The 68,014-nt window shown below is 49.8% G+C and overlaps 3 protein-coding genes across 4 annotated transcripts in view; 2 read left to right on the forward strand and 1 right to left on the reverse strand.

Annotated features, from left to right (window-relative positions):
* The window catches only part of WFDC1 (WAP four-disulfide core domain 1), a 20,823-nt gene extending 2,136 nt beyond the window's left edge, over positions 1–18,687 (forward strand). The window contains exons 1-7 of one of the 2 annotated variants that reach the window (XM_075837088.1): positions 8,106–8,184; positions 8,981–9,176; positions 10,591–10,674; positions 15,815–15,955; positions 16,316–16,357; positions 17,495–17,558; positions 18,280–18,687. In XM_075837088.1, the coding sequence (XP_075693203.1) occupies positions 8,170–8,184; positions 8,981–9,176; positions 10,591–10,674; positions 15,815–15,955; positions 16,316–16,357; positions 17,495–17,556 (540 nt within the window). In that variant the 5' untranslated portion in view covers positions 8,106–8,169 and the 3' untranslated portion in view covers positions 17,557–17,558; positions 18,280–18,687. Of the gene's footprint in view, positions 1–8,105; positions 8,185–8,980; positions 9,177–10,590; positions 10,675–15,814; positions 15,956–16,315; positions 16,358–17,494; positions 17,559–18,279 lie in introns of those variants that run through there. The other variant, XM_075837087.1, reaches the window with a different exon arrangement.
* A 12,509-nt stretch (positions 18,688–31,196) lies between these two features.
* On the forward strand, positions 31,197–60,138 carry ATP2C2 (ATPase secretory pathway Ca2+ transporting 2). The gene is made up of 10 exons (XM_075836801.1): positions 31,197–31,714; positions 48,632–48,742; positions 50,102–50,218; positions 51,079–51,168; positions 51,250–51,285; positions 51,781–51,842; positions 52,457–52,565; positions 55,535–55,684; positions 56,280–56,348; positions 60,043–60,138. The coding sequence occupies exons 1-10, from the start codon at positions 31,430–31,432 to the stop codon at positions 60,136–60,138; spliced, it is 1,125 nt and encodes a 374-aa protein (XP_075692916.1). The 5' UTR covers positions 31,197–31,429.
* Positions 46,990–48,113, reverse strand: LOC142660619 (uncharacterized). Its single transcript, XM_075837300.1, has 2 exons — positions 48,043–48,113; positions 46,990–47,914 (listed from the first exon to the last, which is right to left on the reverse strand). Exons 1-2 carry the CDS (start codon positions 48,111–48,113, stop codon positions 46,990–46,992), a joined length of 996 nt encoding a protein of 331 aa, XP_075693415.1.
* Positions 60,139–68,014: the final 7,876 nt, after the last annotated feature.

Consider the following 68,014-nt stretch of genomic DNA (forward strand, 5'->3'; position numbering starts at 1 on the left):
CTACTTCTCTCCTGTATATATGGGCACCGCACAGTACTACTTCTCTCCTGTATATATGGGCACTGCACAGTACTACTTCTCTCCTGTATATATGGGCACCGCACAGTACTACTTCTCTCCTGTATATATGGGCACCGCACAGTACTACTTCTCTCCTGTATATATGGGCACCGCACAGTACTACTTCTCTCCTGTATATATGGGCACCGCACAGTACTACTTCTCTCCTGTATATATGGGCACCGCACAGTACTACTTCTCTCCTGTATATATGGACACCGCACAGTACTACTTCTCTCCTGTATATATGGACACCGCACAGTACTACTTCTCCTGTATATATGGGCACCGCACAGTACTACTTCTCTCCTGTATATATGGGCACCGCACAGTACTTCTCTCCTGTATATAGGCACCGCACAGTACTACTTCTCTCCTGTATATATGGACACTGCACAGTACTACTTCTCTCCTGTATATATGGGCACTGCACAGTACTACTTCTCTCCTGTATATATGGACACTGCACAGTACTACTTCTCTCCTGTATATATGGGCACTGCACAGTACTACTTCTCTCCTGTATATATGGGCACCGCACAGTACTACTTCTCTCCTGTATATATGGGCACCGCACAGTACTACTTCTCTCCTGTATATATGGGCACCGCACAGTACTACTTCTCTCCTGTATATATGGGCACCGCACAGTACTACTTCTCTCCTGTATATATGGGCACCGCACAGTACTACTTCTCTCCTGTATATATGGGCACCGCACAGTACTACTTCTCTCCTGTATATATGGGCACCGCACAGTACTACTTCTCTCCTGTATATATGGGCACCGCACAGTACTACTTCTCTCCTGTATATATGGGCACCGCACAGTACTACTTCTCTCCTGTATATATGGGCACCGCACAGTACTACTTCTCTCCTGTATATATGGGCACCGCACAGTACTACTTCTCTCCTGTATATATGGGCACCGCACAGTACTACTTCTCTCCTGTATATATGGGCACCGCACAGTACTACTTCTCTCCTGTATATATGGGCACCGCACAGTACTACTTCTCTCCTGTATATATGGGCACCACACAGTACTACTTCTCTCCTGTATATATGGGCACCGCACAGTACTACTTCTCTCCTGTATATATGGGCACCGCACAGTACTACTTCTCTCCTGTATATATGGGCACCGCACAGTACTACTTCTCTCCTGTATATATGGGCACCGCACAGTACTACTTCTCTCCTGTATATATGGGCACCGCACAGTACTACTTCTCTCCTGTATATATGGGCACCGCACAGTACTACTTCTCTCCTGTATATATGTACACCGCACAGTACTACTTCTCTCCTGTATATATGGGCACCGCACAGTACTACTTCTCTCCTGTATATATGGGCACCGCACAGTACTACTTCTCTCCTGTATATATGGGCACCGCACAGTACTACTTCTCTCCTGTATATATGGGCACCGCACAGTACTACTTCTCTCCTGTATATATGGGCACCGCACAGTACTACTTCTCTCCTGTATATATGGGCACCGCACAGTACTACTTCTCTCCTGTATATATGGGCACCGCACAGTACTACTTCTCTCCTGTATATATGGGCACCGCACAGTACTACTTCTCTCCTGTATATATGGGCACCGCACAGTACTACTTCTCTCCTGTATATATGGGCACCGCACAGTACTACTTCTCCTGTATATATGGGCACCGCACAGTACTACTTCTCTCCTGTATATATGGACACCGCACAGTACTACTTCTCTCCTGTATATATGGGCACCGCACAGTACTACTTCTCTCCTGTATATATGGGCACCGCACAGTACTACTTCTCCTGTATATATGGACACCGCACAGTACTACTTCTCTCCTGTATATATGGGCACCGCACAGTACTACTTCTCTCCTGTATATATGGGCACCGCACAGTACTACTTCTCTCCTGTATATATGGGCACCGCACAGTACGACTTCTCTCCTGTATATATGGGCACCGCACAGTACGACTTCTCTCCTGTATATATGGGCACCGCACAGTACGACTTCTCTCCTGTATATATGGACACCGCACAGTACTACTTCTCTCCTGTATATATGGACACCGCACAGTACTACTTCTCTCCTGTATATATGGGCACCGCACAGTACTACTTCTCCTGTATATATGGGCACCGCACAGTACTACTTCTCTCCTGTATATATGGGCACCGCACAGTACTACTTCTCTCCTGTATATATGGGCACCGCACAGTACTACTTCTCTCCTGTATATATGGGCACTGCACAGTACTACTTCTCTCCTGTATATATGGGCACTGCACAGTACTACTTCTCTCCTGTATATATGGACACCGCACAGTACTACTTCTCTCCTGTATATATGGGCACCGCACAGTACTACTTCTCCTGTATATATGGGCACCGCACAGTACTACTTCTCTCCTGTATATATGGGCACCGCACAGTACTACTTCTCTCCTGTATATAGGCACCGCACAGTACTACTTCTCTCCTGTATATATGGGCACCGCACAGTACTACTTCTCTCCTGTATATATGGGCACCGCACAGTACTACTTCTCTCCTGTATATATGGGCACTGCACAGTACTACTTCTCTCCTGTATATATGGGCACTGCACAGTACTACTTCTCTCCTGTATATATTGGCACCGCACAGTACTACTTCTCTCCTGTATATATGGACACCGCACAGTACTACTTCTCTCCTGTATATATGGACACCGCACAGTACTACTTCTCTCCTGTATATATGGACACCGCACAGTACTACTTCTCTCCTGTATATATGGGCACCGCACAGTACTACTTCTCCTGTATATATGGGCACCGCACAGTACTACTTCTCTCCTGTATATATGGGCACCGCACAGTACTACTTCTCTCCTGTATATATGGGCACTGCACAGTACTACTTCTCTCCTGTATATATGGGCACTGCACAGTACTACTTCTCTCCTGTATATATGGGCACTGCACAGTACTACTTCTCTCCTGTATATATGGGCACTGCACAGTACTACTTCTCTCCTGTATATATGGGCACTGCACAGTACTACTTCTCTCCTGTATATATGGGCACTGCACAGTACTACTTCTCTCCTGTATATATGGACACTGCACAGTACTACTTCTCTCCTGTATATATGGGCACCGCACAGTACTACTTCTCCTGTATATATGGGCACCGCACAGTACTTCTCTCCTGTATATAGGCACCGCACAGTACTACTTCTCTCCTGTATATATGGGCACCGCACAGTACTACTTCTCTCCTGTATATATGGGCACTGCACAGTACTACTTCTCTCCTGTATATATGGGCACCGCACAGTACTACTTCTCTCCTGTATATATGGGCACCGCACAGTACTACTTCTCTCCTGTATATATGGACACCGCACAGTACTACTTCTCTCCTGTATATATGGGCACCGCACAGTACTACTTCTCTCCTGTATATATGGGCACCGCACAGTACTACTTCTCTCCTGTATATATGGGCACCGCACAGTACTACTTCTCTCCTGTATATATGGGCACCGCACAGTACTACTTCTCTCCTGTATATATGGGCACCGCACAGTACTACTTCTCTCCTGTATATATGGGCACTGCACAGTACTACTTCTCTCCTGTATATATGGGCACTGCACAGTACGACTTCTCCTGTATATATGGGCACCGCACAGTACTACTTCTCCTGTATATATGGACACCGCACAGTACTACTTCTCTCCTGTATATATGTACACCGCACAGTACTACTTCTCTCCTGTATATATGGGCACCGCACAGTACGACTTCTCTCCTGTATATATGGGCACCGCACAGTACTACTTCTCTCCTGTATATATGGGCACCGCACAGTACTACTTCTCTCCTGTATATATGGGCACCGCACAGTACTACTTCTCTCCTGTATATATGGACACCGCACAGTACTACTTCTCTCCTGTATATATGGGCACCGCACAGTACTACTTCTCTCCTGTATATATGGGCACCGCACAGTACTACTTCTCTCCTGTATATATGGGCACCGCACAGTACTACTTCTCTCCTGTATATATGGGCACCGCACAGTACGACTTCTCTCCTGTATATATGGGCACTGCACAGTACTACTTCTCCTGTATATATGGGCACCGCACAGTACTACTTCTCTCCTGTATATATGGGCACCGCACAGTACTACTTCTCTCCTGTATATATGGACACCGCACAGTACTACTTCTCTCCTGTATATATGGACACCGCACAGTACTACTTCTCTCCTGTATATATGGGCACCGCACAGTACTTCTCTCCTGTATATATGGGCACCGCACAGTACTACTTCTCTCCTGTATATATGGACACCGCACAGTACTACTTGTCTCCTGTATATATGGACACCGCACAGTACGACTTCTCTCCTGTATATATGGGCACCGCACAGTACTACTTCTCTCCTGTATATATGGGCACCGCACAGTACGACTTCTCTCCTGTATATATGGGCACCGCACAGTACTACTTCTCTCCTGTATATATGGGCACCGCACAGTACTACTTCTCTCCTGTATATATGGACACCGCACAGTACTACTTCTCTCCTGTATATATGGGCACCGCACAGTACTACTTCTCTCCTGTATATATGGACACCGCACAGTACTACTTCTCTCCTGTATATATGGGCACCGCACAGTACTACTTCTCTCCTGTATATATGGGCACCGCACAGTACTACTTCTCTCCTGTATATATGGGCACCGCACAGTACTACTTCTCTCCTGTATATATGGGCACCGCACAGTACTACTTCTCTCCTGTATATATGGGCACCGCACAGTACTACTTTTCTCCTGTATATATGGGCACCGCACAGTACTACTTCTCTCCTGTATATATGGGCACCGCACAGTACTACTTCTCTCCTGTATATAGGCACCGCACAGTACTACTTCTCTCCTGTATATATGGGCACCGCACAGTACTACTTCTCTCCTGTATATATGGGCACCGCACAGTACTACTTCTCTCCTGTATATATGGGCACCGCACAGTACTACTTCTCTCCTGTATATATGGGCACCGCACAGTACTACTTCTCTCCTGTATATATGGGCACCGCACAGTACTACTTCTCTCCTGTATATATGGGCACCGCACAGTACTACTTCTCTCCTGTATATATGGGCACCGCACAGTACTACTTCTCTCCTGTATATATGGGCACCGCACAGTACTACTTCTCTCCTGTATATATGGGCACCGCACAGTACTACTTCTCTCCTGTATATATGGGCACCGCACAGTACTACTTCTCTCCTGTATATATGGGCACCGCACAGTACTACTTCTCTCCTGTATATATGGACACCGCACAGTACTACTTCTCTCCTGTATATATGGGCACCGCACAGTACTACTTCTCTCCTGTATATATGGACACCGCACAGTACTACTTCTCTCCTGTATATATGGGCACCGCACAGTACTACTTCTCTCCTGTATATATGGGCACCGCACAGTACTACTTCTCTCCTGTATATATGGACACCGCACAGTACTACTTCTCTCCTGTATATATGGACACCGCACAGTACTACTTCTCTCCTGTATATATGGGCACCGCACAGTACTACTTCTCTCCTGTATATATGGGCACCGCACAGTACTACTTCTCTCCTGTATATATGGGCACCGCACAGTACTACTTCTCTCCTGTATATATGGGCACCGCACAGTACTACTTCTCTCCTGTATATATGGGCACCGCACAGTACTTCTCTCCTGTATATATGGGCACCGCACAGTACTACTTCTCTCCTGTATATATGGGCACCGCACAGTACTACTTCTCTCCTGTATATATGGGCACCGCACAGTACTACTTCTCTCCTGTATATATGGGCACCGCACAGTACTTCTCTCCTGTATATATGGGCACCGCACAGTACTACTTCTCTCCTGTATATATGGGCACCGCACAGTACTACTTCTCTCCTGTATATATGGGCACCGCACAGTACTACTTCTCTCCTGTATATATGGGCACCGCACAGTACTACTTCTCTCCTGTATATATGGGCACCGCACAGTACTACTTCTCTCCTGTATATATGGGCACCGCACAGTACTACTTCTCTCCTGTATATATGGGCACCGCACAGTACTACTTCTCTCCTGTATATATGGGCACCGCACAGTACTACTTCTCTCCTGTATATATGGGCACCGCACAGTACTACTTCTCTCCTGTATATATGGGCACCGCACAGTACTACTTCTCCTGTATATATGGACACCGCACAGTACTACTTCTCTCCTGTATATATGGGCACCGCACAGTACTACTTCTCTCCTGTATATATGGGCACCGCACAGTACTACTTCTCTCCTGTATATATGGGCACCGCACAGTACTACTTCTCTCCTGTATATATGGGCACCGCACAGTACTACTTCTCTCCTGTATATATGGACACCGCACAGTACTACTTCTCTCCTGTATATATGGGCACCGCACAGTACTACTTCTCTCCTGTATATATGGGCACCGCACAGTACTACTTCTCTCCTGTATATATGGACACCGCACAGTACTACTTCTCTCCTGTATATATGGGCACCGCACAGTACTACTTCTCTCCTGTATATATGGGCACCGCACAGTACTACTTCTCTCCTGTATATATGGACACCGCACAGTACTACTTCTCTCCTGTATATATGGGCACCACACAGTACTACTTCTCTCCTGTATATATGGGCACCGCACAGTACTACTTCTCTCCTGTATATATGGGCACCGCACAGTACTACTTCTCTCCTGTATATACGGGCACCGCACAGTACTACTTCTCTCCTGTATATATGGGCACCGCACAGTACTACTTCTCTCCTGTATATATGGGCACCGCACAGTACTACTTCTCTCCTGTATATATGGGCACCGCACAGTACTACTTCTCTCCTGTATATATGGGCACCACACAGTACTACTTCTCTCCTGTATATACGGGCACCGCACAGTACTACTTCTCTCCTGTATATATGGGCACCGCACAGTACGACTTCTCTCCTGTATATATGGGCACCGCACAGTACTACTTCTCTGTTGTGAGCCGCGCAGAGTCAGCAGGATTTGCGCCAGTATCTGGAGCGGCTCTTGTTATGGGGGACATCTGTGATAAGTGGAGAGAACGGCGTGTACGTTTCCCGGTGCGCCTCTGCTCCACCTGTAGAAGTGGGAGCACGTTCAGGTTTTAGGCGCGGATTCTGCAGCGGACGTTACGAGATTTTGTATTTTATCCTCATCGCAAACCGCGGAAATAATCAGAATAACGAGCGCGATTACTTTACTGTTCTTGGCGATTCCGCGGATCAGTTCCTATGAATGACCGCGGGGATAATCGTGGCGTGAATCCGCCGTCACCTCCTCGCAATTTAGGCCACTCCCCTTTTTGGGGGCAATTTTTCTTGTTTTTGAAGCGTCCAGAAAGTTGCGAACATACCCTTATAAATGAAACGCGGCGCAATTTACGACATTCCAGGCGCAGACACATATTGGTTAATCTGCCTCAATGCGTTCTGGGCGGAATCTGAGCACGTTCCTGGCAGGAAGGGGTTAATTGCGGGGCTCAGTGACGGCGGGCGGTCCGGAGTAACGAGCCCTAATATACAATATATACAGAGGCGGATCCTGCGCTGACACCGGGCCATACAGAGACAATCCACAGGGGGCGCCCTGCCCGTACCACGTCATTACACTGCTCATCCCACCAATTATAGTCACTGTGTCCTCCCACAACCCCCTGCTCTGCAGCCTCCACTGTCTGTTCATCCTGAGCCTCCTGGTGTATGAATAGAATGCCAGAAGACTGACACCATGGGAATAGCAGATTTCTGTGTCCTTCAGAGTCGGCAGAAAGTTGGGTGAGAACCACAATGGACGCAGTAATGGCTGAATAGACTATTAGAAGCGCTGGAGGATGTCGCTGGTGACCCCTGTTATATACGAGGACGCACAGTGTACGGTGTATATGAGTGGGGGAGGGGCGGCGGGCGCTTGTTTCCCGGAGTTGGCTCGGGTCGGGTCGTGTCTGGTCTCCGCTGTCTACATGCCGGGAGTTCGGGTGAGGACACGCTCCTGGTGACATGAGAATAATGGTGCCAGGGGAGGGGCGAGAGGTGCCAGGGGCGGAGGCGGGCGGTGCCAGGGGAGGGGCGGGGCCGGAGATGCGCGGCCTCCGGCTCCACAGCTGAGAAAATACAAACCTATTCTACACGTGACTTGAGCGGAGACAGAGTCACCATCACAGGGGTCACTGCGGAAAATTCTGCGTCTCCTAACGCACTCCCGTCCACCGTTCTGCGTCTTTCCGTCTCCGGCTGTGCGCGGTTTCCGCCATCTTGGCCTCTATGCAGCCGTTACTTTCTCACCGACTTGTCCTTTATTGGAGGTGAATATCGTGCGATCGCAATAAATGGCAGCACATCCCGGCGCAGTCACCGCCGCGTGTGAATTGCGCGTTACAGCGTCGGAGAATCTATCCTTGTATCAGCCATTTACCTTCCATAACATAAATCTGGAGTTCTGTGCCGGATTACTGGAATTGCCGGATTATTAGGGCGCTGCGTGCGGCTGTACCCCCACAGGTGTAGATAATCCTATTCCCGCCGTCCCTCGTGCACAGAGCTAACGATCTAATGCCACTGCTCCCGGGAATGTCGTCCCCTTGGACTATCAGGCCGTAAAGTAAATCCAGGACAGAAATCTCCCCGAGCGCAGTGTCACGTGCCGCTTTTCTCATAGCTTGTACTATAGCGCCATCTGCAGGACGCTGGGGGTAGTGCAGCCGGGATGTATCGTGTGGAGATGATGGGTGCAGTGATCGTGGGGTCCTGACTTGTGTCCTCTTTACTCCCCAGGACTATGAATACCCGCTGCACCCCCACAATGCCAACTACCAGAAGAATGACCGCTGCCCTCCCCCGCCACAGACGCTGCCGGAGCGGGCGTGCGACGTGCTGAGCTGCCGATCCGACTCCGAATGTGAACGCCACAAGCGCTGCTGCTTCAATGGATGTATCTACGCCTGTCTGGAGTCCGTGCAGCCCCCGCCAGGTGCCCCCACCCTCCATGTTTGCTGCTCTTGTCTGGGGGGGGGAGACACTGCGGAGATCTTTCCACAAAAATATTCTATCCCGTGTTTTCTCAGCTCTATCTGTTCCTGGGAAAGCTGGGTGACCACCAATATTACAGCCCCATATATCACCCAGCTTTCCGAATGGTAAATGTGCCAAGTTATGCTGGAGCGGATGAGGGATCACGTCAGAATCCTGGGAAAGCTGGGTGATATGTTTCTGAACTATAATGGTGGTCATATTGGTGGTGACCCAGCTTTCCCAGGAGCAGATAGGACTGTGTGACCGCTGATGATGGGTTCCGCTCTCTGGTGTTTCTCCACGTGGTCTGACTATGAGGGGCCCGGCCGCTGCCACATGACAGGACCCCGGTATTCTACCCGCGCATAGTGACGCCCCGATTACAGACTTACATCGGGGCGCATAACCTAAAGAGGGGGGTATAGGCGCCAGGGGCCCCAGCTGATCTGTATGGGGCACATATAGAACCTATAGAGGGGGTATAGGTGCCAGGAGCCCCAGCTGATGTGTATGGGGCACATATAGAACCTATAGAGGGGGTATAGGCGCCAGGGGCCCCATCTGATATGTATGGGGCACATATAGAACCTATAGAGGGGTATAGGCGTCAGGGGGCCCCAGCTGATATGTATGGTGCACATATAGAACCTATAGAGGGGGTATACGTGCCAGGAGCCCCAGCTGATGTGTATGGGGCACATATAGAACCTATAGAGGGGTATAGGTGCCAGGGCCCCAGCTGATATGTATGGGGCACACAAAGAACCTATAGATGGTATAGGCGCCAGGGCCCCAGCTTATGTGTATGGGGCACATATAGAACCTATAGAGGGGTATTGGCGCCAGGTGCTTATCTGATATGTATGGGGCACATATAGAACCTGTAGAGGGTGTATAGGCGCCAGGGGCCCCACCATCTGATATGTATGGGCACATATAGAACCTATAGAGGGGTATAGGCGACAGGGGCCCCAGCTGATGTGTATGGGGCACATATAGAACCTATAGAGGGGTATAGTCGCCTGGGCCCCAGCTGATGTGTATGGGCACATATAGAACCTATAGAGGGGGGTATAGGCGCCAGGGGCCCCAGCTGACATGCGCCGTCTGTCTTGGCCTTGTGTTCCGGCAGTGAAGGGGTGCACTTCTGCTGATCCGGGTGGGGGAGGGGAGGAGGGGCCGCTCCGGGGTCACTGGAAGTGCAGGAAACTCTGCGCCCCCCACCTGCGGATTTAACCCCTTCGTGTCCGGTGTATTGGCTGCTGCCGTTTCCCGGGAGGGTCATGATCTGCGGTGACCAATAGCAATGTGATCCTGCCCGTGCCTCGTGGGCGCCCCCTGCCTGTCACTCACCACCCTCTTTGTCATTACAGTGCTGGACTGGCTGGTGCAGCCCAAACCTCGCTGGCTGGGGGGTAACGGCTGGTTGCTGGACGGCCCCGAGGAAGTGTTACAAGGTACAGTCCATGACGGGTGATGTGACGTCGGGTGATGTGATGTGACGTCGGGTGATGTGATGTGACGTCGGGTGATGTGATGTGATGTCGGGTGATGTGATGTGACGTCGGGTCATGTGATGTGACGTCGGGTCATGTGATGTGACGTCGGGTGATGTGATGTGACGTCGGGTGATGTGATGTGACGTCGGGTGATGTGATGGGATGTGATGTGATGTGACGTCGGGTGATGGGATGTGACGTCGGGTGATGGGATGTGACGTCGGGTGATGTGATGTGATGTCGGGTGATGTGACGTCGGGTGATGGGATGTGACGTCGGGTGATGGGATGTGGGGTGATGGGATGTGACGTCGGGTGATGTGACGTCGGGTGATGGGATGTGACGTCGGGTGATGGGATGTGACGTCGGGTGATGGGATGTGACGTCGGGTGATGTGATGTCGGGTGATGTGATGTGACGTCGGGTGATGGGATGTGACGTCGGGTGATGGGATGTGATGTCGGGTGATGTGATGTCGGGTGATGGGATGTGACGTCGGGTGATGGGATGTGACGTCGGGTGATGTAGCCGCTGCCAGTGCTGAGGAGCTGATGTAGCCGGTGCCAGTGCTGAGGAGCTGATGTAGCCGGTGCCAGTGCTGAGGAGCTGATGTAGCGGGGGCCAGTGCTGAGGAGCTGATGTAGCGGGGGCCAGTGCTGAGGAGCTGATGTAGCCGCTGCCAGTGCTGAGGAGCTGATGTAGCCGCTGCCAGTGCTGAGGAGCTGATGTAGCCGGTGCCAGTGCTGAGGAGCTGATGTAGCCGCTGCCAGTGCTGAGGAGCTGATGTAGCCGCTGCCAGTGCTGAGGAGCTGATGTAGCCGGTGCCAGTGCTGAGGAGCTGATGTAGCCGGTGCCAGTGCTGAGGAGCTGATGTAGCCGGTGCCAGTGCTGTTAATATATCGGTTGATATACTGAATTGGATGAATGTAGAGATGGTCCAAGCTAAATTAAATAAAATAAATGTGCACAAGGCTCCGGGACCAGATGGGTTACACCCTAGAGTTCTTAAAGAGCTTAGTTCAGTTATTTCTGTCCCCCTTTTCATAATATTCAGAGAATCTCTAGTGACTGGTATAGTGCCAAGGGACTGGCGCAGGGCAAATGTGGTGCCTATTTTCAAAAAGGGCTCTAGGTCTTCCCCGGGTAATTATAGACCAGTAAGCTTAACATCCATCGTGGGGAAAATGTTTGAGGGGCTATTGAGGGACTATATACAGGATTATGTGACAATAAATAGCATTATAAGTGACAGCCAGCACGGTTTTACTAAGGACAGAAGTTGTCAAACTAACCTAATCTGTTTTTATGAAGAGGTCAGCAGAAGTCTAGACAGAGGGGCCGCTGTGGATATAATGATTATATGAGGGGTGAGGAGAAGCCTAGACAGAGGGGCCGCTGTGGATTTAGTGTTTTTGGACTTTGCAAAGGCATTTGACACTGTCCCCCATAGACGCCTAATGGGTAAATTACGGACTATAGGTTTAGAAAATATAGTTTGTAATTGGATTGAGAATTGGCTCAAGGACCGTATCCAGAGGGTTGTGGTCAATGATTCCTTCTCTGAATGGTCCCCGGTTATAAGTGGTGTACCCCAGGGTTCAGTGCTGGGACCCCTATTATTCAACTTATTTATTAATGATATAGAGGAAGGGATTAATAGCACTATTTCTATTTTTGCAGATGACACCAAGCTATGTAATATAGTTCAGTCTATGGAAGATGTTCATGAATTGCAGGCAGATTTAAACAAACTAAGTGTTTGGGCGTCCACTTGGCAAATGAAGTTTAATGTAGATAAATGTAAAGTTATGCATCTGGGTACCAACAACCTGCATGCATCATATGTCCTAGGGGGCGCTACACTGGGGGAGTCAATTGTTGAGAAGGATCTGGGTGTAATAATCTGCAGCATCATATGTCCTAGGGGGCGCTACGCTGGCGGATTCGCTTGTTGAGAAGGATCTGGGTGTACTTGTAAATCATAAACTCAATAACAGCATGCAGTGTCAATCAGCTGCTTCAAAGGCCAGCAAGATATTGTCGTGTATTAAAAGAGGCATGGGCTCGCGGGACAGAGATGTAATATTGCCACTTTACAAAGCATTAGTGAGGCCTCATCTAGAATATGCAGTTCAGTTCTGGGCTCCAGTTCATAGAAAGGATGCCCTGGAGTTGGAAAAAATACAAAGAAGAGCAACGAAGCTAATAAGGGGCATGGAGAATTTAAGTTATGAGGAAAGATTAAAAGAACTAAACCTATTTAGCCTTGAGAAAAGACGACTAAGGGGGGACATGATTAACTTATATAAATATATGAATGGCACATACAAAAAATATGGTGATATCCTGTTCCTTGTAAAACCCCCTCAAAAAACAAGGGGGCACTCCCTCCGTCTGGAGAAAAAAAGGTTCAAGCTGCAGAGGCGACAAGGCTTCTTTACAGTGAGAACTGTGAATTTATGGAATAGCCTACCGCAGGAGCTGGTCACAGCAGGGACAGTAGACACCTCAGGAGCCGTCACAGCAGGGACAGGAGACACCTCAGGAGCCGTCACAGCAGGGACAGGAGACACCGCAGGAGCCGTCACAGCAGGGACAGGAGACACCTCAGGATCCGTCACAGCAGGGACAGGAGACACCGCAGGAGCCGTCACAGCAGGGACAGGAGACACCGCAGGAGCCGTCACAGCAGGGACAGGAGACACCGCAGGAGCCGTCACAGCAGGGACAGGAGACACCGCAGGAGCCGTCACAGCAGGGACAGGAGACACCGCAGGAGCCGTCACAGCAGGGACAGGAGACACCGCAGGAGCCGTCACAGCAGGGACAGGAGACACCGCAGGAGCCGTCACAGCAGGGACAGGAGACACCGCAGGAGCCGTCACAGCAGGGACAGGAGACACCGCAGGAGCCGTCACAGCAGGGACAGGAGACACCGCAGGAGCCGTCACAGCAGGGACAGGAGACACCGCAGGAGCCGTCACAGCAGGGACAGGAGACACCGCAGGAGCCGTCACAGCAGGGACAGTAGACACCGCAGGAGCCGTCACAGCAGGGACAGTAGACACCGCAGGAGCCGTCACAGCAGGGACAGTAGACACCGCAGGAGCCGTCACAGCAGGGACAGGAGACACCGCAGGAGCTGGTCACAGCAGGGACAGGAGACACCGCAGGAGCTGGTCACAGCAGGGACAGTAGACACCGCAGGAGCCGTCACAGCAGGGACAGGAGACACCGCAGGAGCCGTCACAGCAGGGACAGTAGACACCGCAGGAGCCGTCACAGCAGGGACAGTAGACACCGCAGGAGCCGTCACAGCAGGGACAGGAGACACCGCAGGAGCTGGTCACAGCAGGGACAGGAGACACCGCAGGAGCCGTCACAGCAGGGACAGGAGACACCGCAGGAGCTGGTCACAGCAGGGATAGTAGATGGCTTTAAAAAAGGGTTAGATAATTTCCTAGAACAAAAAAATATTAACTCCTATGTGTAGAAATTTTTCCTTCCCTTTTCCCTTCCCTTGGTTGAACTTGATGGACATGTGTCTTTTTTCAGCCGGGTGATGTCGGGTGATGTGATGTGATGTGACATCATGTGATGTGATGTCGGGTCATGTGATGTGATGTCGGGTCATGTGATGTGATGTCGGGTCATGTGATGTGATGTCGGGTGATGTGATGTGACGTCATGTGATGTGATGTCGGGTCATGTGATGTGATGTCGGGTGATGTGATGTGACGTCGGGTGATGTGATGTCGGGTGATGTGACGGCGGGTGATGTGATGTGACGTCATGTGATGTGACGTCGGGTGATGAGACGTCGGGTGATGTGATGTCGGGTGATGGGATGTGACGTCGGGTGATGTGATGTCGGGTGATGTGATGTGATGTCGGATGATGTGATGTGACGTCGGGTGATGTGATGTCGGGTGATGTGATGTGACGTCGGGTGATGTGATGTGATGTCGGGTGATGTGATGTGACGTCGGGTGATGTGATGTGATGTGACGTCGGGTGATGTGATGTGACGTCGGGTGATGTGATGTGATGTGACGTCGGGTGATGTGATGTGATGTCGGGTGATGTGATGTGACGTCGGGTGATGTGATGTGACGTCGGGTGATGGGATGTGATGTCGGGTCATTTGATGTCGGGTCATGTGATGTGATGTCGGGTGATGTGATGTGACGTCGGGTCATGTGATGTGACGTCGGGTGATGTGATGTGACGTCGGGTGATGGGATGTGACGCCGGGTGATGTGATGTCGGGTGATGTGATGTGACGTCGGGTGATGTGATGTGATGTGACGTCGGGTGATGTGATGTGATGTCGGGTCATGTGATGTGATGTCGGGTGATGTGATGTGACGTCGGGTCATGTGATGTGACGTCGGGTGATGTGATGTGACGTCGGGTGATGGGATGTGACGTCGGGTGATGTGATGGGATGTGACGTCGGGTGATGGGATGTGATGTCGGGTGATGTGATGTGACGTCGGGTCATGTGATGTGACGTCGGGTGATGTGATGTGACGTCGGGTGATGGGATGTGACGTCGGGTGATGTGATGGGATGTGACGTCGGGTGATGGGATGTGATGTCGGGTCATGTGATGTCGGGTGATGTGATGTGACGTCGGGTCATGTGATGTGACGTCGGGTCATGTGATGTGACGTCGGGTGATGGGATGTGACGTCGGGTGATGGGATGTGACGTCATGTGATGTGATGTCGGGTGATGGGATGTGACGTCGGGTGATGGGATGTGATGTCGGGTCATGTGATGTCGGGTGATGTGATGTGACGTCGGGTGATGTGATGTGACGTCGGGTCATGTGATGTGACGTCGGGTGATGGGATGTGACGTCGGGTGATGGGATGTGACGTCGGGTGATGGGATGTGACGTCGGGTGATGTGATGTGACGTCGGGTGATGGGATGTGATGTCGGGTGATGTGATGTGACGTCGGGTGATGTGATGTGACGTCGGGTCATGTGATGTGACGTCGGGTGATGTGATGTGACGTCGGGTGATGGGATGTGATGTCGGCTGCAGTTTCCGGTCCCCGGAGTTGATTGTCCGTTTCTCCCGTTGTCAGCGGAGTCCTGCAGCACCACAGAGGACGGGGACGAGCCGCTTCACTGCCCCACGGGGTACGAATGTCATATAATAAACCCCGGCAGCCCGGCGGAGGGCATCCCCAACAGAGGACAGTGCATCAAGCAGAGAGGGAACCCCGGTCAGTATGAGGAGAAGCCACCAGGTCTGTCTGTTTCTGGGAAAGCTGGGTGATGGCTGGTATTACAGCTCACCCAGCTTTCCCAGGATCCTGCACACTGCTTAGTTATGCAGCAGTCTAGGACTGGGGGGATGGGGAGCTGTATCGTTATGTAGGTGTGTCATTCGGTAGTGGAGGAAAGTTGGGTGGTTACCACCCCCCCCCCCCCATGTGGAAGCCGCATCAGGGGCCATATTGGTTGCTACCCAGCTTTCCCAGAACCAGAACAGAGTTGTCTGGATGAGGGGGCGCTGCTGAATGTTGGGGTGATATCCGGGTATTGAAGCGTCCGTTCATCGCTCATTGATTTTTTTATTCCAGATGGGAGGAGCCTAAGACACAAATATCCCAAAGATTATCACGGTGAGTAACCGCGGTCCCTGCGCCCGTCCGGCGTCACGCGGCCGTTACCGTTCTCTCTGCGCGACGCTTCATCATCAGGGAAACGGCAGCTTAATAACGGACTCTGCGGGGAATTTATTAAGACGACCGTTTCATCCAACGCTCTTAATATAAAGTTGGAGTAAAATGCGCCTAATTTATTAAGAGACGCACGTCATACGCCAGAAAGCGGAATCTGCGCCAGCCGTAAACTGCACCATCCTTTACACCATTTGTCAGGCCACAAATGGCCCCGCCCCTAACGATAAGCTCCGCCCAATCTTTCGAAAAGGTCTGTGAGCGGCGGAAACGTCTCAAAAGTTGCAAATTGCGACACTTGTGCCAGAAAACGGTTAATAAATTCCCCCCTTTGTGTTTCAATTCCTCACCATCCTCAAGATCTTTGCTTGCGGTCAGTGAATGGGATGTACTTGTTATATTCAGCTGCTGAATCTAAATCTGTCCTACCCGCTGGCTATGTTCACACGGGGTCTTTTGCCGAGTTTTTTGACGCGGAAACCGCGTCGCAAAACTCGGCAGAAACGGCCCGAGAACGCCTCCCATTGATTTCAATGGGAGGCGTCGGCGTCTTTTTCCCGCGAGCAGTAAAACTGCCTCGCGGGAAAAAGAAGCGACATGCCCTATCTTCGGGCGCTTCCGCCTCCGACCTCCCATTGACTTCAATGGGAGGCAGGAGAAAGCGTGTTTTCTGCCCGCGGCGCTCAATGGCCGCGGGCGAAAAACGGCGCGATCATTGCTATTCACACGGAGTATTTTGGGGGAGGAATATCTGCCTCAAAATTCCGTTTGGAGCTTTGAGGCAGATATTCCTCCCCCAAAATACTCCGTGTGAACATAGCCTAATACTTCTTACAAGCTGAGGGTTTGTTACAATGTATAAGTGTAGACCGGTGATGACCCTCACATCGTTCCCATCTCTTTTATTTACCATGATTGAGAGGGGCACGTGTGAGACCCCCTGTTCACTGCACACGGGGGCACAAGGGACATTGACTATAATGTGGGGCCGCCAGATAACGGAGTCTCTTCCATCATTGATTCTCCGCTGTGATGATATAATAATATAATGGACGGGGCGTCCTGTGCTCTGTGTTTCAGGCGGCAATTATAACAACGTGTTGGTTTCAGTCAATAAAGAGACCCAGAAGCAGCTCGGATGAAGGTCAGTGCCCGGCGCCCGGCTCTGCTACAACAGTCACTGGGGAGTCACTTACCGATTCTTTATTATTTTTTGTACTAAGTTTTTGAGTTATTTCATAGATTTTCTCCATTCACATCCAGAGCTGCGTTAAAATTCTGATCTAGATCCACCCTACTCTCCCATGTGACCTTACATCTGAGCTCCCAGAATGCACTTCTCTCTCATAACAGGAAACCAACGGAATTGTGAATGCAGCTTTGGATGTGACTGGAGTACAAGGCGATAAGTAAAGCACAGGATTTACATGTTCACCTGGCGATCGTTTCAAAGAGGTTTTTCATGAAAATAAAAATTAATTCTAAAATATGAAAAGTTCTACAACATTCTAATATACATTTCATGTTTCAAATCCTCATCATGTTTAAGATCCCTGCTTGCTGTCAGTGAATGGGAACACCCAGAGTCTGCAAATCTGTTCTGACCTTATACTTCTCATCATCTGTCGTGGTAGTTTGTTACAATGCATCAGCGCAGGTAAATGTATCAGCCTGTTTAGCTCACAGAAGAGTGTTTATAACAAACCCTCAGCTATAAAATGGATTCGGTTTGTACAGGTTCTCAGCCTCTTTATAGAAACAGCAAGGCCTCCATTCACCGATAGCAAGCAGAGATCTTGAAAATGTTGAATAATTAAAACAGAAAGGTCAGAGTGTGATTGGTGTCTTTCCTCTCGTATCTGCAGGTAGTCGGTGACCCCCTATAGAGGACGTATAGAGTGATATCAGTCATCACCGCGGGCTCTTCTCCTCCTGGGATATTAGATGTGATTCTACAACGTCACATCCAATCCTGCGGAACCCAAATCTTACCCGTTCCTGCACCGGGTTCCATCTTCCACCGACCAATTGGATGAAGGATAAAGCTGCGTCGGTCACGTCTGAGGGGACGGAGACTTGGATTTGGATCTCAATAAAGCGCGAAACCAAAAGAGCAAAAAATACAAAAAGACTGAAATTCACTTCAATTAGATTTATTCTATAGTGTGAAATAAATAGTAATTGTAGAGCGTCGCGGGAGGGGGCGGGGCATAATCGCCAAATATCGTAGAAGGAGCGGAACGCCAAATCTAATTAAAGCTTTTATGTTTGGAGCCGCTGTCCTGGTTTATGTTCGTCCGGCTCTTTCCGTGAAAACCCCCCGTATAGTGTCCTATATACAACCCTATATACTGCTAGTGTCTTATATACAGCTCTATATACTGCTAGTGTCCTGTATACAGCTCTATATACTGCTAGTGTCCTATATACAGCTCTATATACTGCTAGTGTCCTATATACAGCTCTATATACTGCTAGTGTCCTATATACAGCTCTATATACTGCTAGTGTCCTGTATACAGCTCTATATACTGCTAGTGTCCTATATACAGCTCTATATACTGCTAGTGTCCTATATACAGCTCTATATACTGCTAGTGTCCTATATACAGCTCTATATACTGCTAGTGTCCTATATACAGCTCTATATACTGCTAGTGTCCTATATACAGCTCTATATACTGCTAGTGTCCTATATACAGCTCTATATACTGCTAGTGTCCTGTATACAGCTCTATATACTGCTAGTGTCCTATATACAGCTCTATATACTGCTAGTGTCCTATATACAGCCTTATATACTGCTGGTGTCCTATATACAGCTCTATATACTGCTAGTGTCCTATATACAGCTCTATATACTGCTAGTGTCCTATATACAGCTCTATATACTGCTAGTGTCCTATATACAGCTCTATATACTGCTAGTGTCCTATATACAGCTCTATATACTGCTAGTGTCCTATATACAGCTCTATATACTGCTAGTGTCCTATATACAGCTCTATATACTGCTAGTGTCCTGTATACAGCTCTATATACTGCTAGTGTCCTATATACAGCCTTATATACTGCTAGTGTCCTATATACAGCTCTATATACTGCTAGTGTCCTATATACAGCCTTATATACTGCTAGTGTCCTATATACAGCTCTATATACTGCTAGTGTCCTATATACAGCTCTATATACTGCTAGTGTCCTATATACAGCTCTATATGCTGCTAGTGTCCTGTATACAGCTCTATATGCAGCTAGTGTCCTATATACAGCTCTATATGCAGCTAGTGTCCTATATACAGCTCTATATACTGCTAGTGTCCTATATACAGCTCTATATGCTGCTAGTGTCCTATATACAGCTCTATATACTGCTAGTGTCCTATATACAGCTCTATATACTGCTAGTGTCCTATATACAGCTCTATATACTGCTAGTGTCCTGTATACAGCTCTATATACTGCTAGTGTCCTATATACAGCTCTATATGCAGCTAGTGTCCTATATACAGCTCTATATACTGCTAGTGTCCTGTATACAGCTCTATATACTGCTAGTGTCCTATATACAGTTCTATATACTGCTAGTGTCCTGTATACAGCTCTATAGACTGCTAGTGTCCTATATACAGTTCTATATACTGCTAGTGTCCTATATACAGTTCTATAGACTGCTAGTGTCCTATATACAGTTCTATATACTGCTAGTGTCCTATATACAGCTCTATATACTGCTAGTGTCCTATATACAGCTCTATATACTGCTAGTGTCCTGTATACAGCTCTATATACTGCTAGTGTCCTGTATACAGCTCTATATACTGCTAGTGTCCTATATACAGCTCTATATACTGCTAGTGTCCTATATACAGCTCTATATACTGCTAGTGTCCTATATACAGCTCTATATACTGCTAGTGTCCTATATACAGCCTTATATACTGCTAGTGTCCTATATACAGCTCTATATACTGCTAGTGTCCTATATACAGCCTTATATACTGCTAGTGTCCTATATACAGCTCTATATACTGCTAGTGTCCTATATACAGCTCTGTATACTGCTAGTGTCCTATATACAGCTCTATATACTGCTAGTGTCCTGTATACAGCTCTATATACTGCTAGTGTCCTATATACAGCTCTATATACTGCTAGTGTCCTGTATACAGCTCTATATACTGCTAGTGTCCTATATACAGCTCTATATACTGCTAGTGTCCTATATACAGCTCTATATACTGCTAGTGTCCTATATACAGCTCTATATGCAGCTAGTGTCCTATATACAGCTCTATATACTGCTAGTGTCCTGTATACAGCTCTATATACTGCTAGTGTCCTATATACAGCTCTATATACTGCTAGTGTCCTATATACAGCTCTATATACTGCTAGTGTCCTATATACAGCTCTATATACTGCTAGTGTCCTATATACAGCTCTATATACTGCTAGTGTCCTGTATACAGCTCTATATACTGCTAGTGTCCTATATACAGCCTTATATACTGCTAGTGTCCTATATACAGCTCTATATACTGCTAGTGTCCTATATACAGCTCTATATACTGCTAGTGTCCTGTATACAGCTCTATATACTGCTAGTGTCCTGTATACAGCTCTATATACTGCTAGTGTCCTATATACAGCCTTATATACTGCTAGTGTCCTATATACAGCTCTATATACTGCTAGTGTCCTGTATACAGCTCTATATACTGCTAGTGTCCTATATACAGTTCTATATACTGCTAGTGTCCTATATACAGCCTTATATACTGCTAGTGTCCTGTATACAGCTCTATATACTGCTAGTGTCCTGTATACAGCTCTATATACTGCTAGTGTCCTGTATATAGCTCTATATACAGCTAGTGTCCTGTATACAGCTCTATATACTGCTAGTGTCCTGTATACAGCTCTATATACTGCTAGTGTCCTATATACAGCTCTATATACTGCTAGTGTCCTGTATACAGCTCTATATACTGCTAGTGTCCTGTATACAGCTCTATATACTGCTAGTGTCCTGTATACAGCTGTATATACTGCTAGTGTCCTATATACTGCTCTATATACTCCTAGTGTCCTATATACAGCTCTATATACTGCTAGTGTCCTATATACAGCTCTATATACTGCTAGTGTCCTGTATACAGCTCTATATACTGCTAGTGTCCTGTATACAGCTCTATATACTGCTAGTGTCCTATATACAGCTCTATATACTGCTAGTGTCCTATATACAGCTCCATATACTGCTAGTGTCCTGTATACAGCTCTATATACTGCTAGTGTCCTGTATACAGCTCCATATACTGCTAGTGTCCTATATACAGTTCTATATACTGCTAGTGTCCTATATACAGCTCCATATACTGCTAGTGTCCTGTATACAGCTCTATATACTGCTAGTGTCCTGTATACAGCTCTATATACTGCTAGTGTCCTATATACAGCTCTATATACTGCTAGTGTCCTATATACAGCTCCATATACTGCTAGTGTCCTATATACAGCTCTATATACTGCTAGCGTCCTATATACAGCTCTATATACTGCTAGTGTCCTATATACAGCTCTATATACTGCTAGTGTCCTATATACAGCTCTATATACTGCTAGTGTCCTATATACAGCTCTATATACTGCTAGTGTCCTATATACAGCTCCATATACTGCTAGTGTCCTATATACAGCTCCATATACTGCTAGTGTCCTATATACAGCTCTATATACTGCTAGTGTCCTGTATACAGCTCTATATACTGCTAGTGTCCTGTATACAGCTCTATATACTGCTAGTGTCCTATATACAGCTATATATACTGCTAGTGTCCTATATACAGCTCTATATACTGCTAGTGTCCTGTATACAGCTCTATATACTGCTAGTGTCCTGTATACAGCTCTATATACTGCTAGTGTCCTGTATACAGCTCTATATACTGCTAGTGTCCTGTATACAGCTCTATATACTGCTAGTGTCCTGTATACAGCTCTATATACTGCTGGTGTCCTGTATACAGCTCTATATACTGCTAGTGTCCTGTATACAGCTCTATATACTGCTGGTGTCCTATATACAGCTCTATATACTGCTAGTGTCCTGTATACAGCTCTATATACTGCTAGTGTCCTGTATACAGCTCTATATACTGCTAGTGTCCTGTATACAGCTCTATATACTGCTAGTATCCTGTATACAGCTCTATATACTGCTAGTGTCCTATATACAGCTCTATATACTGCTAGTGTCCTGTATACAGCTCTATATACTGCTAGTGTCCTGTATACAGCTCTATATACTGCTAGTGTCCTGTATACAGCTCTATATACTGCTAGTGTCCTGTATACAGCTCTATATACTGCTAGTGTCCTGTATACAGCTCTATATACTGCTAGTGTCCTGTATACAGCTCTATATACTGCTAGTGTCCTATATACAGCTCTATATACTGCTAGTGTCCTGTATACAGCTCTATATACTGCTAGTGTCCTGTATACAGCTCTATATACTGCTAGTGTCCTGTATACAGCTCTATATACTGCTAGTATCCTGTATACAGCTCTATATACTGCTAGTGTCCTGTATACAGCTCTATATACTGCTAGTGTCCTGTATACAGCTCTATATACTGCTAGTGTCCTGTATACAGCTCTATATACTGCTAGTGTCCTGTATACAGCTCTATATACTGCTAGTGTCCTGTATACAGCTCTATATACTGCTAGTGTCCTGTATACAGCTCTATATACTGCTAGTGTCCTGTATACAGCTCTATATACTGCTAGTGTCCTGTATACAGCTCTATATACTGCTAGTGTCCTGTATACAGCTCTATATACTGCTGGTGTCCTATATACAGCTCTATATACTGCTAGTGTCCTGTATACAGCTCTATATACTGCTAGTGTCCTGTATACAGCTCTATATACTGCTAGTGTCCTGTATACAGCTCTATATACTGCTAGTATCCTGTATACAGCTCTATATACTGCTAGTGTCCTATATACAGCTCTATATACTGCTAGTGTCCTGTATACAGCTCTATATACTGCTAGTGTCCTGTATACAGCTCTATATACTGCTAGTGTCCTGTATACAGCTCTATATACTGCTAGTGTCCTGTATACAGCTCTATATACTGCTAGTGTCCTGTATACAGCTCTATATACTGCTAGTGTCCTGTATACAGCTCTATATACTGCTAGTGTCCTATATACAGCTCTATATACTGCTAGTGTCCTGTATACAGCTCTATATACTGCTAGTGTCCTGTATACAGCTCTATATACTGCTAGTGTCCTGTATACAGCTCTATATACTGCTAGTATCCTATATACAGCTCTATATACTTACAAACCGAACCCTTAGACCTGCGCTACGTGGCGGTGCCAGGCGGGTCGTACAACCTGTTAGAGTGGCGCTGCTGCTCTCTATTCAGCCGCATTACAGTAGAGACAAGCGGTAAATGGTGAACACGACCGTCACCAGTTTGTGCCGCTGATTTCTATAGCGCACGTCTGTATCCCATTATACGGTGTTGCGCTCACACATGGCGCCAATTATCAATTCTTATGTCTTCTGCCGTCTCACATTCTTAGTCGCCACGTAACCTGGACTTTTACTAACAGATCTCGCCGGCGCAGAACGCAGCGCCGTCCTGATGTTATCACTTACAAGGAATGCAATTAAGGGATGCGACCGTTTCACCGCCCGTAAGAATTTTAATAAGAACGGAATATTCCGGGTGAGCAGGGACGATGGGTGGGAACCATGTGAGCCGGCGGCGCAGGTATCCGGGTCAGCAGAGGCTTCGATACATTCCACGAGTCATTCACAGCCGCTCCCCATGAACTCGGAGTGCAGGTTGTGACATCTACGTGGACAGCGCTGACGTTTCTTACTCCTCCTCGTCTAACAGATCCCGCGACTTATGGCCGCCATTATGGTGCCCACAGGGGTTGTCACCCAGCTTTCCCAGACCCGGACATGGAAGTCAATGATTATAATGTCGAGTTATTCCAGATCAAGGAAAGAAATAAAAGATGGAGTCACCGCGTCATTCACATTTCTACAAAAAATACGGCACGAGTCTAAAAATGTCAAATAGTCTGAAGTTCAGGACCTCCTGCCTTTTTTTGTGCGCGTTTTACAGCAATTTTGCGGCCGTTTTGCAATGTAGTGTCCTATATACAGCTCTATATACTGCTAATGTCCTATATACAGCTCTATATACTGCTAGTGTCCTATATACAGCTCTATATACTGCTAGTGTCCTATATACAGCTCTATATGCTGCTAGTGTCCTATATACAGCTCTATATACTGCTAGTGTCCTATATACAGCTCTATATACTGCTAATGTCCTATATACAGCTCTATATACTGCTAGTGTCCTATATACAGCTCTATATACTGCTAGTGTCCTATATACAGCTCTATATACTCCTAGTGTCCTATATACAGCTCTATATACTGCTAGTGTCCTATATACAGCTCTATATACTCCTAGTGTCCTATATACAGCTCTATATACTGCTAGTGTCCTATATACAGCTCTATATACTGCTAGTGTCCTATATACAGCTCTATATACTGCTAATGTCCTATATACAGCTCTATATACTGCTAGTGTCCTATATACAGCTCTATATACTGCTAGTGTCCTATATACAGCTCTATATGCTGCTAGTGTCCTATATACAGCTCTATATACTGCTAGTGTCCTATATACAGCTCTATATACTGCTAATGTCCTATATACAGCTCTATATACTGCTAGTGTCCTATATACAGCTCTATATACTGCTAGTGTCCTATATACAGCTCTATATACTCCTAGTGTCCTATATACAGCTCTATATACTGCTAGTGTCCTATATACAGCTCTATATACTCCTAGTGTCCTATATACAGCTCTATATACTGCTAGTGTCCTATATACAGCTCTATATACTGCTAATGTCCTATATACAGCTCTATATACTGCTAGTGTCCTATATACAGCTCTATATACTCCTAGTGTCCTATATACAGCTCTATATACTGCTAGTGTCCTATATACAGCTCTATATACTGCTAATGTCCTATATACAGCTCTATATACTGCTAGTGTCCTATATACAGCTCTATATACTCCTAGTGTCCTATATACAGCTCTATATACTGCTAGTGTCCTATATACAGCTCTATATACTGCTAGTGTCCTATATACAGCTCTATATACTGCTAGTGTCCTGTATACAGCTCTATATACTGCTAGTGTCCTATATACAGCTCTATATACTGCTAGTGTCCTATATACAGCTCTATATACTGCTAGTGTCCTATATACAGCTCTATATGCAGCTAGTGTCCTATATACAGCTCCATATACTGCTAGTGTCCTATATACAGCTCCATATACTGCTAGTGTCCTATATACAGCTCCATATACTGCTAGTGTCCTATATACAGCTCCATATACTGCTAGTGTCCTATATACAGCTCTATATACTGCTAGTGTCCTATATACAGCTCTATATACTGCTAGTGTCCTATATACAGCTCTATATACTGCTAATGTCCTATATACAGCTCTATATACTGCTAGTGTCCTATATACAGCTCTATATACTGCTAGTGTCCTATATACAGCTCTATATGCTGCTAGTGTCCTATATACAGCTCTATATACTGCTAGTGTCCTATATACAGCTCTATATACTGCTAGTGTCCTATATACAGCTCTATATACTGCTAATGTCCTATATACAGCTCTATATACTGCTAGTGTCCTATATACAGCTCTATATACTGCTAGTGTCCTATATACAGCTCTATATGCTGCTAGTGTCCTATATACAGCTCTATATACTGCTAGTGTCCTATATACAGCTCTATATACTGCTAATGTCCTATATACAGCTCTATATACTGCTAGTGTCCTATATACAGCTCTATATACTGCTAGTGTCCTATATACAGCTCTATATACTCCTAGTGTCCTATATACAGCTCTATATACTGCTAGTGTCCTATATACAGCTCTATATACTCCTAGTGTCCTATATACAGCTCTATATACTGCTAGTGTCCTATATACAGCTCTATATACTGCTAATGTCCTATATACAGCTCTATATACTGCTAGTGTCCTATATACAGCTCTATATACTCCTAGTGTCCTATATACAGCTCTATATACTGCTAGTGTCCTATATACAGCTCTATATACTGCTAATGTCCTATATACAGCTCTATATACTGCTAGTGTCCTATATACAGCTCTATATACTCCTAGTGTCCTATATACAGCTCTATATACTGCTAGTGTCCTATATACAGCTCTATATACTGCTAATGTCCTATATACAGCTCTATATACTGCTAGTGTCCTATATACAGCTCTATATACTCCTAGTGTCCTATATACAGCTCTATATACTGCTAGTGTCCTATATACAGCTCTATATACTGCTAGTGTCCTATATACAGCTCTATATACTGCTAGTGTCCTGTATACAGCTCTATATACTGCTAGTGTCCTATATACAGCTCTATATACTGCTAGTGTCCTGTATACAGATCTATATACTGCTAGTTTCCTATATACAGCTCTATATACTGCTAGTGTCCTGTATACAGCTCTATATACTGCTAGTGTCCTATATACAGCTCTATATACTGCTAGTGTCCTGTATACAGCTCTATATACTGCTAGTGTCCTATATACAGCTCTATATACTGCTAGTGTCCTATATACAGCTCTATATACTGCTAGTGTCCTGTATACAGCTCTATATACTGCTAGTGTCCTATATACAGCTCTATATACTGCTAGTGTCCTATATACAGCTCTATATACTGCTAGTGTCCTGTATACAGCTCTATATACTGCTAGTGTCCTATATACAGCTCTATATACTGCTAGTGTCCTATATACAGCTCTATATACTGCTAGTGTCCTATATACAGCTCTATATACTGCTAGTGTCCTGTATACAGCTCTATATACTGCTAGTGTCCTGTATACAGCTCTATATACTGCTAGTGTCCTATATACAGCTCTATATACTGCTAGTTTCCTATATACAGCTCTATATACTGCTAGTTTCCTATATACAGCTCTATATACAGCTAGTGTCCTGTATACAGCTCTATATACTGCTAGTGTCCTATATACAGCTCTATATACTGCTAGTTTCCTATATACAGCTCTATATACTGCTAGTGTCCTATATACAGCTCTATATACTCCTAGTGTCCTATATACAGCTCTATATACTGCTAGTGTCCTATATACAGCTCTATATACTGCTAGTGTCCTATATACAGCTCTATATACTGCTAGTGTCCTATATACAGCTCTATATACTGCTAGTGTCCTATATACAGCTCTATATACTCCTAGTGTCCTATATACAGCTCTCTTTAGTACTGGGGTGTGTTATATGAGGCCTCCATTTGATCTGTATTCTGCTACAAAGACTTTATATACCGTCGTGACTGTGACAAGTAATAACCAATCAAACTGCAACTCTGATTATTTCAGTGCAGGTTAAAAAATAAAAGCAGTGATCTGATTGGCTAATAAAAGGGGAGGGGTTGCAATGATCCCTATGACCAGGAGAGACGGCCAGCAGTAACCCTTCATGTGCCAGACAGAATGTTCCTCAGGAAAGTATTAACCCCCTCATAACGAGCGCCCTGTGACATGACTGACAACTGTCCGGAGCTTTAAGGCTCAGGGGGAGGAGTCTGACAAAACCAACGACCAAGAAATATAGAAGAATAAATAATATAAACACTCCGAGTGATTATAAGTGACAGACGGCGCCACCATGTGCCCCGCCACATAGTGTCACTGTATGATAACGACCAGCAGGGGGCGCCCGTGTGTAGCTCATGAGTAAAGGTAGAATTGGTGTGATGTCTGTATATACTGTACCTGAGTGTGTACACCCCCCCCCTTGTGATGCTCCGCATCCCCCCTCCCCCTTGTGATGCTCCGCATCCCCCCTCCTCCTTGTGATGCTCCGCAGCCTCCTCCTTGTGATGCTCTGCAGCCTCCTCCTTGTGATGCTCTGCAGGCACCCTCCTTGTGATGCTCTGCAGCCCCTCCTTGTGATGCTCTGCAGCCCCTCCTTGTGATGCTCTGCAGACCCCTCCTTGTGATGCTCTGCAGCCCCTCCTTGTGATGCTCCGCGCCCCTTCCTTGTGATGCTCTGCAGCCCCCTCCTTGTGATGCTCCGCGCCTCCTCCTTGTGATGCTCCGCAGCCCCCTCCTTGTGATGCTCCGCAGCCCCCTCTTTGTGATGCTCTGCAGCCTCCTCCTTGTGATGCTCTGCAGCCTCCTTCTTGTGATGTTCTGCAGACCCCTCCTTGAGATGCTCTGCAGCCTCCTCCTTGTGATGCTCTGCAGCCTCCTCCCTGTGATGCTCTGCAGCCCCTCCTTGTGATGCTCCGCGCCCCCTCCTTGTGATGCTCTGCAGCCTCCTCCTTGTGATGCTCTGCAGCCTCCTCCTTGTGATGCTCTGCAGACCCCTCCTTGTGATGCTCCGCAGACCCCTCCTTGTGATGCTCTGCAGCCTCCTCCTTGTGATGCTCTGCAGCCTCCTCCTTGTGATGCTCCGCAGCCTCCTCCTTGTGATGCTCTGCAGACCCCTCCTTGTGATGCTCTGCAGCCTCCTCCTTGTGATGCTCCGCGCCCCCTCCTTGTGATGCTCTGCAGCCCCCTCCTCCTTGAGATGCTCTGCAGCCTCCTTTTTGTGATGCTCTGCAGACCCCTCCTTGTGATGCTCTGCAGCCCCTCCTTGTGATGCTCCGCAGACCCTCCTTGTGATGCTCTGCAGCCTCCTTGTGATGCTCTGCAGACCCCTCCTTGTGATGCTCTGCAGACCCCTCCTTGTGATGCTCTGCAGCCTCCTTCTTGTGATGCTCTGCAGACCCCTCCTTGTGATGCTCTGCAGACCCTCCTTGTGATGCTCCGCGGACCCTCCTTGTGATGCTCTGCAGCCTCCTCCTTGTGATGCTCCGCAGACCCTCCTTGTGATGCTCCGCGGACCCACCTTGTGATGCTCCGCAGCCTCCTCCTTGTGATGCTCCGCAGACCCTCCTTGTGATGCTCTGCAACCTCCTCCTTGTGATGCTCTGCAGACCCCTCCTTGTGATGCTCTGCAGCCCCCTCCTTGTGATGCTCTGCAGCCCCCTCCTTGTGATGCTCCGCGCCCCCTCCTTGTGATGCTCTGCAGACCCCTCCTTGTGATGCTCCGCGCCTCCTCCTTGTGATGCTCTGCAGCCCCCTCCTCCTTGTGATGCTCTGCAGCCTCCTTGTGATGCTCTGCAGCCCCCTCCTCCTTGTGATGCTCTGCAGCCTCCTTGTGATGCTCTGCAGCCCCCTCCTCCTTGTGATGCTCTGCAGCCTCCTTGTGATGCTCCGCGCCTCCTCCTTGTGATGCTCCGCGCCTCCTCCTTGTGATGCTCCGCAGCCCCCTCCTTGTGATGCTCCGCAGCCCCCTCTTTGTGATGCTCTGCAGCCTCCTCCTTGAGATGCTCTGCAGCCTCCTCCTTGTGATGCTCTGCAGCCTCCTCCCTGTGATGCTCTGCAGACCCCTCCTTGTGATGCTCCGCGCCCCCTCCTTGTGATGCTCTGCAGCCTCCTCCTTGTGATGCTCTGCAGCCTCCTCCTTGTGATGCTCTGCAGACCCCTCCTTGTGATGCTCCGCAGACCCCTCCTTGTGATGCTCCGCAGCCTCCTCCTTGTGATGCTCCGCAGCCTCCTCCTTGTGATGCTCTGCAGACCCCTCCTTGTGATGCTCTGCAGCCCCTCCATGTGATGCTCTGCAGCCCCCTCCTTGTGATGCTCTGCAGCCCCCTCCTTGTGATGCTCTGCAGCCTCCTCCTTGTGATGCTCCGCGCCCCCTCCTTGTGATGCTCTGCAGACCCCTCCTTGTGATGCTCCGCGCCCCCTCCTTGTGATGCTCTGCAGCCCCCTCCTCCTTGAGATGCTCTGCAGCCTCCTTTTTGTGATGCTCTGCAGACCCCTCCTTGTGATGCTCTGCAGCCCCTCCTTGTGATGCTCCGCAGACCCTCCTTGTGATGCTCTGCAGCCTCCTCCTTGTGATGCTCTGCAGACCCCTCCTTGTGATGCTCTGCAGACCCCTCCTTGTGATGCTCTGCAGCCTCCTTCTTGTGATGCTCTGCAGACCCCTCCTTGTGATGCTCTGCAGACCCTCCTTGTGATGCTCCGCGGACCCTCCTTGTGATGCTCTGCAGCCTCCTCCTTGTGATGCTCCGCAGACCCTCCTTGTGATGCTCCGCGGACCCTCCTTGTGATGCTCCGCAGCCTCCTCCTTGTGATGCTCCGCAGACCCTCCTTGTGATGCTCTGCAACCTCCTCCTTGTGATGCTCTGCAGACCCCTCCTTGTGATGCTCTGCAGCCCCCTCCTTGTGATGCTCTGCAGCCCCCTCCTTGTGATGCTCTGCAGACCCCTCCTTGTGATGCTCCGCGCCTCCTCCTTGTGATGCTCTGCAGCCCCCTCCTCCTTGTGATGCTCTGCAGCCTCCTTGTGATGCTCTGCAGACCCCTCCTTGTGATGCTCTGCAGACCCCTCCTTGTGATGCTCTGCAGACCCCTCCTTGTGATGCTCTGCAGCCTCCTTGTGATGCTCTGGAGAGCCCTCCTTGTGAAGCTCTGCAGCCCCCTCCTCCTTGTGATGCTCTGCAGCCTCCTTGTGATGCTCTGCAGACCCCTCCTTGTGATGCTCTGCAGCCCCTCCTTGTGATGCTCTGCAGCCCCCTCCTTGTGAAGCTCTGCAGCCCCCTCCTCCTTGTGATGCTCTGCAGCCTCCTTGTGATGCTCTGCAGCCCCCTCCTTGTGATGCTCTGCAGCCCCTCCTTGTGATGCTCTGCAGCCCCCTCCTTGTGATGCTCTGCAGCCCCCTCCTTGTGATGCTCTGCAGCCCCTCCTTGTGAAGCTCTGCAGCCTCGGTGCCGGCTCCACACATGCGCGGTGCGGCCGGTGATGAGGACCTGCTCTCCCCGGCCTCCTCCTCCTCCGCCGGGCATGGCTTCCTCCTCCTGTCCCCAGTGCTCGGGCTGCGGGATGGGCAGGCACCTGCTGGAGGAGGGCGGGGCTGCGCTCACCTGTCCCAGGTACAGTCCGGAGACCCCCGCCCCTCTCCCGCCGGACCCGCCGCTCGTCTCCCCGGGGAACATGGGAGGGAAGCGGCTGCAGCGACTGATGAACAACGTGCGGCGCCTGCCACATAAATACCACCTGCTGGGGGGCAGCGAGCTGAAGGCGGAGGTGAGTGCGGGCACAGCGGGGAGAAGAGTGGGCACTGATCACAGGAGGGGCAAACATCACATATAGGGGCGATACATTGTATACAGGTGGGTTACATATAGAGGTGTAGTAGTGATACATTGTATACAGGGGGGTTACATATAGGGGTGTAGTAGTGATACATTGTATACAGGGGGTTACATATAGGGGTGTAGTAGTGATACATTGTATACAGGGGGGTTACATATAGGGGTGTAGTAGTGATACATTGTATACAGGGGGGTTACATATAGAGGTGTAGTAGTGATACATTGTATACAGGGAGGTTACATATAGAGGTGTAGTAGTGATACATTGTATACAGGGGGCTTACATATAGGGGTGTAGTAGTGATACATTGTATACAGGGGGTTACATATAGAGGTGTAGTAGTGATACATTGTATACAGGGGGTTACATATAGAGGTGTAGTAGTGATACATTGTATACAGGAGGGTTACATATAGAGGTGTAGTAGTGATACATTGTATACAGGGGGTTACATATAGAGGTGTAGTAGTGATACATTGTATACAGGGAGGTTACATATAGGGGTGATACATTGTATACAGGGAGGGTTACATATAGAGGTGTAGTAGTGATACATTGTATACAGGGGGTTACATATAGAGGTGTAGTGATACATTGTATACAGGGGGGTTACATATAGAGGTGTAGTAGTGATACATTGTATACAGGGAGGTTACATATAGAGGTGTAGTAGTGATACATTGTATACAGGGAGGTTACATATAGAGGTGTAGTAGTGATACATTGTATACAGGGGGGTTACATATAGGGGTGATACATTGTATACAGGGAGGGTTACATATAGAGGTGTAGTAGTGATACATTGTATACAGGGGGTTACATATAGAGGTGTAGTAGTGATACATTGTATACAGGAGGGTTACATATAGAGGTGTAGTAGTGATACATTGTATACAGGAGGGTTACATATAGAGGTGTAGTAGTGATACATTGTATACAGGGGGTTACATATAGAGGTGTAGTAGTGATACATTGTATACAGGGAGGTTACATATAGGGGTGATACATTGTATACAGGGAGGGTTACATATAGAGGTGTAGTAGTGATACATTGTATACAGGGGGTTACATATAGAGGTGTAGTGATACATTGTATACAGGGGGGGTTACATATAGAGGTGTAGTAGTGATACATTGTATACAGGGAGGTTACATATAGAGGTGTAGTAGTGATACATTGTATACAGGGAGGTTACATATAGAGGTGTAGTAGTGATACATTGTATACAGGGGGGTTACATATAGAGGTGTAGTAGTGATACATTGTATACAGGGGGGTTACATATAGAGGTGTAGTAGTGATACATTGTATACAGGGGGGTTACATATAGAGGTGTAGTAGTGATACATTGTATACAGGAGGGTTACATATAGAGGTGTAGTAGTGATACATTGTATACAGGGGGTTACATATAGAGGTGTAGTAGTGATACATTGAATACAGGGGGTTACATATAGGGGTGATACATTGTATACAGGGAGGGTTACATATAGAGGTGTAGTAGTGATACATTGTATACAGGGAGGGTTACATATAGAGGTGTAGTAGTGATACATTGTATACAGGGGGTTACATATAGAGGTGTAGTAGTGATACATTGTATACAGGGAGGTTACATATAGAGGTGTAGTAGTGATACATTGTATACAGGGAGGTTACATATAGAGGTGTAGTAGTGATACATTGTATACAGGGGGGTTACATATAGGGGTGTAGTAGTGATACATTGTATATAGGGGGGTTACATATAGGGGTGTAGTAGTGATACATTGTATACAGGGGGTTACATATAGAGGTGTAGTAGTGATACATTGTATACGGGGAGGTTACATATAGAGGTGTAGTAGTGATACATTGTATACAGGGGGTTACATATAGGGGTGATACATTGTATACAGGGGGTTACATATAGAGGTGTAGTAGTGATACATTGTATACAGGGGGGTTACATATAGAGGTGTAGTAGTGATACATTGTATACAGGGGGGTTACATATAGAGGTGTAGTAGTGATACATTGTATACAGGGGGGTTACATATAGGGGTGATACATTGTATACAGGGGGGGGTTACATATAGAGGTGTAGTAGTGATACATTGTATACAGGGGGTTACATATAGAGGTGTAGTAGTGATACATTTTATACAGGGGGGTTACATATAGAGGTGGAGTAGTGATACATTGTATACAGGGAGGGTTACATATAGAGGTGTAGTAGTGATACATTGTATACAGGAAGGTTACATATAGAGGTGTAGTAGTGATACATTGTATACAGGGGGTTACATATAGAGGTGTAGTAGTGATACATTGTATACAGGGGGTTACATATAGGGGTGATACATTGTATACAGGGAGGGTTACATATAGAGGTGTAGTAGTGATACATTGTATACAGGGGGTTACATATAGAGGTGTAGTAGTGATACATTGTATACAGGGAGGTTACATATAGAGGTGTAGTAGTGATACATTGTATACAGGGAGGTTACATATAGAGGTGTAGTAGTGATACATTGTATACAGGGAGGTTACATATAGAGGTGTAGTAGTGATACATTGTATACAGGGGGTTACATATAGAGGTGTAGTAGTGATACATTGTATACTGGGGGGTTACATATAGAGGTGTAGTAGTGATACATTGTATACAGGGGGGTTGCATATAGAGGTGTAGTAGTGATACATTGTATACAGGGGGGTTACATATAGGGGTGATACATTGTATACAGGGAGGTTACATATAGAGGTGTAGTAGTGATACATTGTATATAGGGGTTACATATAGAGGTGTAGTAGTGATACATTGTATACAGGGGGGTTACATATAGAGGTGTAGTAGTGATACATTGTATACAGGGGGTTACATATAGGGGTGATACATTGTATACAGGGAGGGTTACATATAGAGGTGTAGTAGTGATACATTGTATACAGGGGGGTTACATATAGAGGTGTAGTAGTGATACATTGTATACAGGGGGGTTACATATAGAGGTGTAGTAGTGATACATTGTATACAGGGGGTTACATATAGGGGTGATACATTGTATACAGGGAGGGTTACATATAGAGGTGTAGTAGTGATACATTGTATACAGGAGGGTTACATATAGAGGTGTAGTAGTGATACATTGTATACAGGGGGGTTACATATAGAGGTGGAGTAGTGATACATTGTATACAGGGAGGTTACATATAGAGGTGTAGTAGTGATACATTGTATACAGGGAGGTTACATATAGAGGTGTAGTAGTGATACATTGTATACAGGGAGGTTACATATAGAGGTGTAGTAGTGATACATTGTATACAGGGGGGAGATATGTTGTTTGTGGGGTTCTTCTGCTCTGCTGACCCCATTTCCAGGCCCCCCTCAGCCGGGTGACTGTTTATTGATCTATAGGATTAGTATAATTAACAGTGGAGATCTTGGCGGTTGTGCCGTGCAGTGACGCGCCAGGTGTAAGATATTATATTATGGGGGAGGGGATTATTATTACAGAGCGTTGCCCCTTTACAATAAGCCCCCAGTATTTGAGTCATCGTCTGCTCCTCCGTTTTATGTTTAAGTTCTGGGTGACGACCAATATGTCCACCATAAGTGATCCAGCCCTGCTCGTCACTCAGCTTTCCCGGGCCCCTGAATGTCTAATAGCGCGGCATCACTGGCTAGATTGCTATTTTGGAGGTCAGAGGGGATGAGGAAATGACCCTGCCATGTAAATTGACAGATTTGGGAGGGGGGCACCCCAAATGTCACGGCTGTGTGTTCTTCTCGTCCAGAGTCCTGCAGATTTATTAGTCGTGTTTTTCGGACTTTTATCGGCCATTAGGCGACATTGGTGTCGGTTCCGGAGCGACGCCTCCTGTTGATCTGACACCACCTGTCATCCGCTCATGATTAGTCTGGATCCTATTCTCATAGACGGCAGCCTGTAGTCCGCTCATCAAGGTCTGTAGTCTGTAGTCCGGTCATAGAGGTCTGTAGTTTGTAGTCCGCTCATAGAGGTCTGTAGTCTGTAGTCCGCTCATAGAGGTCTGTAGTCTGTAGTCCGCTCATAGAGGTCTGTAGTCTGTAGTCCGCTCATAGAGGTCTGTAGTCCGCTCATAGAGGTCTGTAGTCCGCTCATAGAGGTCTGTAGTCCGCTCATAGAGGTCTGTAGTCCGCTCATAGAGGTCTGTAGTCCGCTCATAGAGGTCTGTAGTCCGCTCATAGAGGTCTGTAGTCCGCTCATAGAGGTCTGTAGTCCGCTCATAGAGGTCTGTAGTCCGCTCATAGAGGTCTGTAGTCCGCTCATAGAGGTCTGTAGTCCGCTCATAGAGGTCTGTAGTCCGCTCATAGAGGTCTGTAGAGTACACGATTCTAACTCCAGTATGTCCTCTCCATGTGGTGCGCTACGTGGACCGTCCTCGCTATGTCTGGATGCTGGAGATCCTTTGCATTCAGAATTGGCGCGGTCAGATGTGGCGTTACTTTCTATTAACTCACGGAAAACAAAAAATGATTTTCACACATTTATGGTTCATCATCGCCAGATAAACACCGGGAATCCATCCATTCACCCTTCAGAAAAGCAGAATATCCCCAGATCTCGACAACCTCCCCGCAATCCCCCTCACTCCCTGATCTGGATTATAATCCCCCTCAGCCCCCTAATCGGGATTATAATCCCCCTCAGCCCCCTAATCGGGATTATAATCCCCCTCAGCCCCCTAATCGGGATTATAATCCCCCTGCATACCCTGATCTGGATTATAATCCCCCTCAGCCCCCTAATCGGGATTATAATCCCCCTGCACCCCCTGATCTGGATTATAATCCCCCTGCACCCCCTGATCTGGATTATAATCCCCCTGCACACCCTGATCTGGATTATAATCCCCCTCAGCCCCCTAATCGGGATTATAATCCCCCTGCACCCCCTGATCTGGATTATAATCCCCCTGCACCCCCTGATCTGGATTATAATCCCCCTCAGCCCCCTAATCGGGATTATAATCCCCCTGGACCCCCTGATCGGGATTATAATCCCCCTGCACACCCTGATCGGGATTATAATCCCCCTGCACACCCTGATCTGGATTATAATCCCCCTGCACACCCTGATCTGGATTATAATCCCCCTGCACACCCTGATTTGGATTATAATCCCCCTGCACACCCTGATTTGGATTATAATCCCCCTGCACACCCTGATCTGGATTATAATCCCCCTGCACACCCTGATCTGGATTATAATCCCCCTGCAGCCCCTGATCTGGATCGCCTGCTGATCTAAACCTCCTCTTAGTGCCAAAGATATGTCATAACCGTAGTTTTTTGCACTTTTGCGATTAGCGCACGGACCCGTTCATTTCTTCGTCCCCGTGCACGCGTCCGGGATGTTTACAGATCCGTCGGGGTCGCAAAAACTCAGAACAAGTCATTTTGTGGTCCGGATTTGCGCTTTCACAATCTGGTGACATCAATTCTTTTTGTTGCGGATCCCGATGACTCGCGGGCGGGCGCAGAACTAACGTTTCTGAAGTCAAATGGACCACAACGGATCCGCGGCTTTGCTGCCCATAAAACCACTCGGGTCGTGCGCAGGGGCCTCATTCTTACAGAAAGTGTCCCCAGTAAATGACGTTCCATGATGGGGAGATGAGGCGTCCGGGGCCTCGTGCCTCTGTCAGACGTCTGTGGATATTTTGTGGGAAGCGGCTGCTGCTGCTGACCGGCTGTCGTGTCTGGGGGGGGGGGGTCTGTCAGCCGCCGGCGCCCCGGAACCTGTCAGCGGAGCTGCGTGGCGTCGTCTGGTGGGGAATTGGATGTGACATTTGGCGCCGGCGCTCAGACCCCTCATGATTCAGTCTAAACCGGGTCAAGTGTTCCCAGTGCTGCGTACAGAGGGGACGAGCCTGTCCATATCCTGCTCCGGTAAATGGCGCCAGCGCTTGCACGTCGTGCCATATCCCTGCTTATAGTGGGAGCGATTCTTATAAAAGACGGAGGGTGATCGCCAGAAACGCGCTTCGCTTAAGCGTGACGACGATCAGTGATGTCACAAGGATTTCTGGCAATTTACGTATTTTTTTTTAAAACGCAGCAGATCCGTAAAGTGTCGCGCAGAGGAAGCGGAATCCCTGCGATGGGGTCTATTGGGAACGTTACGGAGAACATGGCGGGAAATCGCACCGCAGTAATGACCAGCAGACGCGCCGCGTTATCTCCGTGGATCGAGTCCACACTCGCCAAGTCTCATCTGCCACCGTATGCTGCGGCTGCTGCGAGACAATGGCGCGTTTCCTGCCCCCGCTCCAGGGTTACGTTTTTGTTCCGTGATCGCCATTGCTCAGCCGTGTATGAGGTTACCTGTAATTACCTGTTCATGCTGAGCACTTAACCCTCGTCCTCCCTGCCCCCCACCAGGCAGGGTCCCGGCTCAGATGTCACAGCTCGTCGTCTGCCGCCAAGTCTCTGACAATCGCACCTTTAATATCAGTCGCCGACTAATGTCCTGCCCCGGATCCCCGTCAGGATATTTGGGGTTATTCGCTTTCTTATGTCTTGTCGCTTTGTCATGAAAAGTCCATAAATCGTCCCCTTCTGCTGAGGAATCTGGATGACAACCAAGATGGCGGCTCTCGCAGGGTTGTCACGCAGCTTCTCGGCTCGTTCGTGGTCATCTGGTGACAGGCGGCACTAACGGGGGATTTATTAAAGACGTGGTGATTATTGTTGTTCTGATGGTTGTTTGACACTCGGCGACGTCACGGATTCCCGGTAACTGACGACTGTCGCCACGACGTTTCGTTTTCTATTGAGGTGGAGGAAGTTGTCCGGACGCCCCTGCGTTCTCGCTGCCGCCCTCCTGTCCTGCTCCTCCAGATAAACCTGTTCTTAAACATATAATAGTACAATGAGTAACCGGGAGAAGTGCGCAGCGGGAGGCGACCGCTATGTCCGCTCTGGACTGGACGCTTCACGCCATGAACTGATTTCCGCTGCAAAGTGATCGTTCCAATGATGGATTTGGGGGTTGTTTGAGTATCTAAAAATGGGTTTTCTAAATCCATTAGTAAAGGTCGGTCCCCGGGACCCTCCTCTATTATAGAGCGTGACTACAAAGAGCGTCCCCCACCCTGGAGGACCCGGCATGTCCTGCATTACACGTACATTGATATGAATGGACACTGTGTAATGCATCATTTCCCCCTGTGGTGGCGCTGCAGGGATAATGCACACTTTCTGCCAGGTTCTTGTGGTCGCCGCAGCAGAACACAACGTGATGAGATTATTGTGGGGGAACCCTCCTAATATAATTGGTTTGTCCAAAGCAGAAAACATTCATCCATTGGAGGGCTGTGGCGCGTTCTGTGGCGCGTGCGTCTGGCTGTACGGCGTCTGCTGGTCATTGGTCGCAGCTGCATGAGGCGCGATTACAAGGTGTTTGGGAGAATGGATCGGCGTCCATGATTATATAATATTCTTGCGTATCGGACGCGTGGTTATTACACCTTCAGCGTTTATTCTTTCGGTAGATTTAGGGACTGAACCCCAAATAGTAGAACAGGCCCCCGGTACAGAGACGCTGTTCTGAGTAACAACCAATATGGCCGAGCTGGGTGACAGCGTCTATAGGCGCGGTATTGGCGGCCATGTTTGTGAGGTTTCGTGTGGAGCGCTGCGGAGACGTTTCTTCTTTCCATCACATATTCGCAGATATCGGATTCCTGAGCAGTAAACGTCATGTGATTCCCCTATAGACGGGCATTCATGTACAGGTAGCGGCGGGACCAGCGGCGATCGTCAGGGGGACTGTGCGTCAGTGCCGCTGTGTATGAATGACGCTGTGACCGCCGCTGGGACGCCGCCGCCCGTCATCTCCGCTTCTCGTGCTTCATCCTGGATTGTGGTTCGTGTTTGACTTGTGGCCGTTCAGTTTTGAGAATCTTCATCATCCCAGAGAACAATCGTTTATTACGTCCGTGCGAACAGGACAAGAAGAACCGGGGAGTGCGAGCACGAGGGGGGAGCCGGGGTCAGCGCTGCCACCTGTATCCTAGCACCCCGTACCCATCAGCGTATGACCTCCCTATATGCACAGCCGCTATCCTATACCCCCAACCTGTGCCCGCCTTTATCCTGGTCCCCTATACCCACCAGCACGTCATAGGCCTTCACGCTGGCACCTTATACCCGCTTGTCATATACCGCCCTGTATCTGGATTGTACGCACCCAGCGGACCGGCGCCCACGCCTCGGACGCCCATGTTTACCAGTTTTATGGCCTCTCGTGGTGAAGCGATGACTTTCTCTTTTATTGTCTGTCAACACTGAGGATCCGGACACCTGGGTGACGACGTCTCCGGCCTGTGATGTGCCCACTGCAGAGACCACGTGAATACCCGCAGTACGAGACGGTGGTGAACTGATGTCTGGGCACCGGGACTAGTGATGTCACTGCGCCATTCAGGGTGGAGACTGATGTGTGACACTGAGCTGGGTGACGAGGAGGGGTTCATGGGCACTGCCCAACTGCCCAAAACCTCCGTCTTCCTCTGATACGGGGGATGGATGGACTTCTATCTTCCTCACAGCTGACACTTCTACAATATTACGTGGTATAGACTCTGTGTAATATGGACTGTGCAGTGACGTCATTGTGCGGTGACCTCCTTGTGCGGTGACCTCCTTGTGCGGTGACCTCCTTGTGCGGTGACCTCATTGTGCGGTGACTTCCTTGTGCGGTGACATCATTGTGCGGTGACCTCCTTGTGCGGTGACGTCCTTGTGCGGCGACCTCCTTGTGCGGCGACCTCCTTGTGCGGTGACCTCCTTGTGCGGTGACGTCATTGTGCGGTGACCTCCTTGTGCGGTGACATCATTGTGCGGTGACATCATTGTGCGGTGACCTCCTTGTGCGGTGACCTCCTTGTGCGGTGACCTCATTGTGCGGTGACCTCCTTGTGCGGTGACATCACTGTGCGGTGACCTCCTTGTGCGGTGACGTCATTGTGCGGTGACCTCCTTGTGCGGTGACATCATTGTGCGGTGACATCATTGTGCGGTGACCTCCTTGTGCGGTGACCTCCTTGTGCGGTCACATTGTTTCTCTGCTCTGAAGAGCTTGCACTCTATCTTGGCAGCTGAGGGGGTATAAACAGATTTGGCAATGTCACTTCCCATCAGGATGACTCTTTTCACTCTGTAGACTGGGTGGGCGGCTGCCGCTGTCTCGGGGGTCTCCAGCTTATCACAATGCATAGACCGTCACATTGCACTGATTAAATGGGCGCCGGCACAACAAAGGGTTAAGCTTCCAGTTGGCGCAACCAGACCCATCGTCGTCCTGTGCCAGGTCCAGGAGCTGCAGGAACAATGCCCTGTGTGTAGCGGTGCCGGCACCTGCGCGGAGGGAGATGATCAGCCGGCGCTGCCCAGGCCTCAGTCGCTGATTTTCAGGTGCCAGTTACTTGTGAGCGGCAGCGCGGCCGCCCCGGTGCTGTGTTGTGGCAGAAGTAGGTCACCAGGAGGAGCAGGAGGAGGGTTGTGATAAAGGGACTGACTGAAGTTGAGGTTTTATCATTCACGGATCTTTTGATCGGCTGCAGGTTCACGGTTGGCGTTTTTCTTCGCGCCGGATGTTCCACACTAGTGACTAATTGGCGCCTAGAAAGATTCCAGAAAAGCCTTGACGCGAGTCGATCCGTTACCCAATCACATGAAGAGATATAATGTGACTGTGATCGCCACAGACGCATCGAGCGTTCGTGATCTCGGCGGTTCTGCTGCGGGCGGCGGCGGCTTCAGCTTAAAGGACTTGTCCAGTTTGTTGTATATAAATTTATAAAGCTTCTTCATTGCATAATGACGGGTTCTGCAACTTTATAAAAGACAGTTTTAATCCCTCCCCATTTTTAGGGGTTCTGCTTGCTGTCAGTGAATGGAAAATGTTTTGTTTATAGCCAGAAAATCTGCCCTGGCCATGACCAACCGCATCGTTCCAATGTATCAGTGCAGGTAAGAGCAGTCCGCTTGGAGTCCAGTACAGGAGGATTATCTATGCTGATACATTGTAACAAGCCCTGCAGCTGTGTGAACAGATCTAGGTCAGGACGAGTTCAGTTCAGGGCGGATATAAAACCCACCACAATCGATGCAGTGTCCTGCTGAGGGTGAATGCCCAGCGGGCTCTGCCCGCACCCGCACTCTTTAGATTGGGGACACGTCTCGCTTTGTGCAGAAAATAAAAGCTGAGCCCTGAATAATGAAAAGTTCTGCAGCTTTCTCACAGGCTGCGCTTTAATTTCTCATCGTTATCAAGATCTCTGCTTACTGTGAGTGAAGGTGAGCACTGTTTCCATCCAAAGGCTGAATATACTTACTGGCCTAGTCCTGCCCACGCAGCTGATGGGCTCGTTACTGCAGTATGTGCAGGTAAGGCTCCGTTCACACCACGTCGGCGTTCTGCGCCGGGACTATTTCCTGCCGTTTGCCTCCACGTATTCCGCTGTGTGACGTCCGTCGGTCATTGACTCCCATTGTGCGGTATAACTTTTTTTTACGTTATTTGATTCATGGTCGCAGGATGTGGGACAAAACACGCTCCCACGCTTTATCCAGGGGCTTAGGGACACGTTTTACATACACGTCGCGTACCTGACGTGGCTGAAAACATGTGAACTGCGCCATAGACCTGTCCGCCCGGAGTCCGGGCCCGCAGAGGGACTTGTGCTGCTGTGATCTGAGCATTGGAAATACTGTAACAAGCCCTCAGCTGTGTGAGCAGAACTAGGTCAGGACGTGTTCGCAGCCTCTGGATGTAAACATTAAATAGTCCCATTCACTGACAGCAAGCGGATGTGTAGAAAATAAAGAGCAACTGAGGCACAAGGTCTATTAGAAATTTTCAGCACGTTTTTCCTCCTCACATCCATTGGCTTTGATGGAGGGCCGGATGACCCCTGGACAGCAGGAAGACCCTCCGCCCTCGCCCTGAGCACTCTTCTCCTGGTGCTGGAGTGCGGGGGTCCGATGTGCCCCCCCATCTCTCCCTCTCGTTTCCTTGTCTCTCAGGTTTCTCTCTTTCTTCTCTAGTTCCTTAAATAAACTGTTCACATTCCTGCGTCACCTGCCGGAGACCCGACACCGTGGAACCGCCGCGATCTCGATGGAGGATAATCACGTATGAGCTCAGCGCTCTTCAAATTGGCTAACAAAGGTGCGGCAGTGACTGTGCAGAGCGGCACGTATGAAGAACGCAGCCCGGAAAATCGTAAAGAGTCCGCTGTAAAAGTGCAATGATCTGCAGAGTATCTCACTATGTATGTCAGGAGGTAGAGGAGCAATGTTCTGCAGATCTGTAGAGAGGTCAGTGGTGTAATAATCTGCAGGATATATCACTATGTATCTGTCAGGGGGTAGAGGAGCGATGTTCTGCAGATCTGTAGAGAGGTCACTGGTGTAATAATCTGCAGGATATATCACTATGTATCTGTCAGGAGGTAGAGGAGCAATGTTCTGCAGATCTGTAGAGAGGTCAGTGGTGTAGTAATCTGCAGGATATATCACTATGTATCTGTCAGGAGGTAGAGGAGCAATGTTCTGCAGATCTGTAGGGGTCAGTGGTGTAATAATCTGCAGGATATATCACTATGTATCTGTCAGGAGGTAGAGGAGCAATGTTCTGCAGATCTGTAGAGAGGTCAGTGGTGTAATAATCTGCAGGATATATCACTATGTATCTGTCAGGAGGTGGAGGAGCGATGTTCTGCAGATCTGTAGAGTGGTCAGTGGTGTAATAATCTGCAGGATATATAATGTGTATCTGTCAGGAGGTAGAGGAGCAATGTTCTGCAGATCTGTAGAGAGGTCACTGGTGTAATAATCTGCAGGATATATCACTATGTATCTGTCAGGAGGTAGAGAAGCAATGTTCTGCAGATCTGTAGAGAGGTCAGTGGTGTAATAATCTGCAGGATATATCACTATGTATCTGTCAGGAGGTAGAGGAGCGATGTTCTGCAGATCTGTAGAGAGGTCAGTGGTGTAATAATCTGCAGTATATATCACTATGTATCTGTCAGGAGGTAGAGGAGCAATGTTCTGCAGATCACTAGAGGTCAGTGGTGTAATAATCTGCAGGATATATCACTATGTATCTGTCAGGAGGTGGAGGAGCAATGTTCTGCAGATCTGTAGAGAGGTCAGTGGTGTAATAATCTGCAGGATATATCACTATGTATCTGTCAGGAGGTAGAGGAGCAATGTTCTGCAGATCTGTAGAGAGGTCAGTGGTGTAATAATCTGCAGGATATATCACTATGTATCTGTCAGGAGGTGGAGGAGCGATGTTCTGCAGATCTGTAGAGAGGTCAGTGGTGTAATAATCTGCAGGATATATCACTATGTATCTGTCAGGAGGTAGAGGAGCGATGTTCTGCAGATCTGTAGAGAGGTCAGTGGTGTAATAATCTGCAGGATATATCACTATGTATCTGTCAGGAGGTAGAGGAGCGATGTTCTGCAGATCTGTAGAGAGGTCAGTGGTGTAATAATCTGCAGGATATATCACTATGTATCTGTCAGGAGGTAGAGGAGCAATGTTCTGCAGATCTGTAGAGAGGTCAGTGGTGTAATAATCTGCAGGATATATCACTATGTATCTGTCGGGAGGTAGAGGAGCGATGTTCTGCAGATCTGTAGAGAGGTCAGTGGTGTAATAATCTGCAGGATATATCACTATGTATCTGTCAGGAGGTAGAGGAGCAATGTTCTGCAGATCTGTAGAGAGGTCAGTGGTGTAATAATCTGCAGGATATATCACTATGTATCTGTCAGGAGGTAGAGGAGCGATGTTCTGCAGATCTGTAGAGAGGTCAGTGGTGTAATAATCTGCAGAATCTATCACTATGTATATATCAGGAGGTAGAGGAGCAATGTTCTGCAGATCTGTAGAGAGGTCAGTGGTGTAATAATCTGCAGGATATATCGCTATGTATCTGTCAGGAGGTAGAGGAGCAATGCTCTGCAGATCTGTAGAGAGGACAGTGGTGTAATAATCTGCAGGATATATCACTATGTATCTGTCAGGAGGTGGAGGAGCAATGTTCTGCAGATCTGTAGAGAGGTCAGTGGTGTAATAATCTGCAGGATATATCACTGTATCTGTCAGGAGGTAGAGGAGCAATGTTCTGCAGATCTGTAGAGAGGTCAGTGGTGTAATAATCTGCAGGATATATCGCTATGTATCTGTCAGGAGGTAGAGGAGCAATGTTCTGCAGATCTGTAGAGAGGTCAGTGGTGTAACAATCTGCAGTATATATCGCTATGTATCTGTCAGGAGGTAGAGGAGCGATGTTCTGCAGATCTGTAGAGAGGTCAGTGGTGTAATAATCTGCAGGATATATCACTATGTATCTGTCAGGAGGTAGAGGAGCAATGTTCTGCAGATCTGTAGAGAGGTCAGTGGTGTAATAATCTGCAGGATATATCGCTATGTATCTGTCAGGAGGTAGAGGAGCAATGCTCTGCAGATCTGTAGAGAGGACAGTGGTGTAATAATCTGCAGGATATATCACTATGTATCTGTCAGGAGGTGGAGGAGCAATGTTCTGCAGATCTGTAGAGAGGTCAGTGGTGTAATAATCTGCAGGATATATCACTGTATCTGTCAGGAGGTAGAGGAGCAATGTTCTGCAGATCTGTAGAGAGGTCAGTGGTGTAATAATCTGCAGGATATATCGCTATGTATCTGTCAGGAGGTAGAGGAGCAATGTTCTGCAGATCTGTAGAGAGGTCAGTGGTGTAACAATCTGCAGTATATATCGCTATGTATCTGTCAGGAGGTAGAGGAGCGATGTTCTGCAGATCTGTAGAGAGGTCAGTGGTGTAATAATCTGCAGGATATATCACTATGTATCTGTCAGGAGGTAGAGGAGCAATGTTCTGCAGATCTGTAGAGAGGTCAGTGGTGTAATAATCTGCAGGATATATCACTATGTATCTGTCGGGAGGTAGAGGAGCGATGTTCTGCAGATCTGTAGAGAGGTCAGTGGTGTAATAATCTGCTGAATATATCACTATGTATCTGTCAGGAGGTAGAGGAGCAATGTTCTGCAGATCTCTAGAGGTCAGTGGTGTAATAATCTGCAGGATATATCACTATGTATCTGTCAGGAGGTAGAGGAGCAATGTTCTGCAGATCTGTAGAGAGGTCAGTGGTGTAATAATCTGCAGGATATATCACTATGTATCTGTCAGGAGGTGGAGGAGCAATGTTCTGCAGATCTGTAGAGAGGTCAGTGGTGTAATAATCTGCAGGATATATCACTATGTATCTGTCAGGAGGTAGAGGAGCAATGTTCTGCAGATCTGTAGAGAGGTCAGTGGTGTAATAATCTGCTGAATATATCACTATGTATCTGTCAGGAGGTAGAGGAGCAATGTTCTGCAGATCTCGAGAGGTCAGTGGTGTAATAATCTGCAGAATATATCACGATGTATCTGTCAGGAGGTAGAGGAGCGATGTTCTGCAGATCTGTAGAGAGGTCAGTGGTGTAATAATCTGCTGAATATATCACTATGTATCTGTCAGGAGGTAGAGGAGCGATGTTCTGCAGATCTGTAGAGAGGTCAGTGGTGTAATAATCTGCAGGATATATCACTATGTATCTGTCAGGAGGTAGAGGAGCAATGTTCTGCAGATCTCTAGAGGTCAGTGGTGTAATAATCTGCAGGATATATCACTATGTATCTGTCAGGAGGTAGAGGAGCAATGTTCTGCAGATCTGTAGAGAGGTCAGTGGTGTAATAATCTGCAGGATATATCACTATGTATCTGTCAGGAGGTAGAGGAGCAATGTTCTGCAGATCTCGAGAGGTCAGTGGTGTAATAATCTGCAGAATATATCACGATGTATCTGTCAGGAGGTAGAGGAGCGATGTTCTGCGGGTAATCCCATGACTAGGAGTACCATCTCTTGGGCGGTTCTCCTGTGACGTCCTTGATATTTACATAGAATTACAGAATTCCCGCATTATAATGATGTCCCGGTTGATAAGGTGTTGGGAGCGGCTGTAATTGGGGCGATCGCCCTGCGTGATCCTGTTGGGTGGCAGCGGTAACCTATATAGGACATGCAGGTGGAGGTCATGGGGTGACTTTGCGCTGCTGGACCTGGAGATCGTCACTATGAGCCGGTGGAGGGGAATATTTCATGTCGCCTGAGCCTCCTGTTTCCTGATCTGTTCATCCTGAGCCTCCTGTTTCCTGATCTGTTCATCCTGAGCCTCCTGTTTCCTAATCTGTTCCTCCTGAGCCTCCTGTTTCCTGATCTGTTCCTCCTGAGCCTCCTGTTTCCTAATCTGTTCATCCTGAGCCTCCTGTTTCCTAATCTGTTCCTCCTGAGCCTCCTGTTTCCTGATCTGTTCCTCCTGAGCCTCCTGTTTCCTGATCTGTTCATCCTGAGCCTCCTGTTTCCTGATCTGTTCCTCCTGAGCCTCCTGTTTCCTAATCTGTTCCTCCTGAGCCTCCTGTTTCCTGATCTGTTCCTCCTGAGCCTCCTGTTTCCTGATCTGTTCATCCTGAGCCTCCTGTTTCCTAATCTGTTCCTCCTGAGCCTCCTGTTTCCTGATCTGTTCCTCCTGAGCCTCCTGTTTCCTGATCTGTTCATCCTGAGCCTCCTGTTTCCTGATCTGTTCCTCCTGAGCCTCCTGTTTCCTAATCTGTTCCTCCTGAGCCTCCTGTTTCCTGATCTGTTCCTCCTGAGCCTCCTGTTTCCTGATCTGTTCATCCTGAGCCTCCTGTTTCCTGATCTGTTCCTCCTGAGCCTCCTGTTTCCTGATCTGTTCCTCCTGAGCCTCCTGTTTCCTGATCTGTTCCTCCTGAGCCTCCTGTTTCCTAATCTGTTCCTCCTGAGCCTCCTGTTTCCTGATCTGTTCCTCCTGAGCCTCCTGTTTCCTGATCTGTTCCTCCTGAGCCTCCTGTTTCCTGATCTGTTCATCCTGAGCCTCCTGTTTCCTGATCTGTTCCTCCTGAGCCTCCTGTTTCCTGATCTGTTCATCCTGAACCTCCTGTTTCCTGATCTGTTCATCCTGAGCCTCCTGTTTCCTGATCTGTTCATCCTGAGCCTCCTGTTTCCTGAGCACGATGCACAATCTATCAGACTGACCATTCCATATGGAAGGAGAGGGAGAGGAGAATATCCCTATAGATTTCTGCCACTCAGGATCTGTAGAAAGCTGGGTGTGTCCCGATCACCCCATCACCTGGGCAGGAGAAACCCCCACAGCGGAAGACGACTCGGGGGTCCGATCTCCAGAGCACTTAGTGATATCATTGCGATGTTAATATGGGGGAGTTATTGGGGTCCCAACCATCATCTGTTTTCCGAGCAGGAGGGCCGCAGGGAAATTGTTAGTACTCTACAACACTTCCTGGAACACAACTGGATAAATGTTTCTGTCCTTTATTGGGTTATTCACCGTATGTGTGATCGGCGCAGGTGCCCCCTCATGTGGAGACCGGTGGGCGCAGGTGCCCCCTCATGTGGAGACCGGTGGGCGCAGGTGCCCCCTCATGTGGAGACCGGTGGGCGCAGGTGCTCGGCTGTTCCCATAGAGCTGAATGGCGAGCGCTGCGCCCGTCCACGGCCGCCTCTCTAGTCGTTCTCCGCCTCAATGTGGCGCCAGGTCGGGGGTCACCGCTCTCCACATGGCGCAGGTCTCGGGGGTGGCACCCGCTGCTGTCACATTTATGACATATCCTGTGTATCGGGGGTCGGGGGCACGGAGCTTCTGGTTAATTTACGGCTTCGCATCGTCTGTCTATAAATGGCGCCTCTTCTCGTTCCCGCAGGCAGACGACCAGTGTGAGCTGAAATGTGTGGGACAAGAAGACGACGTCGCCCCGTTACCGTCCAAGGAAGCGAGCCGGCTGGAGGAGGGCGAGCTCATCAAATACTTACACGTGAGGATTCCGTTATATCTGATGGCGTCCGACCCCCCGAGTCGTTCACGTTTCCTGTCGCGGTTTAAACGTTTTGTACACGTTTCTGTCTCCATCTTTTCACGTTTTGTTTGGACGTTGCGAGGCCGGAAGGTGGACGAGCGCGAGACCAGCAGGGAACGGGGAACCGACGATTATTAAAGGGGTCTGCACGTCGTCATGTAAATATAATATGTCTGACCCAAACTTTATTACTGTTTTATACTGTTCTCTAGAGGCAGCCTGCAGTGTAAAGAAGGGAGGTTTACATTCTGGTTGTCATTGCAACATCCGCCTACTAGACCTCTGCCATGTTATATAGGGTATGTCTAGTGTGGACCATATTTACATGTTACATATAGACATGACGTTTGCTGTGGTAACCCGAATGAAAACCCCCATTCTTTACACTGCAGGCTGCATCCACAGAATAGAAACCGAGTTTATTTTACAGGCTGATGGATTCTCTCACTCTGTGACTAAATGACTTGAAGACGTCTGAAGGTGGCGAGACGTGCGCCAGTGAAATAGGAGCGGGTAGATGGCGATCATCGCGCCTAATACATCGGGTGCATGTAGATTTCTTATTTCAGCCGTGACGCCACTGATGTGCGCTTTTTTTTTTTTCAACTTTTGAGAGATGAGAATCAAACGGTTTACGGCCGGACTGCGCCGCTTCTCCCGCCGGTTTTCTTTTTTGGAGAGAAGACAAATGTCGCAAATCTTAGATGCAAATTTTTAACGTAAAATTTACAAAAAAATCAGGCGCCAAAGTGTGATTATTGGATTCAGAGAGAGAGAAGCCCCCCCAGGCTGTCGTCGTGCGCGGCCCCCCCCCAGTCAGTCGTCGTGCGCGGCCCCCCCAGTCAGTCATCGTGCGCGGCCCCCCCCCCAGGCTGTCGTCGTGGGCGGCCCCCCCCCAGTCAGTCATCGTGCGCGGCCCCCCCCCAGGCTGTCGTCGTGCGCGGCCCCCCCCCAGTCAGTCGTCGTGCGCGGCCCCCCCAGTCAGTCATCGTGCGCGGCCCCCCCCCAGGCTGTCGTCGTGCGCGCCCCCCAGGCAGTTTGTGCGTTACTTTGATTTCTATTTGTTCTTCGTGGCGTTGGTTCCAGGAAGTGTTACCTGAGTGTCGTGGTGGCCGCACTCTCCTACGCACGGCACATTCCTCTCATTGTTGTCTCGGGGAATGTGTCGCGCCCGTCCTCTGCCGCGCCCGTCCTCGCCAGTAACGTCACCTGGTTTATTCTAGAACACAGACTATGTAAAGGGGGACTCCACCCCGGATGTGACCCCGCAGTGAGCGGACGCTGCGCTGACCCGTTATAACCTTCTAATCCTCCCAGGTGAATGTGAACGCCGGACTCTCCGAGTGCTCCGTGCTCCAGCGCCGGGGGAAACATGGCTGGAATGAGTTTAAGGTGGAGAATTCCGATCCCATGTGGAAGAAATACCTGGGACAGGTACGAGGGTCCTTATAACGTGGGCGCCGCCCGCGGTCAGGGAATGTTCACACGCGGCCATTTCAGGCCAGAAACGAACATGTGCCCGTTGAATTCAATGGAAAAACGGTGTTTAGTTCAAACGGGACGTTTTTTTACGCCGCTGTTTTAAGAAAACGGCGCATAATAAGGAGCAGGTCCCTTCTTGAGCCGTTTTTGGAGCAGTTTCGTTGTCAATAGAAAAACCGCTCCAAAGACGGCTGAAAGTCCGAGGCTCTTTTTCCTCCCTTGATAACCGCGCCGTCATTTTCAGCCGTTTTTGATTTTGCGTGTGAACGTAGCCTTAAAGGGACCCGGCTGCAGTCTGGCTTTGCTTCCTGAGCTGTGCAGTTGGGTGCGATCTATTGTTCTCTTGTATCAGCCGGTTCAGACTCGCCTATTTCCAGTACTGAGAACCTCCATACGTGAGTCTGACGTCCGCTCTGGAGTTTGGGGTTATTGGCCCTCTAAGGGTCTATTCACACGTTGCAGTTAGAACCGCAGTAAATAAAACCTCCTCTGAGCCCCGCGCGGCTTGTACCGCAATTTGATGCATTTTTTCGATGCAGTTGCGGTAAATGTTGTAACCGCACCCAAACTGCAACGTGTGAACGGACCCTAAAAGTAGAAGTAACTCCGCCCCCCGGGTGACGGTTGTGGAGCTGATCGCTGCCCTCCTGCTCCGTGCCCGTCCACACGACCTCCCCCCCCCGCTCACCCGTCCACTGATGCCCAGAGCCGTCACGGTCGCGCTTCCCGTACATTAGCGGCCGGTTCTAGACGAGCGCCGGCGTCTCCGGTGGATTTCTCGCTTTGTATCTGATGTTTCTCTTTCTCTTCAGTTCACGAATCCCCTCATCCTGCTGCTGCTGGGGTCTGCGCTGGTCAGCGTGGTCACCAAGGAGTACGAGGACGCCATCAGCATCACCGTGGTACGTAAAAGGGCCGCCGTGTGACTGACCCGTCTGTTATCCGACCTCCATTTTTCTCATTTTCTTGGTGTTTTTCCGCAGGCGATATTAATCGTGGTGACCGTGGCGTTCGTGCAGGTATGAGCCCCGCTGACATCTGAGAGCGGGGGATGGGATGGAGGGAGGGGCTGCCGCTATTGACACGACCGTTCCAGCGCACTCCGTCCTATTATCTCGCAGCGTCCTGGAATATAAACATCTGCCGCTTTACAGGTCACGCACGGCCCGTAGTCGAGGGTCTGCCGCGCTGGATGTGGGGGCTCCTGGGGCTGGATGTGGGGGCTCCTGGGGCTGAGCTGTCTCCCAACCCCCACATCGTGTCCCCTCGCTGTCCCCCGAAGACACCAAGGATGAGGCTCCGATATTGTGCAGATCTTTAACAATTCGCCGTTTCTCCCGGTTTCCGTATTAATGGTTTGGTGACTGAGAAGCGGCTGCCATTATGTCCAGCGGCGCCCACAGCCCCCAATACATCCTTATAGTGTGGGGGAGGGGTACGACACGCCGATTATTACACGTCACGATCCGGGGGAATATTCCGTGTGAACCTGATCCGATTCTCTTATATCGCAGGAATATCGCTCGGAAAAATCTCTGGAGGAGCTGAACAAACTGGTCCCCCCGGAATGTAACTGGTGAGTGGACGTTTCCTCTCCGCGCGGTCGCGCCCCACGTTTATTGAGCGTCACCGCCGGTCAGAGAAGTTCTGCAGCTTCCTAATTGACTTTGTATCTCGGATCTTCACCATTTTCAAGATCTCTGCATGTTTTCAGTGAATGGAAACATTCTTGTTTGCATCCGGCGGCTAAAAAAAACCTGTCCTGAACTAGTCCTGCTCCCACAGCTGAGGTTTGGTTACAATGTAGACTTGATATCTGTCCTGTCCTGGACTCCAGGCTGATCGCAACTACCTGCCCTGATACATAAAAACAAACCCTCTGCTCTGTGAACAGGACTAGGTCAGGATGTAAACAAGAATGTTCCCGGCAAGCAGAGATCTTGACATTGAAATGCAAAGACTTTTCAGGAAGTTGCAGACGTTCTGGTTACACAAGGGTTAAGCTTCATTTACAGACACCGGCCCTTTAACAATGACTTGATGTCTGGATGTGATAAACGCTCGTAATCGGGCACAGAAGCCGCCGACCATGTGTGATGTGACCGCTCCGACCTGCGCTCTGTGGCGGCCGCTTCATCGCCTTCCTCTGCTCTCCGTTCACGACTTTCACGCTTGTTTGATTATTTTCAGTGTCCGTGATGGGAAACTTCAGCACCTGCTCGCCCGAGAACTGGTCCCCGGGGACGTGGTGTGTCTGACGGTCGGCGACCGGGTCCCTGCAGACATCCGGCTGATAGAGGTGCGGTATATAGTGCGTGTAAGAGGCTCCGCAGCAGCCGATCCCTGTATCAGACGCGTGGTCATGCCGCTTATCGCTTACGTTATTTCCCTCTCAGCGTTGTGAGGATTCTGACCGTTACCTCCTCGGCCAAAACCGGCGCCGTCTAAACCGTCTTACCCGCGCCGCATAATCGCTGCAGAATTCTGTGCGGAAACTCGGCCGTATTTACAGCGGATTAGATTCTGCGTATCTCAGGCCCACAACGCGGAAATTGTGAAAATCCACCGGTGCACGTAAGGTGTGAACAGGGAGATGAGCCGCCATGATGGAAATGTATGAGATCGAGCGCCCCCACCATCGCCCCTCGTGAAGGACGAGTCTCATTCATCGGCGTCGTTATCGCGGTCGTGTAAAGCGCCGTTACCTACGTTTTATAATTCCGCGGCAGAGTTTTTGTTGCAGTGTCTCCTCCTGTGTGATCTCCCCCCGAGGCCGGCGCGTCACGGAGATGGAGCGTAACGCTGCGGATTGATTCTACTTGAATACACTGAGTTCTGCACCGCGGCTGGAACTAAATAGTTAAAATTTAGCGCTACAAAAATAACAGGTGCCGCCCCGGCCTTAGATTGTTGGCACTCGCACTGGAGAACAACAACTCCCAGCAGAGCTAGGCGCGTCCCGGCCGCTGCGAGTCGCTGTCGCTCTTCCTGATTAGTCGGCCATGTTTGGCTTCGGCCGATGCAGATATGAAGGGGTTAAGTCTGTGAGTTTTCTCCCTGGTCCTTCCTCGGGGATGAGGGGGGTAGTAGTTCACATCTGTCGGTGGGAGACGCTGATCTCCGACGTCCGGTCCTTGCGGTTTATTATAAGGCCGGGTTCTCGCGTTGCGGTCAAGGTGCGTTTTTTACAATTTACATAAAGGAAAAAAAAACGCATTTTGACCACGTGGTGAGAACCCGGAATAATCTCCGCGGACACGAGCGCCGCTGATCTCTGCGATTGTGGAAGTTACCGCCATACTCCATATTGGGGAGCGATCGACCCCCATAGTCTATGATCTCTTATAAAACTCCACCACCCGTGGAAGCCCCGCTGACGTGATCGGCCGCTGCGGCCCCTCTTGTCATGTCGCTCCGCTCCAGGTTCCCTCTGTATCTTACGGTTGCGCTATTCTAGAAGGAGATCGCGTCCCAACTCACGGACTGTTTCTTTTGAACTTCTTTGGGGTCACAAATCTCATCCAGGACTTTTACAGGACCTCATTTTGTAGTCCCACAATGCGTTCTATTCGTATGACCAGCCGGCGACTGTGGATGCCGCTTATCACTGCGTCATGTGACCCGGGTCATGGGTCCTGCGCTCGGTCAGGCAGGTCAGTCCTTGGGGCAGAGCGTTCAGTGTCCAGCGGTCCAGGCCGGGTGCCCTCGATCTCAGCCCTATGACCGCTCTACGTGGCCGCGACCTCCAATCATGGGACAATCCTTCGTAATGCGGGACCTCGCACCACGTGACCTCTGCGCGGTAAGACGGCCTTGTTATACGGGAAAGTCCTTCACACCAGTCAATGATGTAGACGGTGACATTTCTGAGCAGCGGCCGCTCCCTCGGCGTCTCGGCTGATGTTTGTTTTGTGATCTGGAGATTTCCGCCTCTTCAGGACTCGTCTGTTATTCCGGCCGCTTTGTGTAAATTGTCAGCGAGATTTATGGGGTAAAGAATGAAATAATAGAAGTCGGTATAATCCGTTATTATAAATCGCCCACTTATTACACGGCGCTGTACGGTACATAGGTCGGGATAGTAGAAGAGTCCGCCCTGCCCAGAAGAGCTGACAATCTAAGTGGCGGAGGGATTGTACGGGCAGCGGGGAGTCTAGATCCTGTGTGTGCGGGCGAGCGCTCAGGAGACGATCTGTGGGGGAGAAGTTCTGGGAAAAGAAACGAAATACCGCCATGACGAGCGCCAATTCTAATAACGGATATTACAGGATTATATCACATTCTAATAGGAGGAGGTGACCCCGATGTCCTGATCTCTCGCCCTGCCTCCATGTCCTCTGCGGCCGCACTTTCACCAGGTCACAGCTGTTGGCGCCGGGCGGTTCTCACTGCGTTTATTAGCGGCCGCTCCTGCGACTCGTCCTCTGTGTCAATACAGTAAAGAACGGAGGTGAATTGTGCGCTCCCTGCAGGGTAAACAGACGAGATAAGAGGCCGCGCAGCAGACGGGAAACACTCGCCGCTCGTCCTCACCCCGATCATCAATAGGAAGTCCCCACATTATCCGCTCCAGCAGTCCTGCGGGAAGGGAAGACAAACAACGGCCCTGGACTGATTCACCTCTGGTGGAAAAATCCTATATAGTAACTGCCCGATCTTTACAGACGACCGACGAGTGCGACCTCCTGGCGGCTCCCGCGGCGGTTTTGTAAACTGATTTTGATGCAGAAACTTCAACTGAATCAGCCCCAAATCTCCCTCCATTGATTTCGATGGGAAGTCGAGACGTTTTTGTCCACTTGAGAAAATAAAATTGGCGGTGCCCGGTCTCGGAGCGGCGTTTGACGATTTTCCAATTGCTAAATGCTAAAAAAATGCTTGTACTTCAAAACCTGCCTCAAAAAAGGACGCTGCGTGCGCTGCAGATCCCCTCGGGCTGCGTTCACACATGAAGATTTGTTACAGATTTGGATGCAGATTTTTCCGCCAATGCCGGAAGTGGATCCCGGAGGGAGGGGAAGTTCTTCATTTAGATTTCCTGTTCCTTTAGAAACCACTTCCGGCTCTGCCTCAATCCTGAAACAAATCGCGATGTGTGAACACGGACTTAGACTGCAGCCTCGTGTGATGGGAGAACCACAAGCCCCATAATAGCCCGAGGGGCAGGGGAATCCTCCATATTCCTGGGAATGACCTCAGCGACCCCGCCCACAGACCCCCCCCGACGTGACGTCACTGGTTGTATAAAATGTGGTTTTCTCCCATCAGACGACTGATCTCCTGGTGGATGAATCCAGTTTCACTGGTGAGACAGAACCAAGCAGCAAAACCCACGGATCAGTGGACGAAGCGAGCGGCCTCGCAACCTTGAGCAACATCGTGTTCATGGGAACGCTTGTCCGATATGGAAAAGGAAAGGTAAAATCTGAAACCAAGCACTAGAGAGCAGCGGTGACATCACTGAGAATGCAGCCTATCCATTCACTAGAGAGCAGCGGTGACATCACTGAGAATGCAGCCTATCCACTCACTAGAGAGCAGCGGTGACATCACTGAGAATACAGCCTATCCATTCACTAGAGAGCAGCGGTGACATCACTGAGAATGCAGCCTATCCATTCACTAGAGAGCAGCGGTGACATCACTGAGAATACAGCCTATCCATTCACTAGAGAGCAGCGGTGACATCACTGAGAATGCCGCTTATCCATTCACTAGAGAGCAGCGGTGACATCACTGAGAATGCAGCCTATCCATTCACTAGAGAGCAGCGGTGACATCACTGAGAATGCAGCCTATCCACTCACTAGAGAGCAGCGGTGACATCACGGAGAATGCAGCCTATCCATTCACTAGAGAGCATCGGTGACATCACTAGAGAGCAGCGGTGACATTGCCGTCTATGCAGATATGAATGATTTGGGGAATACAAGTTTTTGATCTCTTCATCTTCGTATCTTTATCTCGGGGGATAATTTCTCTGATTTGTCACTTCTTGTGTTTTGTTTCTCAGGGAATCGTCATCGGCGTGGGGGAGAAGTCGCAGTTCGGAGAAGTGTTTAGGATGATGCAAGCGGAGGAGGTTTGTGTCCTCGGATCTTGCGGTTTTAGCTCCATAATGAGAGTTGTGGTTATTGCAGGTGGTGACGTCATCATTGAGGCTGGGTTCACACGAGCATGGTTTTCCAGCTGTCACTTTACTTTTCGGCATTTCCATATAATCTTGAGTGACTGTCCGTGCTTTGCTTTATGATGTCTCATTATTACCTCGTATACTCCAATCACATCCAGAGCTGCTATTTGATATTTTGCCCTGGTACCAGACAGCGGTTTGTGAGCAGTGTTGCGTCCTCCGAGCTCCCAGGATTCCCTGCTCCCGTAACAGTGAATCAGTAAAAAGTGACTGCAGCTCTGGATGTAAGTGGAGTATAAGACCTGATGTAAAGAAGTGTTCTCCCTTCCCCCATGACCGCACCGGGAGAGGACAGGTAACCTGCAGGTACAGGAAGGTAGACCCTCCCCCACCCCCTCAGTGGTTTCCGGTCCTTGGAGGAGACCTGTGGGTACCCAGCCTGGCGCTTTTTGCCCTGGACTTACCATGTCCTGTGGGTATCGGGTGTAGCGCGCATGGCGCCCAGGTCATCCATGACATCGGGTTGTGTCTTCCCCCCACATGGCGGTTCTACCCCCTGGTGAGGATGGAAAGTATTGTGGAGTGGAAAACCAGAGGGTGGACCTAAACCCGGACGCCCGTCCTCTGGGGTTCCCTATTCAGAATGTGAATCCTTGGATCTGTCGTGTCGGGTTCAGTTCTGGACGGCCGAGGTTCATATTAGACTAAGACTTCTCACAGGCGACGCTTCTTAGATGTAGGAGGGGGTAACCTCAAAGATCTGCGCCAGCGTTCAGAAAACTTTACTATAAACCAGGTTTCTTCAGGTGTTTTATTTGGGGGTCTTAGTCTGTGAGTCCAGGTCTGCCCACGGGGTTCCCTAATACCGAAACTGCGGATCCCCCGTCAACCGTAAGATTGATTTATTTTTCGACTTTAGTCATAAGATGTGAATTTCGTGCTTCACGCCTGAACTTCTGCCCCTTTGAGCCGTCGGTCGTTGCCCTTTATTCCATTTTTGGGGTGGCATCTCTGCCGGACGGTGGGTGAGTTACGGGCCCGGTCTGTTAACCCTTCCTATATCCTGGCGGACGGGTGTTCATTGAAGCAGATCCGGCCCTTCGGCCTAAAGTCGTTTCCGGATTTGATAGACCCCGGGAAGTTGTCGCCTTGTTTTCGGGATCGGCGCCTCCGTTTCTCCGATGTTAGAAGGTTCCGGCGTCAGAACATTAAATCGAATAAAACTTTTCGAAAATCAAATTCCCTCAATTCAAGGGCCTAATAAAGGCACGGGGGGCGCCCAAAGCCTCCCCAGCCGGGCGGAGGACGTGGCCCCGGAGTCGTGGCTGCGCCTGTAGGTCTGAAGTCGCTCGGGCGGAGACAATTTATAGGGCCGTCCCTCGGTCTCCTCCGTTTCCTCCCCCGCCGCTCTTCTCTCCTGCGGTTCCTCCCACGCCGCTCTTCTCTCCTGCGGTTCCTCCCCCGCCGCTCTTCTTTCCTGCGGTTCCTCCCCCGCCGCTCTTCTCTCCTGCGGTTCCTCCCCCGCCGCTCTTCTCTCCTGCGGTTCCTCCCCCGCCGCTCTTCTCTCCTGCGGTTCCTCCCCCGCCGCTCTTCTCTCCTGCGGTTCCTCCCCCGCCGCTCTTCTCTCCTGCGGTTCCTCCCCCGCCGCTCTTCTCTCCTGCGGTTCCTCCCCCTCCGCTCTTCTCTCCTGCGGTTCCTCCCCCTCCGCTCTTCTCTCCTGCGGTTCCTCCCCCACCGCTCTTCTTTCCTGCGGTTCCTCCCCCGCCGCTCTTCTTTCCTGCGGTTCCTCCCCCGCCGCTCTTCTTTCCTGCGGTTCCTCCCCCTCCGCTCTTCTCTCCTGCGGTTCCTCCCCCGCCGCTCTTCTTTCCTGCGGTTCCTCCCCCTCAGCTCTTCTCTCCTGCGGTTCCTCCCCCGCCGCTCTTCTTTCCTGCGGTTCCTCCCCCTCCGCTCTTCTCTCCTGCGGTTCCTCCCCCACCGCTCTTCTCTCCTGCGGTTCCTCCCCCTCCGCTCTTCTCTCCTGCGGTTCCTCCCCCTCCGCTCTTCTCTCCTGCGGTTCCTCCCCCGCCGCTCTTCTCTCCTGCGGTTCCTCCCCCGCCGCTCTTCTCTCCTGCGGTTCCTCCCCCGCCGCTCTTCTCTCCTGCGGTTCCTCCCCGCCGCTCTTCTTTCCTGCGGTTCCTCCCCCTCCGCTCTTCTTTCCTGCGGTTCCTCCCCCTCCGCTCTTCTCTCCTGCGGTTCCTCCCCCGCCGCTCTTCTTTCCTGCGGTTCCTCCCCCTCCGCTCTTCTTCTTTCCTGCGGTTCCTCCCCCTCCGCTCTTCTTCTTTCCTGCGGTTCCTCCCCCTCCGCTCTTCTCTCCTGCGGTTCTGGGTGAAGCCAGAAATTATAATTCCATTCACCACTAATTTAGATTTTCTGGAACCCGCAGCCGCGCCCGTCGCTGCCTCGCTCTGCGGCAGAGGGGGAGGGGCCACCTTCTTGTACCTGCGGGTTACCTGTCCTCGGGGGAGGAGCTTCTCTTCTGGTTCTTTCATGGGTTTCGGGGAGTAATGATCGTCTGACCTCTAATTATTTAAAGTTTTCAGTCCCCCCTCGAGATCGTCACTGGCGACCACAAGCGACGTCTCTGTAACTATGGCAACCAGTCCGGGCTCTGCTATAATTATAATAGAGCCGCCTGTTATTAAATCTCCTCCGGCCTCAGATCTACAGTCCGAGGGTCACACGAGCGAAGCGGAGCCGACATTGCAGAAGTCTTCACACCCGGCCTACGAGACCATCACTTATTTTATAAGATTATTCGAATAATTCTGCGAGGAGGGGGACGCTCTGGATGGGGAGGGGGGATGCTCTGGATGGGGAGGGGGGATGCTCTGGATGGGGAGGGGGGATGCTCTGGATGGGGAGGGGGATGCTCTGGATGGGGAGGGGGACGCTCTGGATGGGGAGGGGGACGCTCTGGATGGGGAGGGGGGACGCTCTGGATGGGGAGGGGGGACGCTCTGGATGGGGAGGGGGGACGCTCTGGATGGGGAGGGGGACGCTCTGGATGGGGGAGGGGTGTATGATAGAAAGATGGGACCTGATTGCTGCCGGTGATCGCAGTGTAATAACGTTCTGTGAATATAATGCGATATACGATATTAGGGCGGGAAATTCATCAAGAAATAAACGAAACTCAGCGCAATTCACCGACGTCCTCCTGCGCATATCGGTTTCTTAATTTTTTTCCCAATTTCACCTGTTTCTGCGTCCTCGGGACGTCGTCTTGTACATTTCTTGAGTCCTCAGGACGCAAATACAGAATCCAATGGTGGAGCCGTCAGGGTCACTCCACCAGCTATAGGGTCATTATACTGTGCGGGGTATATTATATACAGTAGTCTATAGCAGGCTCAGGGGATAAATATTAATTCAATGACGTAGCGTGCGAAAAGGGGTGTGGCCTAAATAATCGTTGATTGATCGTGATTTTTTATTTAGGTCATAATCGTGCAGCCCTATACAATATGTCTCCCCCGCTCAGGAGCGGATCCTGCCCCCAGTCACCAGTTTGCAGCAGGGTGTTGAGTGAGACGGCGATCAGCGGCGCCGCAGTCACATGATCACCTCGAGGCGCCGCTGCTCAGAACTTTCTCTTCTGTTTCAGACTCCCAAAACTCCTCTGCAGAAAAGTATGGACAAGCTGGGGAAGCAACTCTCCCTCTTCTCATTTGGAATAATAGGTGAGCCGAGGAATCCCTGATATACCGCCGTCACCCCAATATACAAGTATTACCCCATCACCCCCGATATACAACCATTACAACGTCACCCCGCGATATACAGCCGTGACCCCGATATACAAGTATTACCCCGTCACCCCCGATATACAAGTATTACCCCGTCACCCCCGATATACAAGTATTACCCCGTCACCCCCGATATACAAGTATTACCCCGTCACCCCGATATACAGCCGTTACCCCGTCACCCCCCGATATACAGCCGTTACCCCGTCACCCCCCGATATACAGCCGTTACCCCGTCACCCCCCGATATACAGCCGTTACCCCGTCACCCCCCGATATACAGCCGTCACCCCGATATACAAGTATTACCCCATCACCCCCGATATACAACCATTACAACGTCACCCCACGATATACAGCCGTGACCCCGATATACAAGTATTACCCCGTCACCCCCGATATACAAGTATTACCCCGTCACCCCCGATATACAAGTATTACCCCGTCACCCCCGATATACAAGTATTACCCCGTCACCCCGATATACAGCCGTTACCCCGTCACCCCCCGATATACAGCCGTTACCCCGTCACCCCCCGATATACAGCCGTCACCCCAATATACAAGTATTACCCCATCACCCCCGATATACAACCATTACAACGTCACCCCACGATATACAGCCGTGACCCCGATATACAAGTATTACCCCGTCACCCCCGATATACAAGTATTACCCCGTCACCCCCGATATACAAGTATTACCCCGTCACCCCCGATATACAAGTATTACCCCGTCACCCCCGATATACAAGTATTACCCCGTCACCCCCGATATACAAGTATTACCCCGTCACCCCCCGATATACAAGTATTACCCCGTCACCCCCCGATATACAAGTATTACCCCGTCACCCCCCGATATACAAGTATTACCCCGTCACCCCCGATATACAAGTATTACCCCGTCACCCCCGATATACAAGTATTACCCGTCACCCCCGATATACAAGTATTACCCCGTCACCCCCGATATACAAGTATTACCCCGTCACCCCCGATATACAAGTATTACCCCGTCACCCCCGATATACAAGTATTACCCCGTCACCCCCGATATACAAGTATTACCCCGTCACCCCCGATATACAAGTATTACCCCGTCACCCCCGATATACAAGTATTACCCCGTCACCCCCGATATACAAGTATTACCCCGTCACCCCCGATATACAAGTATTACCCCGTCACCCCCGATATACAAGTATTACCCCGTCACCCCCGATATACAAGTATTACCCCGTCACCCCCCGATATACAGCCGTTACCCCGTCACCCCCCGATATACAGCAGTCACCCCAATATACAAGTATTACCCCATCACCCCCGATATACAACCATTACAACGTCACCCCACGATATACAGCCGTGACCCCGATATACAAGTATTACCCCGTCACCCCCGATATACAAGTATTACCCCGTCACCCCCGATATACAAGTATTACCCCGTCACCCCCGATATACAAGTATTACCCCGTCACCCCCGATATACAAGTATTACCCCGTCACCCCCCGATATACAAGTATTACCCCGTCACCCCCGATATACAAGTATTACCCCGTCACCCCCGATATACAAGTATTACCCCGTCACCCCCGATATACAAGTATTACCCCGTCACCCCCGATATACAAGTATTACCCCGTCACCCCCGATATACAAGTATTACCCCGTCACCCCCGATATACAAGTATTACCCCGTCACCCCCGATATACAAGTATTACCCCGTCACCCCCGATATACAAGTATTACCCCGTCACCCCCGATATACAAGTATTACCCCGTCACCCCCGATATACAAGTGTTACCCCGTCACCCCCCGATATACAGCCGTTACCCCGTCACCCCCCGATATACAGCCGTTACCCCGTCACCCCCCGATATACAGCCGTTACCCCGTCACCCCCCGATATACAGCCGTCACCCCCCGATATACAGCCGTCACCCCGATATACAAGTATTACCCCATCACCCCCGATATACAACCATTACAACGTCACCCCACGATATACAGCCGTGACCCCGATATACAAGTATTACCCCGTCACCCCCGATATACAAGTATTACCCCGTCACCCCCGATATACAAGTATTACCCCGTCACCCCCGATATACAAGTATTACCCCGTCACCCCCGATATACAAGTATTACCCCGTCACCCCCGATATACAAGTATTACCCCGTCACCCCCGATATACAAGTATTACCCCGTCACCCCCGATATACAAGTATTACCCCGTCACCCCCGATATACAAGTATTACCCCGTCACCCCCGATATACAAGTATTACCCCGTCACCCCCGATATACAAGTATTACCCCGTCACCCCCGATATACAAGTATTACCCCGTCACCCCCGATATACAAGTATTACCCCGTCACCCCCGATATACAAGTATTACCCCGTCACCCCGATATACAGCCGTTACCCCGTCACCCCCCGATATACAGCCGTTACCCCGTCACCCCCCGATATACAGCCGTTACCCCGTCACCCCCCGATATACAGCCGTTACCCCGTCACCCCCCGATATACAGCCGTCACCCCGATATACAAGTATTACCCCATCACCCCCGATATACAACCATTACAACGTCACCCCACGATATACAGCCGTGACCCCGATATACAAGTATTACCCCGTCACCCCCGATATACAAGTATTACCCCGTCACCCCCGATATACAAGTATTACCCCGTCACCCCCGATATACAAGTATTACCCCGTCACCCCCGATATACAAGTATTACCCCGTCACCCCCGATATGCAAGTATTACCCCGTCACCCCCGATATGCAAGTATTACCCCGTCACCCCCGATATGCAAGTATTACCCCGTCACCCCCGATATGCAAGTATTACCCCGTCACCCCCGATATGCAAGTATTACCCCGTCACCCCCGATATGCAAGTATTACCCCGTCACCCCCGATATGCAAGTATTACCCCGTCACCCCCGATATGCAAGTATTACCCCGTCACCCCCGATATGCAAGTATTACCCCGTCACCCCCGATATGCAAGTATTACCCCGTCACCCCCGATATGCAAGTATTACCCCGTCACCCCCGATATGCAAGTATTACCCCGTCACCCCCGATATGCAAGTATTACCCCGTCACCCCCGATATGCAAGTATTACCCCGTCACCCCCGATATGCAAGTATTACCCCGTCACCCCCGATATACAAGTATTACCCCGTCACCCCCGATATACAAGTATTACCCCGTCACCCCCGATATACAAGTATTACCCCGTCATCCCCGATATACAAGTATTACCCCGTCACCCCCGATATACAAGTATTACCCCGTCACCCCCGATATACAAGTATTACCCCGTCACCCCCGATATACAAGTATTACCCCGTCACCCCCGATATACAAGTATTACCCCGTCACCCCCGATATACAAGTATTACCCCGTCACCCCCGATATACAAGTATTACCCCGTCACCCCCGATATACAAGTATTACCCCGTCACCCCCGATATACAAGTATTACCCCGTCACCCCCGATATACAAGTATTACCCCGTCACCCCCGATATACAAGTATTACCCCGTCACCCCCGATATACAAGTATTACCCCGTCACCCCCCGATATACAAGTATTACCCCGTCACCCCCGATATACAAGTATTACCCCGTCACCCCCGATATACAAGTATTACCCCGTCACCCCCGATATACAAGTATTACCCCGTCACCCCCGATATACAAGTATTACCCCGTCACCCCCGATATACAAGTATTACCCCGTCACCCCCGATATACAAGTATTACCCCGTCACCCCCGATATACAAGTATTACCCCGTCACCCCCGATATACAAGTATTACCCCGTCACCCCCCGATATACAGCCGTTACCCCGTCACCCCCGATATACAGCCGTTACCCCGTCACCCCCGATATACAGCCGTTACCCCGTCACCCCCGATATACAGCCGTTACCCCGTCACCCCCGATATACAGCCGTTACCCCGTCACCCCCGATATACAGCCGTTACCCCGTCACCCCCGATATACAGCCGTTACCCCGTCACCCCCGATATACAGCCGTTACCCCGTCACCCCCTAAATACAGCCGTTACCCCGTCACCCCCTAAATACAGCCGTTACCCCGTCACCCCCGATATACAAGTATTACCCCGTCACCCCCGATATACAAGTATTACCCCGTCACCCCCGATATACAAGTATTACCCCGTCACCCCCGATATACAGCCGTTACCCCGTCACCCCCGATATACAGCCGTTACCCCGTCACCCCCGATATACAGCCGTTACCCCGATATACAGCCGTTACCCCGATATACAGCCGTTACCCCGATATACAGCCGTTACCCCGATATACAGCCGTTACCCCGATATACAGCCGTTACCCCGATATACAGCCGTTACCCCGATATACAGCCGTTACCCCGTCACCCCCCGATATATAGCCGTTACCACGTCACCCCCCGATATACAGCCGTTACCACGTCACCCCCCGATATACAGCCGTTACCCCGTCACCCCCCGATATACAGCCGTTACCCCGTCACCCCCCGATATACAGCCGTTACCCCGTCACCCCCGGATATACAGCCGTCACCCCGATATACAGCCGTTACCCCGTCACCCCCTAAATACAGCCGTTACCCCGTCACCCCCGATATACAGCCGTTACCCCGTCACCCCCGATATACAGCCGTTACCCCGTCACCCCCGATATACAGCCGTTACCCCGTCACCCCCGATATACAGCCGTTACCCCGTCACCCCCGATATACAGCCGTTACCCCGTCACCCCCGATATACAGCCGTTACCCCGTCACCCCCGATATACAGCCGTTACCCCGTCACCCCCGATATACAGCCGTTACCCCGTCACCCCCGATATACAGCCGTTACCCCGTCACCCCCGATATACAGCCGTTACCCCGTCACCCCCGATATACAGCCGTTACCCCGTCACCCCCGATATACAGCCGTTACCCCGATATACAGCCGTCACCCCGATATACAGCCGTTACCCCGTCACCCCCGATATACAAGTATTACCCCGTCACCCCCGATATACAAGTATTACCCCGTCACCCCTCGATATACAGCCGTTACCCCGTCACCTCCCGATATACAAGTATTACCCGTCACTTCCCGATATACAGCCGTTACCTTGTCACCCCCGATATACAGCCGTTACCCCCGATATACAGCCGTTACCCCCGATATACAGCCGTCAACCCCGATATACAGCCGTCACCCCGATATACAGCCGTCACCCCGATATACAGCCGTCACCCCGATATACAGCCGTCACCCCGATATACAGCCGTCACCCCGATATACAGCCGTCACCCCGATATACAGCCGTCACCCCGATATACAGCCGTCACCCCGATATACAGCCGTTACCCCGATATACAGCCGTCACCCCGATATACAGCCGTTACCCCGTCACCCCCCGATATACAAGTATTACCCCGTCACCCCCGATATACAAGTATTACCCCGTCACCCCCGATATACAGCCGTTACAACGTCACCCCCGATATACAGCCGTTACAACGTCACCCCCGATATACAGCCGTTACAACGTCACCCCCGATATACAGCCGTTACGTCACCCCCCAATATACAGCCATTACCCCGTCACCCCGATATACAAGTATTACCCCTTCACCCCCGATATACAAGTATTACCCCGTCACCCCCGATATACAAGTATTACCCCGTCATCCACGATATACAAGTATTACCCCGTCACCCCCGATATACAAGTATTACCCCGATATACAAGTATTACCCCGTCACCTCCCGATATACAAGTATTACCCGTCACTTCCCGATATACAGCCGTTACCCTGTCACCCCCGATATACAGCCGTTACCCTGTCAACCCCGATATACAGCCGTTACCCTGTCAACCCCGATATACAGCCGTTACCCCGTCACCCCCGATATACAGCCGTTACCCCGTCACCCCGATATACAGCCGTTACCCCGTCACCCCCGATATACAGCCGTTACCCCGTCACCCCCGATATACAGCCGTTACCCCGTCACCCCCGATATACAGCCGTTACCCCGTCACCCCCGATATACAGCCGTTACCCCGTCACCCCCGATATACAGCCGTTACCCCGTCACCCCCGATATACAGCCGTTACCCCGTCACCCCGATATACAGCCGTTACCCCGTCACCCCCGATATACAGCCGTTACCCCGTCACCCCCGATATACAAGTATTACCCCGTCACCCCCCGATATATAGCCGTTACCCCGTCACCCCCCGATATACAGCCGTTACCCCGTCACCCCCGATATACAGCCGTTACCCCGTCACCCCGCAATATACAGCCGTTACCCCGTCACCCCGATATACAAGTATTACCCCGTCACCCCGATATACAAGTATTACCCCGTCACCCCGATATACAAGTATTACCCCGTCACCCCGATATACAAGTATTACCCCGTCACCCCCGATATACAAGTATTACCCCGTCACCCCCGATATACAAGTATTACCCCGTCACCCCCCGATATACAGCCGTTACCCCGTCACCTCCCAATATACAAGTATTACCCGTCACTTCCCGATATACAGCCGTTACCCCGTCACCCCCGATATACAGCCGTTACCCCGTCACCCCCGATATACAGCCGTTACCCCGTCACCCCGCGATATACAAGTATTACCCCGTCACCCCGCGATATACAAGTATTACCCCGTCACCCCCGATATACAAGTATTACCCCGTCACCCCCGATATACAAGTATTACCCCGTCACCCCCCGATATACAGCCGTTACCCCGTCACCTCCCGATATACAAGTATTACCCGTCACTTCCCGATATACAGCCGTTACCCTGTCACCCCCGATATACAGCCGTTACCCCGTCAACCCCGAGATACAGCCGTTACCCCGTCACCCCCGAGATACAGCCGTTACCCCGTCACCCCCGATATACAGCCGTTACCCCGTCACCCCCGATATACAGCCGTTACCCCGTCACCCCCGATATACAGCCGTTACCCCGTCACCCCCGATATACAGCCGTTACCCCGTCACCCCCGATATACAGCCGTTACCCCGTCACCCCCGATATACAGCCGTTACCCCGTCACCCCCGATATACAGCCGTTACCCCGTCACCCCCGATATACAGCCGTTACCCCGTCACCCCCGATATACAGCCGTTACCCCGTCACCCCCGATATACAGCCGTTACCCCGTCACCCCGCAATATACAGCCGTTACCCCGTCACCCCGCAATATACAGCCGTTACCCCGTCACCCCGATATACAAGTATTACCCCGTCACCCCGATATACAAGTATTACCCCGTCACCCCGATATACAAGTATTACCCCGTCACCCCGATATACAAGTATTACCCCGTCACCCCGATATACAAGTATTACCCCGTCACCCCGATATACAAGTATTACCCCGTCACCCCCGATATACAAGTATTACCCCGTCACCCCCCGATATACAGCCGTTACCCCGTCACCTCCCAATATACAAGTATTACCCGTCACTTCCCGATATACAGCCATTACCCGTCACTTCCCGATATACAGCCGTTACCCCGTCACCCCCGATATACAGCCGTTACCCCGTCAACCCCGATATACAGCCGTTACCCCGTCACCCCCGATATACAGCCGTTACCCCGTCACCCCCGATATACAGCCGTTACCCCGTCACCCCCGATATACAGCCGTTACCCCGTCACCCCCGATATACAGCCGTTACCCCGTCACCCCCGATATACAGCCGTTACCCCGTCACCCCCGATATACAGCCGTTACCCCGTCACCC

The sequence above is a fragment of the Rhinoderma darwinii genome, chromosome 9, assembly GCF_050947455.1.
Source record: "Rhinoderma darwinii isolate aRhiDar2 chromosome 9, aRhiDar2.hap1, whole genome shotgun sequence".
Classification (NCBI taxonomy): domain Eukaryota; kingdom Metazoa; phylum Chordata; class Amphibia; order Anura; family Rhinodermatidae; genus Rhinoderma; species Rhinoderma darwinii.

Excerpts from the sequence above, each read along its gene's own strand:
- ATP2C2 (XM_075836801.1), top strand. The coding sequence starts at position 31,430 with ATGAGGACCTGCTCTCCCCGGCCTCCTCCTCCTCCGCCGGGCATGGCT. Across the intron at positions 48,743-50,101 it reads AGCTCATCAAATACTTACAC|GTGAATGTGAACGCCGGACT; the intron begins GTGAGGATTCCG and ends TAATCCTCCCAG. Across the intron at positions 56,349-60,042 it reads GGATGATGCAAGCGGAGGAG|ACTCCCAAAACTCCTCTGCA; the intron begins GTTTGTGTCCTC and ends CTTCTGTTTCAG.
- LOC142660619 (XM_075837300.1), bottom strand. The coding sequence starts at position 48,113 with ATGATATCACTAAGTGCTCTGGAGATCGGACCCCCGAGTCGTCTTCCG. Across the intron at positions 47,915-48,042 it reads TGGGGGTTTCTCCTGCCCAG|GAAACAGGAGGCTCAGGATG; the intron begins GTGATGGGGTGA and ends CATCGTGCTCAG.